The sequence below is a fragment of the Chiloscyllium punctatum genome, chromosome 5 (assembly GCF_047496795.1).
Source record: "Chiloscyllium punctatum isolate Juve2018m chromosome 5, sChiPun1.3, whole genome shotgun sequence".
Lineage (NCBI taxonomy): Eukaryota > Metazoa > Chordata > Chondrichthyes > Orectolobiformes > Hemiscylliidae > Chiloscyllium > Chiloscyllium punctatum.
The window spans coordinates 119,852,223-119,909,871 of NC_092743.1; the positions used below are offsets into that span (position 1 = coordinate 119,852,223).

The window sequence follows — 57,649 nt, forward strand, 5'->3', positions numbered from 1 at the left end:
TCAGCATGCTCTGATATAGCTTCCTCTGGAGCATATTCTTTCAAGAAAGAGTGGGTAGCTTGTGACAACTTCCATCCACAAGGGGCCAATGGCCAACTAAATATTGATTAGAAATAGCTGAGTCCTGAGTACTGATCTTTGTGGTACCATGCTGGTAATAGCATACCAATTAAAAAAACCTATTTATTTCTACTTTGATTTCTGTCCTTAAACAAATCTTTAATCTATGCTTATTGTCTGCAATCCTGTGAGTAATCACATTTTGTAATTATGTATTTCCAGTTGGCATGCAAGTGCCCACTGAAGTCAAACCATGGTCAAGGGATGGAAGTGGTCTCCTAGCAACAGACTGGGGATGGGGTGTGTTGAGGGGCTTTGAGGGGAGGCTAATGAGGATAGGTGCATTTTATCCCGTTAGCAAGCCCCTGACACTGCCATATCCATAAGATCTCAACAGTGACAATTAGTCTTTCATCCATGGGTTGCCTCTGCAAATTACGACCCGGCAGCTGTGATCTTTGTGAATTTTAAAGAGTTACAAAATATCAAGAGGGCATCTACATCTTGAAGTATCCTCTCTCCATCATCAACAACAATCAGCCTCAGTGCTGGTGAGCTTCCTCGTGATCCTTCAGGCTCAGGAACCTATCAATTGTTCTTAACTTTAAAATCAGTTATGAGAATTGTTATTAGTTAGAACACAGACAATAGAGTTTTGGATGACCTCAAGTTTATCGAATAGATTGGAATAATCAAAGCTAGAGAGAAGAAAGACAGCGATAAGGATTTCAGAGGCAGATGAGCGAAGTCAAATAATGTTATAGAAATGGAAAGGTGCTTATAGAAATAATATGGACATGTGGTTGGAAGCTCACTTGAGTCAAATATGACACAAAGTTTGCAGGGAGAATGTTTCACCCTCAGACAGTTGCTAAGGAGAGGAATGAAGTTTGTAGGCAGATCAAAGACAATGGCTCTGGTTTTCCCAATACTCAGTTGAAGAATATTGTTGCTCATTAGAAAGCTGTGTAATAAACTAGAGACTGTGGACAATTAAAGAGAGTTAGCGATGAGGTAGAATGAGTGCCACTAAAGTACATGTGAAACCAATGCTTTGTTTATACATGTTAGTAAAATGAGGATTGTAAATGTAGGAAAAGGAGAAGGCACTAGAGTCAAAGAAGTCGTTGCAGCTGATTTTTTTGGCTACAATTGAATAGATGAATGGAGCCAGACAAATATTGTTCCACACAGCTGGACAACAGCATTAGAGATTGATGTGCTCAATTAGGATGCTGCCTGAACTGCTGTGCTCTTCCAGCACCACTAATCCAGTATTAATTATGTCAAAACAGGCCAAGAGCAATAAAAATGACGGTTAACCATTACTACAGATACACAATATACCAATTGTGACATTGTAAAGAAAAATTGGTACAATGGCAGAGGTAGAACCTGATTGGTGAAATGTAAAAGTAAGGGAGTCACCCTGATGTGTTTCACAGGCCCTCTTCATGACTCAGTGGTACATTAAATGTAATAATGAGTAGGTTTTTCTTTAAACTACATTTCTTGATTACTCCTAATCACCTGCTCACTGTTAATGGAGGCCATTAGAACAAGTGATAGCCGTTAAAGTGCTATCCAGCCTACTTAATAAGTGTTTACAGTCATTTTAAGTAGCAATGGACCTAATGCAATCCTCCAGTTTGCCATTCCTAGCAATGGCTTTAACACCTTTCCAATGATTCTGTCCAACCTGAAATGCAGGCTAAGCTCACAAGCCTTTTTTTAAAAGTATCTAATCATCCTATCAGAGATATTACTACATAGCCCCAGAGCTGGTCGAATTTGAACACAAACCTCCTGGCTCAAAGGTAAGGAAACTACAACTGTGCTGCAAGAGCCCTCCCATGAGCCTCTCTTTTTTAAAAACTTTGCCTATTTATCTAATCAACCTGTTCAGAAATGTTACTACACATCTCTGGAGCAGGTGTGTCTTGAACTTGGATCGCTCAGTCCGGGGTAGGGATACTACCACTGCACCACAATAGCCCCACAAGTCAACTCTAAGGCCATCTTTCCATGTGTTGTGTTGCAGATGATGGAAATCCAATCCCATCAGCAGGACCATACTGCATGTGATGTGACATGCTGGATTATCCCTTTCGTGAGAAGATAGTGGAGACGATTTCCACTTAGATAATTGCTACTGCCTACCTACAGGCCCATCTTTTCTAGGTTAATTAAATATTTGCGGTCAGCTTCCAGTCTGATTCCTACCAACAAAGGAAGCCGACAGCAGATACTGAAAGAAACTGGATCGTGTTACAACCAGAGCATTGCTAGCCTCACCAATGTCACCTATATCCTCTGAATGAATAAGCAAATAAAAAAGGCATTTTAAAGGCAGAGAAGCCATTGATATGAGAATGACTTCAATTTTTATTGATTTTGGCTGAGACTAATGCATATAAAGTGAGGTGGAGACAATGTTTTGGAAAGAATGGGTATCTTTACCAGAAACTTTCTCTCAATTGACAGAATTCAGGTGGCCAAAGAATGCTGGAGCAGAATTCTGCTGTCACCAATAGGTGGACAATCAAGGCACGGTTGTGAGCAAGTGGGAGTTGAGCAAGAAAAATGGAGCTGTGGCAGAAAAATGTAAATCTGCTTAGCACCTGATTTCAGGTTAGCTTACACAGGGGATTTTACATCAGTATTAATTCTACAGTAACTGTAACAAAATATTTTGTGTGAAATAGGCTAACCGTCTGTCTGACTAATAGACGAAGGTCAAAATTAGAGTGGGGCTGGAAAAGCACAGCAGGTCAGGCAGCATCAGAGAAGCAGGAAAACTGACGTTTCAGGCAAAAGCCCTTCATCAGGAATGAGGCCTCGTTCCTATGAAGGGCTTTTGCCCAAAGCATCGATTTTCCTGCTCCTCGGATGTAGTTTGACTGCTATGCTTTTCCAGCTCCACTCTAACCTAGACTCTGATCTGCATCTGCAGTCCTCATTTTCACCTAATAGACAGAGCTGCCAATGGTACTTTGGTGACTCTAGCTGATTACTTACTTATTATCATTTTAGTGAAGGAGGACTGAGGGAATTTGTGTTCTCAGTTAACGCAAAATGAATCTCATTTACAACTTCTGATTTTCAATTAAGCAGACTGATAGTGCGAAGAGAACTTTGCATACTCTTTCTGTCTATATTCATATTTGATCATTCTTCTGCCAATTGGCTTCTTTTATTTGTTTGGAGCTTCTCATGATAAATATGTAAACTATTTAAATTGAACTTTAAATAATGAAGTGGTATTCTGACTGGGTTACACTTTAATGAAGTTCCATGTCGATGACGATCTGGTCTGGAGAGTCTTTTAAAGCTATCTTTATGTGAACAGGAAAGCTTTTCCTTTACCTTTATAGAATTACTACAGATGTAACATTTCCAACTGTAAATGAAATCTTCAGCAGGAACCCCAAGGACAGAAACAATTCTGCTTTTTTTTGTGTGAAGATACAGCAGGAAGACCCTTTAAGACCTTTACTCCAGTGTTTATTGGCAATCCATCATGCTTTTGTGTGTTTGATATTTATTGGCAGAGAAACTGTCTCTAGAAATAAGTTTCATCTACAACTTCATGACCTGAGTGAAGGGTTAAAAAGAATTTGAACTGCACAGAAAGGTTGATCACATCAGTTGTTTAGACAGGATGTTTGGCAGGATTGTTAAAATGTAGTTTGTATAAGCATATCCTCATTGGAGTTGAAAGTAAAATATCAAACAAAAACATCCAACCATTTTACAGAGGACTGAGATGAATGATAACATTAAAATAACCTTTGAGAGTATTTGTTGACTGAAGCTCAGTACAATGTCAATGAGAAGATGGAAATTGTAAATTTACAGATGATTACATACTCAGTGAATGCACTGTATAAACAACTTCCTATAACTTTGATTATTTACCTTTGACCTGTGACAATTTCTTTAATCAGTGACAGAAAAGGCCATGAATCCTACATGAGCATGTTTACTTCAATGATTTATTTATTTCCTCTGAATTGATGTGGATTTAAATTACTTACATTTGTTACTTGTCAGTATATCTGCAGATCTTCATCAGAAACTATCCTGAAAAATGAATACAAATGTACTACTTTAAATAGCTTTAAAATGAGAAAACAAATTGTGTGGCAATAATGAATAGAGTATGTATTAGTCAGAGCAAGGTGATTGTGCTCACTTCACAAAACGTCCAATCCAATTTTGTTAAAGTGTAACGTATTATTCGACAAGTGTGCAAATATACCAAATAATTAACAGAATTTATATGATATGGTTTTATCTCCAAAATGTAAGATGGCCCTTTAGAGTGCCAACCAGTTCCAACGAACAACTCATGTGCCTGAATTCAAAGGCCCCCAATGATCATTAGAAATTGGCTCTTGGGTTTTATCTACATATCATCAGAGGGCTTTAACACTTGTCACTTTTGCCAATGGTAACTCACTCAATGAGTTCAATGCTGGCCACGTGGTTTTGCTTGGGGTGAGGGGGGGCAATGGCAAACATGGCCAGTAGGAACACCCAAGCAGCTGAGAAAACCAGGAATCTCCTTACAGTCAAGCATCAGAGAGTCATGCAGCTTGGAAACAGACTGTTTGGCCCAACTCGTCCAAGACTAGATTTCCTTAATTACACTTGTCCCATTTGCGTGCGTTTGGTCCATATCTCTCTGAACAGTTCCTATCCTGTATTTGTTCAAATGCCTTTTAAATGTTGTAATTGTACTCACATCTACCACTTCCTCTGGAAGCTCATTCCATATATGCACCACTCTGTGTGGAAAAGTAGTCCCTCAGGTTCCTTTTAAATCTTTCCTCTCTCACCTTAAACCTATGCCTTCTTGTTTTGGACTTCCCTGCGGAAAAAGACCTTAGCTATTCACCTTACCCATGCCCCTCATGACCTTCTGTAAGGTCACTCCTCAGCCTCTGATACTCCAGAGAAAATAGTACCATCTTATTCAGTCTCTCCCTTTAACTCAAATCCTCCAGTCTTGGTAACATCCTTGTAAATCTTTTTTGCACCTTTTTCCATTTAATACCATTCTTCATGCGACCAGATTGTATACAGTACTCCAAATGTGGCCTTACCAGAGTAAGTAACCCTAACCCTAATTCTTACAGCCATAACATGATATCCCAAATCGTGAACTCAATGCTCTCATCAATGAAAGCAAGTGTACCAAATGCCTCCTTCACCACCCTACTTACATATGACACAACTTTCAAGGAACTATATGCCTGCACCCCTGGATCTCTCAGTTCGACTACACTCCACAGGGCCTACCATTAGCTGTATAAGTCCTGCTCTGGCTTTTCCTACCAAAGTGCAACACCTTGCATTTATCTGAATTAAACTGCATCTGCTCTTCCTCGGCCCACTGACTGAGATTCTCCCAAGTAGCTCTAGCAAATATCCCCACCAGAATATTGGTTCCCCTCCAGTTCAGGTACAACCTGTCCCTCTTGTACAGGTCACCTCTGCCCCAGAAAAGATCGCAATGATCCAAAAATCTGAATTCCTGCCCCCAGCAATAGGTCCTCAGCCCCACATTCATTTACACAATCATCCTATTCCTACTCTCACGAGCATGAGGCACCAGGAATAATCCGAAGATTACTACCCTTGAGGTCCTGTTTTTTATGCTCCTGCCTAACTGTCTGTATTCCGTCTACAGGACTTCATCTCTTTTTCTCACTATCCCATTGATACCAATGTCCAGCTGTTCACTTTCCTTTTTGAGAAATTGCTGCACCCATTCCAAGATGACCCTGACACTAGGGAGGCAACACACCATCCTAGAGTCTCGCTTGCGGCTGCCCCCCCTCGAGAGTTCCCATGTCTTGATTGCTTGCTTGGTTTTGCCACCTCCTGCTCTATAGCAGTGCCAGTCATGGTGCCAAAGACCAGGCTGCTGTTGCTATTTTCCCCTGAGAGGCTATCCCCACCCAACAGTATACAAAATGGTCTATTTGTCTGAGTGGGGGATAGCTTCACAATACTCTTGCACCATTTGCCTTACCTCTCCTGGTAGTTATCCCCTGACTAAACCTGCAGTCCCTGAAGCTACTACTTATCACATTCTCTGCCTGCTGTTCACCCTGTCTCTAAGTTGAAAGTAAAATCAAAATACAATTTCAGGAGTGGCTACAAGGATGCCTGGAAGACGCAAGCAGAGTAAGGGTCAGTTTAATAATGGCTCATTCCCAAACTATGCATTGACATGGGATACAGTTGTCTTAGCTTAATATCTAGAACAATATAGAACATAGAACATAGAAGAATACAGCGCAGTACAGGCCCTTCGGCCCTCGATGTTGCGCGGATCAAAGCCCACCTAACCTACACTAACCCACTATCCTCCATATACCTATCCAATGCCCGCTTAAATACCCATAAAGAGGGAGAGTCCACCACTGCTATTGGCAGGGCATTCCATGAACTTAGGACTCACTGAGTGAAGAACCTACCCCTAACATCAGTCCTATATCTACCCCCCCCTTAATTTAAAGCTATGCCCCCTTGTAATAGCTGACTCCATACGTGGAAAAAGGTTCTCACTGTCAACCCTATCTAACCCCTTAATCATCTTGTACACCTCTATCAAGTCACCCCTAAACCTTCTTTTCTCCAATGAAAACAACCCCAAGTGCCTCAGCCTTTCCTCATAGGATCTTCCTACCATACCAGGCAACATCCTGGTAAACTTCCTCTGCACCCGTTCCAGTGCCTCCACATCCTTCCTATAGTATGGTGACCAAAACTGCACCCAATATTCCAGATGCGGCCGCACCAGAGTCTTATACAACTGCAGCATGACCTCAGGACTCCGGAACTCAATTCCTCTACCAATAAAAGCCAGTACGCCATATGCCTTCTTCACTGCACTATTTACCTGGGTGGCAACTTTCAGAGATCTGTGTACATGGACACCAAGATCCCTCTGCTCTTCCACACTACCAAGTATCCGACCATTAGCCCAGTACCCCATCTTTTTGTTACTCTTACCAAAGTGAATCACCTCACACTTAGCTACATTGAACTCCATTTGCCACCTTTCTGCCCAGCTCTGCAGCTTCTCTATATCCTGCTGTAACCTGCCACATCCTTCCTCACTGTCTACAACTCCTCCGACTTTCGTATCATCCGCAAACTTGCTCACCCAACCTTCTAACCCTTCCTCCAGGTCATTTATAAAAATGACAAACAGCAATAGTCCCAAAACAGATCCTTGCGGAACACCGCTAGTGACGGCATTCCAAGATGAACCTTTGCCATCAACTACTACCCTCTGTCTTCTTCCAGCCAGCCAATTCCTAATCCAAACCTCCAACTCACCCTCAATGCCATATCTCTGTATATTCTGCAGTAGCCTACCATGGGGGACCTTATCAAACGCCTTACTAAAATCCATATATACCACATCTACCGCTTTCCCCTCATCTACCTCCTTAGTCACCTTCTCAAAGAATTCAATAAGGTTTGTGAGGCACGACCTGCCCTTCACAAAACCATGCTGACTATCCTTGATCACATTATTCTTATCCAGATGTGCATAAATCCTATCCCTTACAATTCTCTCTAAGACTTTGCCCACAACAGAAGTTAGACTCACTGGCCTATAGTTACTAGGATTATCCCTACTCCCCTTCTTGAACAAGGGAACCACGTTTGCTAGCCTCCAGTCCTCTGGCACTACTCCTGTAGACAAAGAGGATACAAAAATCAAGGCCAATGGCTCTGCAATCTCCTCCCTTGCTTCCCAGAGAATCCTAGGATAAATGCCATCAGGCCCAGGGGACTTATCTATTTTCACCCTTGCCAGAATTTCCAACACCTCTTCTCTACATATCTCAAAGCCATCCATTCTACTTATTCGTGCCTCAGTATTCATATCGACAACAATGTCCTGTTCCTGAATGAATACTGACGAAAAGTATTCATTCAGTGCCTCCCCAATCTCTTCAGCCTCCACACGCAACTTCCCATTACTATCCTTGATTGGACCTATTCCTCCCCTAGTCATTCTTTTATTCCTAACATACCTATAGAAAGCCTTAGGGTTTTCCCTAATCCTACCAACTAAGGACCTTTCATGTCCCCTCCTTGCTGCTCTTAGCTCTCTCTTCAGGTCCTTCCGGGCTACCTTATAACTCTCAATCGCCCCTATTGAACCTTCACGCCTCATCTTTACAAAGGCCGCCCTCTTCCATTTAACAAGGGATTCCAATTCCTTATTAAACCACAGCTCCCTCACACGACCCTTTCCTCCCTGCCTGATAGGTACGTACTTATCAAGGACACTCAATAGTTGCTCCTTGAACAAGTTCCACATATCAATTACGCTCTTGCCTTGGAATCTACTTTTCCAATCCACACATCCTAAGTCATGCCTCACCGCATCATAATTTCCCTGCCCCCAGCTATAACTCTTGCCCTGTAGTACACACTTATCCCTCTCCATCACTAGAGTAAAAATCACCGAATTGTGGTCACTGTCCCCAAAGTGCTCACCTACCTCTAGTTCTAATACCTGGCCTGGTTCGTTACCCAGAACCAAATCCAGTATGGCCTCACCTCTTGTTGGCTTATCTACATATTGTGTCAGGAAACTCTCCTGCACACATTGGACAAACACTGACCCATCTAACGAACTTGAGCTATAGCTTTCCCAATCAATATCAGGAAAGTTAAAGTCCCCCATAACAACCACCCTATTACTGTCACTCTTCTCCTGAATCATCTTCGCAATCCTTTCTTCAACGATTCTAGGACTATTAGGAGGCCTGTAAAAGACTCCTAACAGGGTGACCTCACCTCTCCTATTCCTAACCTCAACCCAAACTACCTCAGATGGCAAATCTTCATCCATCTTCCTTTCCACCGCTGTAATACTATCTTTGACAAGCAAAGCCACACCACCCCCTCTTTTACCCCCACCTCTGACCCTACTAAAACATTTAAACCCTGGAACCTGCAACAGCCAATCCTGTCCCTGATCTAGCCACGTCTCCGTAATAGCCACAACATCGAAGTCCCAAGTACCAACCCAGGCTGCAAGTTCACCTACCTTATTTCGTATACTTCTGGCATTAAAGTATACACACTTCAAGTCACTCTTCTGTTTACAGGCACCCTCCTTTAAGATTGATGCCATATTCCTAACCTCCCTACACTCCAGGTCCTGCACCCTAAAGCTACAGTCTGGGTTCCCATGCCCCTGCAGAGTTAGTTTAAACCCCCCCCCAAGAGCACTAGCAAACCTCCCCCCAAGGATACTGGTGCCCCTCAGGGTCAGGTGCAGACCATCCTGTTTATAGAGGTCCCACCTTCCCCAGAAAGAACCCCAGTTATCCAAGTACCGAAATCCCTCCCTCCTGCACCATCCCTGTAGCCACGCATTTAACTGTTCTCTCTCCCTATTCCTCGACTCTCTATCACGTGGCACGGGTAACAAACCAGAGACAACAACTCTGTTCGTTCTAACTCTGAGCTTCCAACCTAGCTCCCTAAAAGCCTGTCTAACATCCTCAGCACTCCTCCTACCTATGTCATTGGTGCCAATATGGACCACGACTTCAGGCTGCTCCCCCTCCCCCTTAAGGACCCGGAAAACACGATCAGAGACATCACGTACCCTTGCACCTGGGAGGCAACATACCAAACGTGAGTCTCTCTCGTTCCCACATAACCGCCTATCTGTGCCCCGAACTATCGAGTCCCCAATTATTATTGCTCTGCTCTTCTCCACCCTTCCCTTCTGAGTAGCGGGGACAGGCTCTGTGCCAGAGGCCTGAGCCCCGTCACTTACCCCTGGTAAGTCGTCCCCCCCACAAGTATCCAAAACGGTATACTTGTTCTTGAGGAGAACGGCCGCAGGGGGTCCCTGCACTGGCTGCTTCCTCCCAGTCCCCCTCACTGTCACCCATCTATCTGCCATCTTTGGAGTTACTACTTCCCTATAGCTCTGATCTATGACCCCCTCTGCCTCCCGAATGATCCGAAGTTCATCCAACTCCAGCTCCAGTTCCCTAACACGGTCTTGGAGGAGCTGGAGATGGGTGCACTTCCTGCAAGTGTAATCAGCAGGGACGTCCATGGCATCCCTCACCTCATACATGTTGCAGGAGGAACATTGCACTGCCTTCACTGCCATCCCTCTAATGCTAACCTTTATTTTAAAACAAAACTGGGTCTAAAGAATACAACAAGCAAAATTCAGTACTTACCTACTTACCACAATAGTGCCAGTGTTCCATTTTCTAACTTAAATTAATCTTCAAGGTCCTTGTTCACTGTATTAAATGTTCAAAAGAAATAGCTTCATTTCCAAAATGGCTGAAGGAAGTTAAAGAAATTTTTAAAATAAGGCTTGGTGGATTTCTTTGCAGTTAAGAGTTGCAACAAAGGTTTGTTTTATGATTCACATATGAATTGTGTATGGAATGATCTTCTATTTATATTAAATGATCTAAAGACTTGAGTTACTTCTGAGAATACTCTCTGACACAAGACTTGGAATGATCACCTCCAGCCATCCACACAGCCACAGCATTCCTGAATCTTTAATATGACTTCAAACAATTCTTTCTTAGTTAAAAATACCTTATCATATACTTCAATAATAAATTGCACATTTAGTGGAGCCTGCATGTTCAGATGTTTACATATGTTATCATTTTTGCCTCTAACACAGGCTCTGGTTCATGACAGCAAGTGTGTAGACAACCTCTTGTGCATGTGTTGAAATTAGACCTGGCAGTTGCTCTCTAATTACTCCAATTGTCATATGTATATCCAGGGACAATGTGTAAAGAAGCTATTATTAGGCGTTTGACTGCAACTCCTTTAACAAATGCTGACAGTAAGCTTGTTTGAAAGCTTTGCCTAATATTAACTGAGCCCAAAGACCTGAAAATATTGTTGTTGACCATTATGCTCTGTAACCATGATGATGAGGCTAGTCTTAAGAACCTACTCCAGTTGTCCAAAGTGTGTCCAATGGAAGCCAGGGTGGCTCAGTGGTTAGCACTGCTGCGTCATGTGACCTGGGTTCGATTCCACCCTTGGGCAACTGTTTATGTGGAATTGAAATGTTCTCCCTGTGTCTGTGTGGATTTCTTCTGGAGGCTCTGGTTTTCTCCCACAGTCCAAAGATGCACAGGTGAGGGTGGCTTGGCCATGCTGAATTGTCCATAGTGTCCAGGGATGTGCAAGCTAGGTGGATTAGCCATGGGAAATGCAGGAATAGAGTAGGGGGTTGGGGAAGGGATGCTCTTTGGAGGATTGATGTAGACCTAATGGGCTGAATGACCTGCTTCCACAATGTAGGGATTCTATGATTTTATTCTAAAGTGCCTGCCTGTTTCAAATGGTTGATGTCTTCTAATATGCAAGTTGGGATCCTATAACATAATTAAACCCTAATTGCCATAGTGGATGTGAACTGGTTAGATCATGTGCCATACAGATACTGATATCCATTGGTGATAGAGTCGGAGAGGTTTATGAGTATAATTTTGGGACATCAGGGAGAAATTAATTCAGAAGTGAAAATCAACCCCTCAATTTCTAGGTTTGCATGTATTGAATGTCCACTTTTTGAGGCAGTGAAGAGTAATCATCTTCCTTAGAATAATATGAAGGACAATATCCCTTTCCTTGAGGTTTCAGGTGACTTGAGTCATCTGCATTTTCACACAACCCAAAGATTTCCAGGTATCCTCTACTTCTGTAGCTGTCCCACTGTAAGTACAAGCCCATCAGAGGCAACATTCCTTGCCTCATTTTCCAATCTGCACATATATCAGATACAGGACTATCTAGAAATCATGATGATAGAGTCTGACACAAAAAGCATACATTTCCTGCCTACAGTTTGACTGCAGCATTCCCTGTGACATGCTGAAGTGTTTCAAGTAGAACCACTTCCAAGATTTTGCTTTAGTATTGATATGTCAAAGCAGGACAAAACTTTGGCTGAAAGCATTGAAGGGAAAAGTGGCAAGAAAAGATAATTGTTGTGGGGACACAAGTATGTCTCAGCATGGAGTGCCTGACAAACTGGAGCTCTGGTTTTCAAATGTTGGCCTGTCGTATCCTCATGAGAATCCATCCAAGCATGTACTGACCCACTTTGGAGTGAACCCAGAAACAAAGGACTCTGAAAGCCAAAGAATTAGCCTATTATGTATTTTTCAAGTTACCGATTTTACATTTGAAGTAATTTAACAAAATGTGCCTGTATATTCAGAAGTAAGGGGTGTTTTGTCAGCAACTTCAATTACTTCTCAAATACTTCTTTATAAATGGAAATACATTCTTTTGGCCAATTCTAGATCAAACAACTAATGGAATTTCATGCTGGTAACCAGGAGCTCAAAGTAGAATGTCGCAATTTAATGACACACACAGAACACGACATGTCAACGGACATCTTCCTTTCAAAGTCCTGTGATGTCTTCCCCAATTCCTTCTCATCCATTGTACACTTCTGTCACACATCAGTAAACAGACCATCCTTAAGTAAAAATGTTATATTTCAAACATATTGAAAAGGGAACATGGACATACCCTTAAATAATACCACAGCAGCTGGTATCCCATCACCAAGTCATCCTTTATTTATACATGGAATGTCCTTGACCCTGATCTAGTTTCCCCAGAGCCAGTTCAGTTAATACATTTTTTTTGCAACTTGCATTAACTTGATTATCCTGCTTTCTATAATCAGAATTTTCTAATCCAGAAGATAACTCTAGGAGAAAGACAATTAAAATGTAAATGTATCAAAAATATGTTTTTTTAATATCCACAGTCAGTACATTTAAATAGCTTTTGTGTAAAGCTATAAAAGTGTTCAGGAGGGCCATTAGTGAGTGCTTTGATAATACGATTGGATATCTCACTCTAGTTATTTTCCACCCTGTATCAAACCCAAACATTATCTCTTTGTGGCTAGTCCTGAGCCAATTCTTAGATCTTTGATAGAAAGTAGAAACCACTTTTCAGAAAAGCTTAAGTCAAACATAAAAGTTGCCATGGACAAAAGGAAAATATTTACATCTCAAAACATGTTGTCGAGTATAACTGGATCCAGACAGCTAGCATCCGATAAGAGTGGAACATGTGTAAGCTGGGGGAATTGCATGTGGAGGATCATTTTAGATATATCTGTTTATCTCTTCAACTTATAAAAAGTAATTTTCTCAAGAAAGCGGGCTTTGTCCTGTGGGCCAAAAGTACATATTCTGGAACTAGAAGGATAGATATTTGTTTGTAATTGAATTAGTAGACATCCAATATTGGACCAGTTACATTAAACAGGAAAACCACAGACACTGACTAGGCATCCCCAGGTAGTTCATTGGTGAGGAGGCTTCTAATAGGTCACATCAGGGTAACCATACTGTTGGGCTGCTTACTTGTACATGTACAGGGCCTTTATCCAGTTTCAGATATGGCTGCCATATGCCCATTGTTTGTCTACACCAATGCAGAAGGTTAAATATATTCAGTTTGTAATTGCTCTCCTCTTAAGGAAACTCGTCTAAAACTCTGCTAATTGGGCTCTCTCCTGCATTAAACCCTGTTCATCCTTTGCACTTGTTCTTGCTGATCTGCAATCCCTATCTGTTTCACAATGGAATTTAAATTTGTATCCTCACTTAAAAATTCCCTGTAGACTCATGCCACCCCATTTTGGCAAATTTGCCAAACTACAAACTTCCTTTATGTATCCACCTCAACCATTCTTCACTTGTTGCCATTATCTTGCCTTCACTTGCTGCAATGCTCTCACTGAATCTTTTTCAGTGTACTGTAGCTACGTCTTTATTAACTTTGCAGATATTTTTCATTCAAACTGTTTGTCTCATCCCATGAGATATTCTCTCATGCACTTTTATAGTACTTTTAGGAATGTAATAAAAATTCATGTTAATACAGCATATTGCAATACATTTGTTTCATACTGGCTCCCTGAAATTTATTTTTACAGAGATTTTTTTAAAACTTGAGTAATTACCTATCTGTGTCATACTCCTGCCTCTGAATCCAAAAAAAAATGTGGGTTGAAAGATCATTCTAACAACTGACATGTCTTCTAGGCTGACACCTCATCTGTAGGAACTGGTGATGTAAGTTTAAATTAGGACATTTTCTGCCTATTATGTGAACATAAAAAAGACCCATGAACATTATTTGAAGAAGTGCAAAAAGTTCCCTTCACCTTTAATTGTCCTTCAATTAATAACCACCAAAACAGATTAACTTTTCATTCACCCACTTGCATTTCTTGATGCTTGTTGTGTATAAATTGGTTGCCATATTGGCCAATGTAACTTTCACTTGCTGCAATGCTGAGATGTTATATTACAAACTGAATTTATTTAATTGAAATACTTTTGAATGTCTTTACAGATGTGACAACAGTTTTTTTCCTTCTTTTTGAAACAGCCAAAACTAAAGGAAGATGAAGGTATTACTCTGTGGATTCTTGGGGTTGGTGCTAAGTATCTGGATTGATTGGGGCAAGGTGGGGTAAGGAGATGTGGGGTTGATGCTGGAAGTGCAGGTATGAGGAGGGAGGGAGAGATCAGCAGCTTGTCGAGATCAGCATGTTTTAGCAGATGATTAGCTTGAGTTACTGAGGGCCGAATCCCTGTTCTTCCTAGCTCACTTGTGCTACTCTAAACAACAAACTTTACTAAACAACAGCTTTCTTTTCCAATAGCTGCTAGATCTTCAGAGCCTTGGGAAACCTGACTGCACAGTGACAAATTTAAATTGCTGCTAAAATTTGAATAATAAGTCTCAGTAACATATCATAATCACAGATATCCTTTTACAGAGAAGGGAGCTTCACAAATCCATCACTGTTAAATCAGAAAAAAAGTTCCTTTGCAATGATTTGTCTCAAGTTTCACATCTTTTATTGAATTAATTCCTCTCTCTTACCCAGCATATACCCTTTATGTCTGAACCTATTTGTAATGGTTCAGAAAATGCTGGTAACACACAGCAGACCAGTTAGCATTTGTGGAAAGAGCAGACAGGTAAGCATTTTGAGTCAGACTTCTTGAAAGTGAAAAATAAAAGATGATTAAGATTTCAAAACCATTCAGAGTCAGAAAATAAAAACCAGAGGTGAAAGGGACAGAGATAGTTGATATACCAAGGACAAGAAATATTAGTTGAATGGTTTGGAGTTAACATAACAGAACGTGATGTAAAAGTTTCACTCTAACTATAGAAATAAGCCTTAACAAACTTAAAAATATGTGAAAGAAATAAAAAGCAAGAGTTGCTAAAGCAGTGAAAGGTGCCAATAAAGTTGAGAAAGTGTGTGAGATTGAATTTGGAAAAGCCTGCAGTGAAACAGAAAATGCTGGAAATAACACAGTGAGTTAGTACCAAAGTGAAAGAAGCAAAATTAATCCAACACTGCAAGCACAAAGCCACCTCTTCTCCCTCCAGCTCTGCACAGCTTTTACCAAAATGTCACCATCCGAGTAACTTGCCTTCCCTCAGTAATGACATGAGCGTGAAGTTAATTCAGCTTTCTTCGGTCTACCAAATTTTGAAATACACCCATGGAGCATGTGCTGAAAAGGTTTCATGTCCACAAATAAAGTTGCTTGTCAATGTATATGAATAGGATGATTCTTAGAGGAATTATATTCAATTCAATCTGGTCTGACATTGCTTGGGGTGTGAAGAAGCCCAATTTTCCTAGGGATTAACCTAGTTCTTTTTATGGGTATTAGTGCAAAAGATTAATCTGTCACTTCTCTGAGAAATTGTATTCACATTTGGGTTAACATCTTTGAATCAAATGAATAGTGAAGTTAGAGAACTTCACAGGAGGGAGCCAAGAAGTGGGAAATTAAACAATAGTTTTAAAATGAAGTAGCACTTACTGTAGTTGCTCTCCTATGACGTCTTTGACTATAATAGCTGAGCTGTGCAGGATGGAAATATTGCACGGCTGTTCAGAAGTAGCCGGTGTAATCCAAAACTGTCAGAGTGCATATCACTATAGACCTCCCAAGTTTAGTTTAATTAGAGAGGGAAATATCAACTCCTGACTGCCACTTTGCCACTGTGAAGTGGACAGGGTGGAGTGTGCAGCAAGTCAGCGTCACTGTGAAGCAGACTGGAACAAAACTGAACAAAACTTAACTTAAAAATATACTGTTAGAAGTAGCATAATGAACTGAATTATGATTAGCAACCTGCACTCTGGAATAAGCAACCATAACATTTACCAATTGACATGCTCAGAATGTTTCCTTCAAATGTTCCTGTTTCGGGGTGGAAGAGAAAACTGCAAAAGCATTGTAATGAGGTGTTGGATATTTCACAGCATTATGTTTTTAAGTGGTATACAATTTAAACCAAGTCCCTTTCTTAATGTTATTTACTCAGGCAAATGACACGGGGCATTTGCTGTAATACAATTTTAAAAATGCATTTTTAGTCCAGATTCCACAATAATCTTTTTGGACTTCAGAATTCCTGAATCTGATAGCAGTGTTAAAGATGGATGTTGCTGTTTAGATTCCCGTCATTGAGAATTATAGTTAATACTGATTAGCTACTGAATAAAATACAATTTCTAAGCTTTTCCTTTAATGGATTTGTGATGATTAATTGTAATGTGTTGAACAGCTCAGTTTTGCAAACTGCATCATTATGCATTAAACGACAAAGATTGCTTAATTACTGCAGGAGGTTTATAAATGGATGAGGAGATTCCAAAGCTTACAGAACATACAAAATGTTCTACTTTCTTCTTATTTCAACCTGTAGAACTGAAATTACCTGTGAGATGTTGAATTGATACTGAGAAAGAGGTCAATGATAATCCCTTTTCAAGTAAGATTTTAGGCATTTGCACTGGATTTGGATCCTTTATCAGTCCAAAGCCTGTGCAAAACAGAAGCACCATACTGTTACTAGACCACTATGCCACCAGATTATGTGCTTGAATCTGAGGACAATTTAATGAACCAAATTGCACATGGCCTATGGGGAGGATATTATTAAGCTGGACAGGGTTCAGAAGAGATTTACCAGGATGCTGCTGGGAATGGAGAGTTTGAGTTGTAAGGAGATGCTGGAAAGGCCAGGACTTTTTTCCCTGGAGCATAGAAGGTTGAGGGGTAAACTTATAGAGGTTTATAAAATCATGAGGGGAATAGGTAAATTGTAGTGTGTTGAACAGCTCAATTTTGCAAACTGCATCATTCTGCATTAAATAGGTGACTTTTCCCTAGATGGGGGATTTCAAGACTAGGGGTATATTTTTAAGGTCAGAGGAGAAAGATTTAAAAAAGAATGAAGGGCAACTTTTTAACACAGAGAGTGGTTCATGTGTGGAATAAACTTCCAGAAGAAGTGGTGGAAGCAGTATGGGTTGCAACATTTAAAATCATTTAGATAAGTACATGAATAAGAAATGTTTGGAAGGGTATGGGCCAAATGCAGGCAGGTGGGACTAGTTTAGTTTGAGAAAATGGTTGGCATGGATTTATGGACCAAAGGGTCTGTTTCTGTGCTGTATAACTCTGTTTCTCTAATCTTAATCTTGAACTGAATGCTATGCTGATTCAATTAAAATATTCTTACTCCTTTGCTTGAGATAGCTCAAGTTTTTTTTAAATACTTTCTTTGTACTGCTTCCCTCAGTCAACATATTATAAATTCACACAAAGTGTTGGAAATAAATGTCACTAAACACTTTCTGGGTAACAAAGCCTTTGTTCAGTCAATCACTGAGGGGGAGGTGGAGAAATAAACATTTTAGGTTTCCTGCAAGAAGTGCATGTGAATAGTTTTAGATATGGACATATAATGGTATAATTGGACAGTATAATCGTGTGTTAGTTTGAATAGGATTGAATAATATACTTGTATGTACAAACTTGGCATGCCAATTATAGACTCAGGATTGAGTAGTCATAGGAATGAGTGTGTGACCCTTTGGTTGGAAATTATTATCTGTATTAAGAATCGATTGGAAGTTTATTTTCTGTAGCAATGGTGTAAAACCTTTGTTTCTGTAATAAAATCTGAGTTGTATGCCATTTTCTTGATGTGTACATCTCCCTTGCATGAAGAAACCTGAGTCTTGTCTGGTTTAAGAGGAAATAAAGGGTTAATATTCACTCTTTCAGTGTCATTATGCTTTTGTTATTATGGTGGACCATTATAAAGTAATTTTATGAAGGAACAGAAAACTCACTCATCATTCTCCCATATAAATATTTTTCTGATAATGTGCATGTTTAGGTGCATATGGAAAATCCAGAGTTATTGTACTAACTTAATAAATCACCATTATCATTTCTTCCACTTTTTTAGAATTGTTTACACACTCTCAGTTGTCATAATTCATTATATCCAATAGAAAATAGAGAATTACTTTCTCCAGAGGACAATGTAGGTGGCATTATTGAATGTGTTCAAGGCTGAGCTAGAAAGAGTTTTGAATAGAAAGATTATGGGAAAAAGCTAATAAAAGGGACTTGAGCCATTATCTTATCAAATGATGGAGAAGCTCAAGGGCTAAATGAATTACCACAGCTCCTGATTCTTGTGTCGTGGGAAATGGAACCATACTGGTAAAATCACTGAACTAGAAATCCAGAATCCCAAGCTAATGTTCTGGAGATATGGTTTGAATTTCATCATGAGAGACAGCGAAATAATAATTTGATAAAAAGACTAGCTTAATGGCAACCGTATGACCACTGTCAATTTTCAGGAAAAACGGACCATTTAAGCCATGAATGTCCTTTAAGGAAGGAAATTTGCCATCCTTCCCCAGTATCACCACATGTGACTCCAGACCCACGACAATGTGGTTGAATTTTAATTGCTGTCTAGGCAGTTGGGAAAAGGCAATAAACACTGGCCTAGCCAGCAACACATACATCCCATGAGCACATTATAAGAAAAAAAGTCAGTGTAGGTTTTTAACTGGTATTAGTTTCAGTAAGTAACTAAGACTACAGCCACATATTTATTACACAAATGTATTCACTGCTAGACTAAAGTCTCACCATCTAAGGAATTGTCCTATGCCCCTGGAACAAAGATACTGATTCCCTCCAATACAATCTGCATATATACTGATTCAGAAATATTTTGAATTCAGAATTTTTAACCTACCCAGTTAATTTGTACTGTTATCAGCTTATATCAAATTCCAGCAATGCATGACTTTTAAAAAAAAACTGAATTAAAAGGATTAATCAGAATCTAAAAACAATATTTATTAAATGTTAAAGAAAATCAGGAGGTGAGCTTCACTGATGTTCAGTTAGTATTCACTCAAACATACCAAGAAGATTTTGCATTTCATCTATGTTGACTTGACTGAAGTGTTTGCTCGGTATTACAATAAAACAACAGTCAAAATAACATGGTCAAATCTGCATTAAAGCTTGAGCTCCCAAACTGCTGACTTATCAGTATGTCCGCAGTAACTGAACTAAACTACAAATAATTTTCTATATTTTAGTTCATTCCGAAGTAGTATCGGGTAGTATTTTCGGAATTATTTCTTTTTAAAGCAAGCTGTATTCAGTCAGTCTCCAACAGTACTGAAAAATGAACGACAGAAAATAGACTTTGCTGCCCGCTCCTGAAAGCAGACACGGTTCCGAAGCTCCTGAAGAAGTCGCATTGATCTCAAAGCTTAAACTCTGTTTCTCTCTGTACAGATACTGCCAGACCATCTGAGTTTCTCCAGCATTCAGACTAACATATCCCATTGTGTCTGGGAGGCTCCCTGGAGCCTTCCAACCTTAAGTATCCATGAGCCACCAGCTTGTGTGACAAGGATAGTATGGGAGTGACAAAAAGAAAATCAGTGTTGGAATCGAACTCTGCAGTGTGTTTAACTGAGTTGTTGCATTCTCTTTCTTTCTGTAACTATGTAATGTCGCAAAAATAATGCACTGAAGTTCTTTAATTTGAACTTCCTTATGAGTTACAATGTGGTTACAGTGTACTGGAGCATATATTCATAAAGCACAATATGGTCACATTATTATCATCTATGGTAGGAATACTGTGATGAGTAACTCACCTCCTGACCCCTCAATGCATGGCCATTATCTACAAGGCACAAGTTAGGGATATGACAGAATATTCCCCAGTTGCGTAGATGGGTGCAACTCCAACAACACTCAAGAAGCTTGACATCAATCAGAACAAAGCAGTCCATTTGATCAGCACCACATCCACGAGCATCCACTAATGCTCAGTAGCAGCAATGTGTACTATCTATAAGATGCACTGCAGGAATTCACCAAAGATCCTCAGACAACACCTTCCACCCCCATGACCACTTCCATCTAGAAGAACAGCAGATTTACGGGACCACCATCACTTTCAAGTTCTCCACCAAGACAATCACCATCCTGACTTGGAAATATATTGCTGTTTCTTCACTGTCACTGGGTCAAAATCCTGGATTCCCTCCCTAACAGCATTATGGGTGGACTGCAGCAGTTCAAGAATGCAGCTCACTCCCACCTTCTCAAGGGTAACAAGGGATGGGCAATAAATTTTGGCCCAGCCAGTGAGGCCAGCATCTCACAAATGAATAAAGTGAAAAAAACAAAAATCAGAAAGTGCTGGAGAAACTCAGCAGGTTCAGTGGGATCTATAGAGAGAAATCAGAGTTCACATTTCAGGTCCTTTCTTCAGAATGCTCACATTATTAAATTTTCCTCATGTTGTTGTTTGACCCAGACAATACATCATGATATTTTAAGTGTGAAGCACTTTGCAAATTCAGGCCATTAACCCTAGAATCGATCAGTTTGCTCTCTGCAGTTCCCGGAACTGAGCAACTCCTGCTCTCCTTCCTTGTCTGGTTGCCTGGAATTTTGAATTTCAGGATCCCGAAGCTCTGAAGGAGACTCACTGCGCACATTTCTGCAGAATTCCTGTTCATTCCTGAGCTTCTGGATTTCCCTGTTTAACTCCAACAAGGTTTTCGCCAGCTCCCGATCCTGGGATCGCATCTCCAACTGCAAGGCAAATCAAAAGAAGTGAGACCGCCTCTTCTGCCAATGTCCCCGTTCAGATCTGTTGTTATTGACTCCACTTCGACTCCACCTTGGGGAAGAATCACACATTAAACCCACTCCGTGTTTCCCTTTCTTTTGGATCTCTCTTGATAAAAACCACGACATTCCCGGACTCTTTAAAGGACACCACTAGAAACCGAATCACATAAGGAGATTGGGAGAGGGGAAAGCTGGATCAAAGAACTAACTTTTGGAAGCGATTAAAGGAGAAAATCAAAGTGGCCTAGAATTTGGGGGAGGGGGAATTCGAGAGCCTTGGAAGCTGAAGGTACAGTCCCATGCAGTGCTAGATTGGCTTGCTCAAGGGGCCCGAATTGGAGGAGGGTCGTTCTGCTATAAAATGCATTTTGTTAACATGAATTCATTACAACACGATTGGGGACACTTTCTGAAGCGCGAAGTTTTAAAGCATGCATTGGTTATAACGCGATTCCGGCCCCATTAGTTTAAATAGTGCTGCTAATATGCAGCAGGAAAGCATGGAACTACCACATTAGAGCGGATGGGACTGAATCCCAGGGATATACATAGGAACATAGGCATTCACATCAGGAGTAGGCAATTCAGCCCTTCCGAGCCTGCTCTGCCATTTAACATGATCATGGCTGATCTTCTCCTGATCTCAACCCCACTTTCCTGCCTGCTCCCCATAGTCCTTTATCCTGCTTTTCACCAGAAACATATTTATTTTCTTCTTAAATCTGGTGATTCTGCCTCCACTGCACTCTGGGGCAGTGAGTTCCACACATACACGACCCGCTGAGAGAAGTTGTTTCTCTACGGGGCTGGACAGGGAGATTTTCAGAGTTAGAGAGGTCATGGGCTGATGGACATCTTGACAGGTTGCTTTAGCAAGCACAGGCTGGTGCTTGAGTGGCCAGCAGAAGCTTGGCGTGAATTTCAATTCAGAGAGAATATCCAGTGGGAGGGTGCCCTGGGGATTTACTGGAATGGTCAAGCTCAGAGATGGAGAGAAGAGCTGGATAAGGTTTCAGCAGCAGGTGAGCCCAGGGAGAAGATGCTAACACCTACAAGGGGTTGGTCATTAGGCATGGAGTCAGAGGCTTAGCTTAAACGATCAACTGTTGCACAAAGGGTCATCTCGGACAGCTGCTAGCGAGTGGGATGCAATCCTTTGCCAAGGAACCGAGTTAGTGGAGGGTAATGTGGTCAGTATTTCCAACATTTGGTTGGAAAAAGCTTCTGCTCTGCCAATACTGGGTACGGAGGGCGGCCCTCAGTGAGGGTGGGGGTGCCAACTGTCCTCACGGTGGACAGGAAAACGGACACGATGACCCATGGGCCGGAAACACATTCATCCTCTGTTACAGACATGCTTACAAACAAAACCAACCCAGATCAAGGAAGTTAGCGGTTCATGTTCTTTACAGGGAGTACAGGAGCTGGGGTAAAGGGGTTGGGGATTGAGGTTGGGTCTGCTCCCCAAACAGCTGGAGGAGCGGCTCAGCTCCACAGATAGTGAGCTCCGGCCCTGCTCTGAGAATGGGGTGGGATCGGGAGTTTGGGAAAGAGCTGAAGTTGAACAGATATGGAGTTTTGTCCTCACCAGTTCAGTCCGGAGCCAAGTGATGGCCCCATCGATCTTGGCTCTGCGGAGTTCCTGATCAGCCCGAGGATTGGTGCTGAGCGACCAGGAAGCAGGCGGCTCTCTCTGGGCGGAGGTTACCCTGAAGGCGCTCAGCAGCCTGTGTTTGATGTTTTCCAGCAGCAGGTCAGAGACACTGTCCTCATACTGACTGTCAGTGCTCATTGCTGTAACAGGCGCTCGCTCAGGCAACGCTCCGACAGGGAGTTCTCTCTCTCCCCGCTCTCTCCGGAGTGAAGCTGCCCCTTCCCGGGAGGAGCATTGCCGAGGCTCCCTCTCCCTCTGTCTCGCACTCCCGGTTTTCCAGGGCTGGGGAGTTTTGTTTGGAGATCTGGGGTCGCTGCGCAGCCGTTGTACTGCAGCGAGCCGCTTTGTCAGCGTTACTATGGCGAGCTGCGAGGGAGACAAAGCCGCTGAGGTGGTCCACTGCTTCACCATCCCATCATCCCACCCCCCACCCCAATCCCCCCAACAGGAGGGGGAGGGGGTGGGAGAGAGAGCTGCTCGCCGCTACAACCCATACCATGAAGAGACCTGGAGTCAGAATGCCAGCTTCCCACCCAGATCTATCCCTTGGTCAATCGGGGGCTTGTGGCACACTCATGTCAGAAATCCAGCCGCACCATCTACACCAACCCCGCCACACATTAAACTCTCTCAGACCAGTCCACAGCTCCCGGTTCCAATAGGAAGCGCGGTTAGTGTTGAAGTGTTGTGCTTTATTTGTGTGTGTGTGTGTTTCTGTCGATGAACCGTTTCCAGTATCAATGAGAGAGGGGCTGGCGCAGTGCTCCCTTTCCGCTGGTCTTGTTCATCTTCAGACAGTCCCCGAGGTTCTGCAGAGTGCTCGCAAGTAGAGGAGAAACTGCCCACTCCTGGGATGTGCCATCAACATGTGCCCATTCATTCCAAGAACAATATCCTCATTTCATTTACACATCAAAGGAATCCACTGAATTGCACTCCGTTGAGCTCCTCTCGGCTGACTTTTATGTATTTTATGAAACAGCTCACGGTTTACAAAACAATTAACATTTACAGCTGTATACAGAGAAACAGCAACTTTACTGGGGAGGGGAATGACAAAGCCAAGCCCCAAATCCTGACATTCAACCAGTTTTCAGGGAAATGAGGACAAACCTCAAATCCCAGTTTCAATCATTACAAACAGTAACAATGACATTTGTAGAAACAAGACAGTCCAATTACGTAAGAAACAGTGCATACAATACAGACCCCCAGAAAACCCAGCAATCCCCTCCCACCTTCGGCTGGCTTTTAATAAGGTCTTCCCTCAGCTGTTTCCATAGTGCTGTGATTTGTTGTGATTTGGAGATGCCGGTGTTGGACTGGGGTGTACAAAGTTAAAAAACACACAACACCAGGTTATAGTCCAACAGGTTTAATTGGAAGCACACTAGCTTTCGGAGTAGCGCTCCTTCATCAGGTGATAGTGATATAACCTGGTGTTGTGTGATTTTTAATTGTGGTTTGTTAACTGTTACTACACTGTATAGAAGTTCTGTTACTTTGGCCTTCCCCGGGGAATTATTGCACTGAAGTAACCCCAGAGCCCCTGATCCAGATGTACCTCTGCCTGAGGCAGATCTGGCTTCCGCGAGAGCGAGTGGTTTCATTGCCCGGACCCCTTCCTACCTGCTTCTCTCTGGCCATCCTGTTCTGAGGGATCACTAATCATAGAAGCAGCGCTGAGCTGGATCCCTTTCCACCTTCGTCCCGGGATTGAAATTCCTTTTGGCAGGCATGTAGGGTAGGTGACATGACCCTGCCAGTCCTAAACACAGTGCTTAATATTACACTGTAAATGTAATTAAACATCAGGTGTTTAGCACCCAGACAGCACCAGATAAGACCTCACCTGCACAACTACCCAAGCCATGTTTTAAAATATTCTTTTCATGGGATGTGGGTGTAGATGGCCAGTCTAGCATTATTTCTTATCCCTAACTTCCTTTGTGAAAGTGGCGGTAAACTGCCTGTTTGAACTGTTTATACTGGATTAGTGGTGCTGGAAGAGCACAGCAGTTCAGGCAGCATCCAACGAGGAGCGAAATCGACGTTTCGTGCAAAAGCCCTTGTTTTTACCTGTTTGAACTGTTTGCAGTGCTGGAGTGTAGGAACACCCGCAAGGCTGTTAGGATTGGAATTTCAAGGATTTAACCCAGTGACAGTGAAGGAACTGCAATACAATCACAAGCCAGGATGGTGTGACATTTGAAGGGGTACTTGCAGGTGGCACTGCTGTTGTCCTTCTGGGTAGAGACCGCAGGTTTGGAAGGTGATAGTAAAGGACTTTTAGTGAGTTTTTGCTCTTTCTGCACCAAACATCAATAATTATGCAATGTTTAGTAATCCTCTTGATTCCTCATGTAATGATGCAGTCTGTGATATTGTTCAGCAAGTCCTATATAACATTCAGAGTCGAGAGTTTGGTGCTGGAAAAGAACAGCAGGTCAGGCAGCATCTGAGGAACAGGAGATCCGATATTTCGGACAAAAGCCCTTCATCAGGAATGATGCTTGTGGACCGGGGCTGACAGATAAATAGGAGGGGGTGGGGCTGGTGGGAGGGTAGCTGAGAGTGTGATAGATAGATAAAGGTGGGGGAAAAGGTGGAAGTCGGAGAGGAGGGTGGAGCGGATAGTTGAGAAGGACAATGGACAGGTCAAGAGGGCAATGTGCAGTTGGAGGCTTGGGACTGGGATAAGGTAGGGTGAGGGATAATGGGGAACTGGTGAAATCCCCATTAATCCTATGAGGTTGCAAAGTCCCAAGGTGGAAGATGAGGCATTCTTCCTCCAGGCATTGGGTGGTTAAGGGTCAGGACCTGCATGTCCTTGGTGGAGTGGTGGGGGGGGAGGGGTGTTAAAGTATTCAGCCATGGGGCAGTGGGGTTGGTTGGTGTGAGTGTCCCAGAGATATTCTCTGAAACAATCCACAAGTTAGCATCCTGTATCCCCGATGTAGAGGAGACCACCTCAGGTGCAATGGATACAGTAGATTCATTAGTGGAGGTAGAGGTACATTTCTGTCAGATGTGGAAGGATCCTTTCCTTTGAACCAAGGTGAGGGGAGGTGTGGGTGCAGTGGCAAGGTAAGGGGGCTGGAGTGGGGTGTGGAAGGTTGGGAGCGAGGATCTGACAAAGGAATCATGGAGGGAATGGTCTCTCCAAATCGCTGATAGGGGTGGGGGAGAAACATATCGCCAGTGGTGGGGTCTGTTTGTAGGTGGCAGAAATGGCAAAGGATGATGCAGAGCTTGGTGGGATGGAAGATGAGGACTGGGGCAGTTTTGTCCTTGTTGCATTAGGAGGGGTGGGGTTCAAGGGCATAGGTGCAGGAAGTGGAGGAGATGTGCTGGAGGCCGTCATCGAATGTTGGGAGGGGAAATTGCAGTCTTTGGAGAAGGAGACCATCTGAGGTGTCCTATGATGGAATTGGTCACCCTGGGAACAGATATGGCAGAGGTGGAGGAATTAGGAATAACAGATGGCAATTTTACAGGAGACAGGGTGGGAGGAGGTGTAGTCCAGTTAGTGGGTTTGTAATAGATGTCTGTGGTTAGTTGGTTGCTGGAGATGGAGATGGAGAGGTCTAGGAAGGGGAGGGAAGTGTCAGAGGTGGTCCAGGTGAATTTAAGGTTGGGTTGAAAGGTGTTAGTGAAGTTGATGAATTGTTTAACCTCCTCATGGGAGCATGAGGTAGTGCTGATACAATCATCAATGTAGTGGAGGAAAAGTGGGGGTTGGTACCAGTGTAGCTGGACGATTGGAAGGTGAAGTTGTTGAGCGTAAGGACCAGTTCAGCCAAGTAGATGAGGGTGTCGGTGAAAGGGTACTGGTTGGAACAGCATGAGGCTAAGAAATAGAGGGTTTGGAGGGCTTGAAGGGCATATGCCCGAAACATTAATTCTCCTGCTCCTCGGAAGCTGCCTGACCAGCTGTGCTTTTCCAGCACCACACTCCCAACTCTGATCTCCAGCTTCTGCAATCCTCACTTTCTCCTATTTAACATTCAGAAGAATATAGATTATTGTCAGTGGTCCACACTGCTGCCATTGTCCATTGGCAGTTAGAGGATTGAATATTTAAAATGGTGATGCCAATCAAGCGGGCTGCATTGTCCTTGATGGTACCAAGCTTCTTGCACTCATCCAGGCAAGTGGGGAGTATCCCATCACACTCCTGACTTGTGTCTTATAAATAGGTGGAGAGGCTTTAGAAAGCTACTTGCTGCAGACTTCCCAGTCTCTCTTTTGTATACTCTGTATTTATATGATTGGTCCAGATCAGTTTCTGGTCAATGGTAACCTCCAGGATGTTAATAATGGGTGGTGGTTCAGCAATGGTAATGGCATTGAATGTCAAGGGGAGACAGTTTGATTATCTCTTGGTCATTGCCTGGCACTTGTATGGCGTAAAGGTTGTTTGCCATTTATCAGCCCAAGCCCTTATTGTACTGTTTAGGACTTGCTGAACATGCACACAGACTGCATCAATATAAGAGGAATGAAAAGTGAAAATAAACATTGCGTGGTTATCACTGATCATCCCCACTTCCTACCTTGTGATGGCAAGTAGGTGATTGATGAAGTAGCTGAAGATGATTCGCCAAGGACTCCACTGTGTTCGAAGGAAGGATCACTCAACTTGAAATGTTAACTCTGATTTCTCTCTGCAGATGCTGCCAGACCTGCTGAGCTTTTCCAGCAATTTCTGTTTTTGATGTTACTCTGTTTTATCAGTTCTTTCAGTTTTTATTGAATAGAGTGATGTTGGTAGAGCCTCCTCCTCCTTGTAATTGTTCAATTATCCACTGTCATTCACAAATATACATGGTAGGACTTCAATCTTATCTGTTTGTTGTGGACCACTTACCTCTATATATTGCAAGCTGCCTCTGCTGTTAACCTGTGGTAGCCCTGATTTGTAGCTTCATTAGATCAACTCCTCATTTTTAGGTCTGGATGGTGCCCCTCCACACTGTCCTGCATTATTCTCTGAACCAGGATTGATCCCTCGATGTGGTGGTGATTAATAGAGTTAGAATTGTGGTTGAATACAATTCTGCTACTGCTAATGGCCTGCAGTGCTTCATGGACACCTAGTTTTGAGTTCCTAGATCTGTTCAAAATGTATCCCATTTAACACAATGGTAGTGCCATTAAATACGATAGAGGATTAACTTCAATGTAGAGTCAGGATTTCACCTCCACAGGGAATGTGTGGTGGTCGCTCGTGTCAAAACTGTAATACACAGATACATCTATGACAGATTGATTGGTGGGTGTGATGTCCTGTGCTGTATAGGATGGGCTGAAGGGCTAAAATTGTTGACAGTATTCGACAGCTGCATGACCTTGAATGAGTCCTGTGCGCGTTCCTGCATGTGCCACAGATGGCACAAACAAAACTCGTTTTCTCTGCTTGCAAGCAGCTTGTTTTCTGCATCTGCTTTTCTGTGCTGGCTGCTTGTTACACTATAAGAGAGAGAGAGTTTCGTTCTGGGTTTTTGGACTTCACCTTGGACCGGGATTGTGGATAGTGCCAGGAATATACCTAAGCCTCCAGACCAGCCATCGATCGAGGGGTTCCCTATGGGCAGGAGGGCGTGAGGTTCATTGCTTTCTTTTCCTTCCTTTTCATCTTTTCCGTTTTACTTAATAGATGGTCATATTACAGTCCTTTTTCCTTCCTTTTCCATCTTCTATTATTATTTAATAAATGTTAATATTTAAGCAAATTGCTATTGGCGAGTCTTCTCTTAAGTCAATTTAACCAAATCTGAAAAGAATCACTTGGATCCACTCTGTGATCTCTTGTCTGTTCTATTATGATCTGCATTAGGCCCAGTCTTGCAACTACTCCTTTAGGATGACTAGCTGTGTTACTACCAAGATATTCTTGGTGATGGATGATTGGATTAGATTCCCTACAGCGTGGAAACAGGCCATTTGGCCTATCAAATGCACACTGACCCTGTGAAGAGTAACCCACCCAGACGCATTTCCCTCTGTCTAATGCACCTAACACTATGGGCAATTTAGCATGGCCAATTCACCTAACCTACATATCTTTGGACTGTGGCAGGAAACTGGAGCACCCGGAATAAACCCATGCAGACACGGGTAAAATGTGCAAACAGACAGATGCCCGAGGCTGGAATCAAACCCAACACCCTAGTGCTATGAGGCAGCAATGCTAACCACTGTGTCACTGTGCCACCCACGTTTAAGTGTCTCACCCAGAATGCTTTGTATCCTTCCCAACTAGTGTTTAGTCTGGAGGATTACTGATTTAGTAGATGAGGAGCGTGGGAGATAGTTACAAGCAGGAGGTATCATTTAACCTGATGCAACAAGATGTCCTGAGATCTGAAGTCAGTGTTGAGAATCCCCAAGGCAACTTCCTCCCAAATGGACATTAGTGTGCCATTACATCTTGTGGGTTTGTCCTTCTAATGGGACAGAGCATTACTAGGTATGATGATTGTAGCATCTGGTACTTTGTCTCTAGGATATGATTCAGTGAGTATGATTATATCAGCCAGTTGCTTAACTAGTCTTGGGACACTTTCCTGATTTTGGCAGAAATTCCTAGGTGTTAGTGAGGAAGACTTTGCAGAGTCGACAGGGCTGGGTGTACCACTGCCATTTACCGTGCTTTGGTCCACTGCCCTATCTGTAACTGAAGAGTGAGCCTTTCTTTTTTGAGCAGTATGCCACTATGCTCTTCACCAAGTTATCAAGGGCACACTGTAAGGTAACTATCTCACTCATCCCACTACTTGGCCTGTTTAAGAGTCAGAAATATGCTTTAACCACCCTAATGATTGGGTCATCATGTCTCATAATTAATTCTCACTCAGGTGCCAACTGCCTCCTGGATGAACAACTGTCTGTGCATGCACATCTCCCCTTATAGTGCTACAAATGACACTTGTATCCTATACATGCTCTGGCCAAAGGATGGGGAATGTGTCATTGCATTTAGGAAGGGGGGTAATATGAAATTGCTTCCACTTCCAGCCATGGGGCTTCAAGTAATGTACTTATTTTCTTTGCTTTGCATTCAGATGATTTGTGAGAGTCAAGAGCAAAGAATGCCGAATGATTGAGACACAGCAATGTTTTCAACTTCCTTACAAATGTAGAACTAGATGGGAGCCCTGAAATGAATTGCCATCAGACACTAACAGGAAAATTGTCCAGTAAAGTTAGCATGAAATGAAAGCCAAAGGAAAAAAAAACTCTAAGAACAATTTTCAGACTGCTGGGGTGAGGCTCGTGGTTTCAGTTGTGCCCTTGGTGTCCTCCTGACATAAATCACATCAATACCAAGTTACCAGTGTCATCAATTATTAGACTAAGTGGCTGAAGAAAAATAATGACATAATGGTAGAAAATTATTGATCTCCATTGACTGCAATGAAGGGCTGATGATGAGCTTGAGCTTTTTGTGGGTTAGGTATGACTATCAATGAAGTGTCAAAAATTGCATTAGTAAATTATGGTTTGGTTCAATTAATGGCTAAACCACTTAACTCTTTTGTCTCCTAGATCTTGTTCAGCAGTGGATGCTGTTAATCCATAACTAGTATGGTGAAACCACCCAGCAAATATAGGTCTGTAAGGGTCATCAGTCCTCATTGAAAAAACCCTCTTGCTGGGATTAGGGATATGCAACTGTACTCATTTTAAATAGAAGCCAACAACATTATCATCTAGAGCAGTAAGGTAACTATGGGAAGGGACTACACTGATTGAATACCTATGCCAGCCGTATTCTCTCAAAAATTCTTCTTTTGTTGTTTACTATTACATCTCAGTGAGTCTCAACCTGCCCAGCTGACGTGGAGGCAGCCTGTGTCTACTACAGCCTGTGGCCTGTGATAACTTTAGCCGGTGTCTTTTATGAGTTACAGGCCTCCAGGGCCTTGGTTGCTGAGTGACTCCAGCAAGTTTGGGAGCACCGCCTATAGTCTGACCTACTGGAGGCGACGGGATCACTGGCAGAGAGGAAGTGGAGGGGCAGGGCTTTTATGAGATGGCGTCTCCGAGGTATCTGGCTAGCCCTCCTACTTGCTTTGCATGTCTGACGGCATCTCCCTGGCTCCTTGAGCAGGAGGGACAACTGAAGGGAGGTCAAAGTGCCTTTGTGCCTCTGCACCAATGGTTACAGTGATGGAGGACAGACCTGAGAACTAATCCAGCAACTCTTAGGCATTTCCCACAGAGGCAGCTGAAGCACTCACATGGCAGAGTAATGACAGTGTACAGAATTTTGATGGATTCCTCCAACCTACACTCTCATCTCCTCTTGGTTCTGATGTTCCCCTGCCTGTCTATGCATCTCCTGGCTAAGTACAGAGGCACAACATCTACATGGAGATCAGAAGGGGTCTGGTCTCTAGGTGTCCTCTGAGGGTCATCGCCCCCAGCTGTTGCTTCCTCTACTGGTTGTGAACCCATGTCAGTCATGTGCTCACCAGGTTTTCCCTCAACCTAGTTCAGATAGTGTAAGCAGTCTGACATGAATGATGAAGGGTGCAGGCAGATGCTGTACCAGTGCTTTCTGTGAGGACTGGGAGACATCATTGTTAGAGGTACTGGTGAAACTGGACCTTGAAAATCAATTAAATATGGAACAGGGAGAAGGCTGCTTCCTTTTCTTCTTCTACATGTCTGGTCACTAGCACCTTAAACGGAGAAGAGGAAAAATGAACTGCTTGTCAGCACACTCCCTTATCTAAACAACCTGTCACACTGCCTACACATCTAACCACAGCAGATTGGAGGCATCCTGTGAAAATCCTAACCTTCTTTCTATGCAGGCAGGGTAACTGCCTGTTTAGTGACTTGAGCCCTCCCTAGTAAGTGAGATTTACAGACACACTGTCCTACAAACAGAAGAACATTGACAGCAAGAGTTTGCTGCCCCCCATTTATTGCACATATTTTATTAGGTGCCCAGGCTTAGATGTGACATTCTCTGAAATTCCTCCACATCCAGTAGTTAAACTGAGTGCCTGTGAGTGTCAGTTTGCAATGAACAGATGATATGCCTTGGTCTTGAAGGCAGTTGTTTATCTTCTTCCCACTCTGGACTCTTGTGAGTACAAAAGCTCTAAGCTTCACTGTTACTTCCAACTGTTCTGCCTTGTTCAGACAAGAGGGACTTCTGCTACCATCCCTGGGAAAAGAACCTACTACATTTTCGGGATTGCTTAGACAACTTTCATCAAGGCCCAATGAATCACGGGGCCAATGTCTGTCGGGCCTGCCACATCTCTAGAGGAGCTAGAGGTGTCTTACAGACTATGGATGATCCTGCCTTGAGTGAGTGGAGAATTGAACTGATACCTGTTAAATGTGGTACTTTCTATCATTCACCCCAGATGAAGGTGAAAACACCTGCCCAACAGCTGTACAAGATGCAAGATTGCTGTTCTTGCTATGCATGTGTAGGTAATGAGCTAGGAACAATGTGATTATGTTAGATTGTGACCCACCACAAGCAGAAACTCTTACCACTTTCAGTTCCATGCCCAACACTAACCTAGACTTTATAATGGAAAATTCTGCCTAAAGTAAGAGATGTCAGGAAGTCATAGACTGATTGGGGAAATGACAGGAACTGATACAACTATTTAGGAGGAATGAAGAGAAGCAAGCCAGAGACCCGGGTTCAATTCTCGCCTCGGACAACTGTCTGTGTGGAGTTTGCACATTCTCCCCGTATCTGCGTGGATTTCCTCCGGGTGCTCCGGTTACCTCCCACAGTCCAAAGATGTACAGGTCAGGTGAATTGGCCATGGTAAATTGCCCGTAGTGTTAGGCGAAGGGGTAAATGTAGGGGAATGGGTCTGGGTGGGCTGCTCTTCGGAGGGTCGGTGTGGACTTGTTGGGCTGAAGGACCTGTTCCACACTGTAAGTAATCTAATCTAATCTAATCTAATCTAATTCAAAGATGACTAAGTGAACAAGTTCAAAGCAGTCTGGTGTCAGGACAAATTGAGAAAATTGTCAGAAAAGTAGGTGATAAGCATATTCTATGTGAATATAAACAAAATTTACTAAAGCAAGCAAATTACATTAAGTCTTTACTAAATTTTAGTTAGATTTCAGTAGGAGGTTGTTTAATCCTGGGAACCATGTTCGAGGATATCAAAGCCTTAAAGGTCATGTAAGGCATGTGCGTGGTACCAGAGAGAAAGTTATACGAGGAGACCGGAGAAGCTAGTGTTCTCCTTATAGTAAAGAATGTAATGAAGACTTTTGATAGACGTGTTCAAAATCATAAATGGCTTTTCGAGAAGAAAACCTATAAAAGACAATTAGCTAGGAACATAAATGCCCAGTTAGAGTCATAGAGATGTACAGCATGGAAACAGACCCTTTGGTCCAACCCATCCATGCCGACCAGATATCCCAACCCAATCTAGAGTCCCACCAGCCAGCACCCTGCCCATATCCCTCCAAACCCTTCCTATTCATATACCCATCCAAATGCCTCTTAAATGTTGCAATTGTACCAGCTTCCACCACATCCTCTGGCAGCTCATTCTATACACGTACCACCCTCTGCGTCAAAACGTTGCCCCTTAGGTCTCTTTTATATCTTTCCCCTCTCACCCTAAACCTATGCCCTCTAGTTCTGGACTCCCCGACCCCAGGGAAAAGACTTTGCCTATTTATCCTATCCATGCCCCTCATAATTTTGTAAACATCTATAAGGTCACCTCTCAGCCTCCGACGCTCCAGGGAAAACAGTCCCAGCCTGTTCAGCCTCTCCCTATAGCTCAGATCCTCCAACCCTGGCAACATCCTTGTAAATCTTTTCTGAACCCTTTCAAGTTTCACAACATCTTTCCGATAAGAAGGAGACCAGAATTGCACGCAATATTCCAACAGTCTAACCAATGTCCTGTACAGCCATAACATGAGCTCCCAACTCCTGTACTCAATACTCTGACCAATAAAGGAAAGCATAACAAACGCCTTCTTCACTATCCTATCTACCTGCGACTCCACTTTCAAGGAACTATGAACCTGCACTCCAAGGTCTCTTTGTTCAGCAACACTCCCTAGGACCTTACCATTAAGTGTATAAGTCCTGCTCAGATTCGCTTTCCCAAAATGCAGCACCTCGCATTTATCTGAATTAAACTCCATCTGCCACTTCTCAGCCCATTGGCCCATCTGGTCAAGATCCTTTGTAATCTGAGGTAACCCTCTTCGCTGTCCACTACACCTCCAATTTTGGTGTCATCTGCAAACTTACTAACTGTACCTCTTATGCTCGCATCCAAATCATTTATGTAAATGACAAAAAGTAGAGGACCCAGCACCGATCCTTGTGGCACTTCACTGGTCACAGGCCTCCAGTCTGAAAAACAACCCTCCACCACCACCCTCTGCCTTCCACTTTTGAGCCAGTTCTGTATCCAAATGGCTTTTTCTCCTTGTATTCCATGAGATCTAACCTTGCTAATCAGTCTCCCATGGGGAACCTTTTCGAACGCCTTACTGAAGTCCATATAGATCACATCTACTGCTCTGCCCTCATTAATCCTCTTTGTTACTTCATCAAAAAACTCAATCAAGTTTGTGAGACATGATTTCCCACTTTGTTTTAAAGCCACAAAGCAATTATGCAATCTTGACTGCTATCCACGCCAGCAGTACTTTGATGAGACCTGGCATGATAACCATATATTGAATGGAGTCCATGACGTTCTTTGCACCCTTTCATCATACGCCCTCTGTCTTGGCCAATTCAATGCAAGATCTCATTAGTGTTCTGCTGCCCCTCACGCTGTGACCGATCTTTATACAGTTTCCTTAAAGAAAACAAATGATATCAAACCTCCATTTATTTTGAAGTCATGGCTTGCTGTCTGTTGAGTAACTTGATTGAGTGCACTCTGAGCGAAGTCATCCCCCTGTTGTCTCTGAATGACAAGTTGTACTGCTTGTAATTTTGCGTGGATATCAGGATGATGTTCTTTTAAGCTGCACATTCCAAGTTAACATACTAAAAGATACCTCATGTAGCTGACTCAATCATAAGCGATGGCCCAAGGCAACATGGAGTGAACAGTTGAAGGATGAAGATCTCAGCTGGCTATCATGTTCTGCTAAATATTTGCTGTTCTACTCCCATATTGATGTAACTGTATGAGAACTAAGAACTTATGCTATTTAAGCTATTCTAAATAAGTACATTGTTGTAGTGACAAACAAGTATACTTGGGTATACTCTGAATACTTGGAAGTGTACGGTAAAATAGGGCAAAATTGGAATGGTTTCACCAAGGGGAAGTCATGCCTGACAAATCTTCTAGAATTCCTTGATGAAGTAATGAGCAGGTTAGACCAAGGAGAGCCAAAGGATGTTATTAGATTCCTGAGATTAGATTCCCTGCAGTCTGAAAACAGTCCCTTTGGCCCAACAAGTCCACACCAACCCTCCGAAAAGTAACCCACCCAGACCCATTTCCCTCTGACTAATGCACCTAACCATATGGGCAATTTAGCATGGCCAATTCACCTGATCTGCACATCTTTGGATTGTAGGAGGAAACCAGAGCACTCAGAGGAAACCCACGCAGACATGGAGAGAATGTACAAACTCCACACAGATAATCATTTAAAGCTGGAATTGAACCTGGGACCCTGGTTCTGTGAGGCAGCAGTGCTAACCATCTGGACATCCAGAAGGCCTTTGACAAGATGTCGCACAGGAGGCTACTGAGTAAGATAAGGGCCCATGGTGTTAGAGGCAAGGTGCTATCATGGATAGAAGCTTGGGCTGTCTGGCAGAAAGCAGAGAGTGGGGGTGAAGGGGTCCTTATTAGGGTGGCACCGGTGACTAGTGATGTTCCTCAAAGCTCAGTGTTGGGACAACAACTTTTCACTTTATACATTAATGATCTAGATGAAGGAACTGAGGGCATTCTGGCTAAGTTTGCAGATGATACAAAGATAGATGGAGGGACAGGAAGCATTGAGGAGGTGAGGAGGCTGCACAAGGATTTAGACAGGTCAGGAGAGTGGGCAAAGAAGTGGCAGATGGAGAACAATGTGGAAAAGAGTGAAATCATGCACTTTGATAGGAAGAATAGAGGCATGGACTATTTTCTAAATGGGTGAAAATTCAGAAGTCAGAAGTGCAAAGAGACTTTTGTGTTCCAGTCTGGGATTCTGTTAAGGTAAACTTGTAGGTTAAGTTAGTAGTTAGGAAAGCAAATGCAATGATGACATTTATTTTGAGAGGACCTGAATATAAAAGCAGGGATATACTTCTGAGGCTCTATAAGGCTCTAGTCAGACCACATTTGGACTACTGTGTGCAGTTTTGGGCCCCATATCTCAGGAAGAAAAAGCCTTGGAGCTTTTTTAGAGAAGGTTCATGAGAGTGGTCCCAGGAATGAAAAGCCTAACATATGAAGAACGTTTAAGGACTCTGGATCTATAGTCAATGGAGTTGAGAAGGATGAGGAGGGATCTAATTGAAACTTACAGAATACTGAATGGCCTGGAGAGGGTAGATGTTGGGAAGATATTTCCATTGGTAGGAGAGATTAGGACTTGAGGGTACAGCCTTAGAGTAAAGGAAAGACCTTTTAGATTGGAGATATTGAGAAACCTCTTTAGCCAGAGAGTGATGAATCTAAGGAATTCACTACCACAGAAGGCTGTGGAGACCAGGTCATTGAGTATATTTAAGACTGAGATAGATAGGTTCGTGAGTATCAAGGGGATCGAGGGTTACTTGGTGAAAGTGGGAGAATGGGTTGAGAAACTTATTGGCCATGATTGAATGGCAGAGCAGACTCGATGGGCTGAATGGCCTAACTTCTGCTCCTATATCTTGTGGTCTTATGGTCTAAGTATCGAGTTGTTCATAATTTATGATATCATCAAAATCATTATGGGGGAAACAATCCAAAGTTCAATTACTAGATTTTAAAACAGGTCTTGTTCTCAATCAGGCCAAAGTGTCAATGTAAGCCTTCCTTTTGAATCCCTGTTGAGCTTCACACAGTCTTGTGAGTTCTAACACTACTGTTGTACAATGGCCTCTTACCACATCATTGATAATACTAGCTGTGACCAGTTTGGATTCAATGACAATATCCTGCAAATCCTGGCTGTGTGAAACTACCCATTTGGAACAATAAGTCTCAGCTTGAGGAGAGTGTTCCTCCAATGAATCTTCTGGACTTCTGTGTAAATTATCTAGTATATTACTTTGACAATCTCAACCAGTATGAGCTTGTCTGCACAATCCACATTTCATGACAAGGTTGTGTTCACTACAGTCTGACGAAGGGTTAGCTGAAACATTAACTCTGCTTTCTCTCTTCACAGTTGCTGCCAGACCTGCTGAGTTTCCCAGCAACTTCTGTTTTTGGTTTTGATTGTGTTCATTGTATTGTGCTCAGTTGGGCTGGTATCTATGACTGGGATGTAGCAAGTCATGCAATTTCCCCATGTTTAATAAAACTTTTTTGTACAATATGATCATTTTTTTGAAGATGGAAGCATTGATTTGTATGATGCTTGGTCTCAGAGCAAATAATAGTACAAATGTAAACTACTGCCATAGAAATGCATTGCTTTAAGAATGGGCTCATGGTCTATTTGAATCTGCTCAGAATGTCTTGGAGTACTGGTCTTCCTTAACAATAGATTTCCAGACTACAGGAATTACAGTAAATTGGAATATTTTGAAAGAAAGAATGCAGAAAATCTAAAACTTTCTTGCCTGTTTCCTAATTTGTTCCATGTCCTGCTCAGCCATTAACCTTGACCTACATTAGTTCCCAGTTCAGTGACACACCAATTGTAAATTCCTATTCTTGTTTTCAAATCTTAATGGTTTTAAATTTCCCTATCCAAGTTACCTCCTCCAGCTCTATAACAGTCCAAGATCTCTGCCCACCAGCAATTTTGGATTCTTGCACATCCATGTTTTTTTTTGCTTCATTCTTGATGACACTGACTTTAGCTGTCAAGAACCTAAACTCTGAAATGTCCTTCCTAAACATCCTTGCCTTGCCATCTCTCTTTCATCCTTTAAGGCCCTCCTTTAAACCTTTACTTTTTGACCAAGCTTTTTTGTCCACCTGTCCTAGTAGCACTTTATATGGCTCTGTGTCCAGTTAAAATTAATAACCATTCTTGTGAAGTACTTTAAGGTGTTTTAACATGTTATGGCTGCGATATTAATGCAAACTATCGCTGTTAATTTTGGCAATGAGAACCAAAACCCTTTTTTGAATGGAGATACTGAGGATAAGAGACAATTCCAATGTTGCAGGGCAATGCCATGTTTGCAAAAGAATATCCAAGTATCAAAAATGTTTGAAGTAATGCTGTGCTTGAATTTAAACCTCTGATTTTCAGGAATAAGAGTTGGAAAATGCCATGGTTGAAAATTGCAGTTGAAGCACTCAAAATATTGAACTATCAGCAATATGATGGTTGTACTTTTGATAACTGAAAAGTTATCTGCAGGTAATTAATTAATTTGGATAATTTAAAAATACCTTTTAACAAAGTAGGGGGTGGTTAAGCTCACGAAACTTTAACTTTAATAGAAGTAATATTGAGAATACTTTTGCTAGCATCTTTTTGGTTTTATTGCTTTGACTAAATAATTTATTAATTCAGCATCTTATGCCGATAAATAACTCTTTGAGTCCATTGCAGTTCTCATGTCAACACTGGGTACCGATGAAAATAATTTGTCAAAGCATTGTCATGGAATAACCTACCTTTCAATTATTCATGGGAACTCTTTTGTTCCACTGCTACTCCCATTATTCTATCAGCTCAAGTGGTTGAACAGCCAGTTCGTGATACAGAGTACTATGAATAGCATGGGCTCAGTTCCTGCACCATCTGAAGTTACCATGAAGGACTCTTCTTCTCAACCTCTCCCCTTCCCTGAGGTTAAACCACCGCCAGCTTTCCTCTCAGAGAGCAGCTGTATGACCTAGTAGGACTATAGTGACATTATCTTTACCCTCATTATTACCTTTAAAACAAAAGAAGTGTTGTACTAAGCCTTGTATTAGTTGTAGTAATGTTTTGAACTTGTGGATGAAGAGTCATCTTTTATTTAATAATACAAGTGGACTTCTAAACACTGTTTCATGCTCGCTAAAATTCAAAGGCCACTGATTTGATCAATAGGCTCGAAGGAGAGCATTCAGTGCAAAGTTTCACAATTGCAGATCCATACTTTTTAAATTCCAACGCCACCTTGAATGGAGAGTGATAATTCATAATTACATTTGAAGCCATTTACACAATGTGGCTCAAAGCATCGAGTTTCTACATCACATTGGTAAAACTCTCAGACCCATAAAACTGGGAGGATAGTGACAGAATTCAGTAATATATTAGCTGGTGGGATTTAATGCAGAAACGCGGTGCATTTTGGTATGAATGATAACAGGCAGTATAAGGAACATAATTGTAATGGATGCTAGAATAGAGACGTCTATGCTAAAATTTTTGAATGGAGCAGGGAAGGTTGAGAAACAGTAAAAATGTCACATAGGATCATGGCCATGATTTTCCCCTCCCTCGAGAGGTGGTGAGAAGGGGAATTAGTAGGACAAGTTAACTCTGGAGAGAAACACATGCTTTTTTCGCTGCCTCAGCTATTAAATACTAGATGAGATGGTCAAGAGGTGCCTTTCTCAATTCGCCAGCAGTTTTGCATGGTCAATTATTAGCCACTTAAGAGCTTAAAGTCACCATCTTCCCAGTCACCCATGTCTACAGTGGTTGAGAAAGATGTCTTATTTCTGAAATGGGAAACAATGATCTATAAGGAGATTTGATAGAAGTGTTCAAAATTGAAACATCCGGACCTAAGTGATAGAGAGTAACTGTTCCTATTAAGGGAAGAACCAGAAGTGACCAATTTAGGGTTTTAGGCAAAAGAACAATAATGAGTTAAAACTTTTAAATACAGCAAGTGTTTGAATTTAGAACACAGACTGAATGTGTGATGGAAGTAGATACATCAAAGGCTCCCAGATAGGAAGTCATTGGATAAGCATCTGGATAGAGAAAAATAAGTTATAACTGGCATGTGGGACGAGTTTAGCTTGGGATTATATTCGGCATGGACTGGTTGGACTGAAAGGTATTTTCTGTGCTGTAAGACACTATAATACACACCTTTAAATGTGAGGGAAATGTTATAAGGTTGCCTAAAAAGCAAAGATGTGCAATCCAAAAGGACTTGTGAGCCTTTAATCGTAAGTAACTGAAAGTTAGCATGCAAGTGCAACAAGCCAATGAGAAAGAAACATTCTATGTAAGCCTACATATTGTAAGAGGATGTGAGTGCAGGAATAAAACAGTCTTGTTGTACCTGGAGTATTTTAGCTCCTTTTTCAGGAAGGTTATACTTGCCATAGAGAAGGTGCAATGAAGGTTCACCAGACTGATCCATGGAATGGCAGGATGGTCCTGTAAAAGGAGACTGAGAAATCTGGGCTGTGTCCTCCAGAATTTAATTGAATGAAGGATGATCTCACTGAAGCACACAAAATTCTTATGGGGCTGAACAAGGTAAATAAATGCAGTATGTTTCATCTGTTTGGGTGGAATGGGGGAAGCAGAGAAACAGGGAATATGGTTTTTGATTAAAAGGTAGGCCTTTAGGACCGAGATGGGGAGGAATTTCTTCACCCAGACTCATGATTCTTTGGAATTCTCTAATCCAGAGAGTGGTGGAGGCTCAGTTTCTGAGGATGTTCAATCTACATTTCTAATTATTAAAAATATTGAGGATAGCAAGACTGGGAGAAAATGGAATTGTGGAAAAGCAGCCATGATCTAGTTGATAGGCTGAGCTAGCTCAAAAGGTGAAATATGCTAGAGTCATAGAGTCATACAGTATAGAAATAAATCCTTCATTCTAATCACTCCACACTGATCATAAACAAGTCCCATGTGTCTGCGATTGGCCCATATCCCTCCAAATATTTCCTATTCACGTACTTATCCTAATGTCTCTTAAACATAGTAACATACCAACCACCACTTCCTCTAGGAGTTCATTCCATACATGAATCACTCTCTATTGTGCCCCATGTCTTTTTAAAATCTTTCTCCTCTCACTTTAAAAATATGCCCCTTTGTCTTGACATCCCAGTTCTAGCTTTTTTCTTTTTTTTTATTGAAGTACCAACTGGGTTACTGATCTTGTGTCCAGGAAATATTAGGATGGGACTTCATAAGATGACTAATGGCCTTCAGGGAAGGAAACCACCATCCTTATCTGGTCTGGCCTGTATGTGATCTGAGAACCACAGCATTGTGAATGATTCTTAACTGCCCTCTGAGCTTTTAGGGATGGGCAATAAATATTTGTCTAACCAGTGACACTCACATCCTGTGAATGAATAATAAAAAGAAAGGAAAGTGATTTTTTGAAGCAATAAGCTGAGATATTCACCCTATCAGCATTGGACTGAATGAAGTCGATATTAAAGCTGAAGATTAAACCATGAAAATATTTCTACAAAGTTAGTAGAAGCCTTTTGTACATGCAACGGATTTCAGTCAATAATTCAATTAGCAACCTCTTTGACAATTATTTTAATTGACAATTTCAATCCCTCAAATATGAGAATATATATGACAAATATTAGTTAGAAATATTATTTGACAAAATATTTAGTTTCATTTGCTATACCTTTTTTGAATTGACTCTAGTTTAATAGGATTTTACTAGTCATTCTCAAAATCCTCAGAATAAAAAGCTATTTCCATATTTACTTGAAGTCATGGAGTCATAGAGATGTACAGCACAGAAAGAGAACCTTCAGTCCAACTTGTCCATGCCAACCAGATATCCTACAATAATTGAGGCCTACTTGCCAGCACTTTGTCCTTATCCCTCTAAACTCTTCCTATTCATATACCCAACCAGATGCCTGTAATTTTACCAGCATCCATAACTTCCTCTGGCAGCTCATTCCGTACATGCACCACGCTCTGCGTGAAGAAAGTCGGCCCTCAGGCCCCTTTTAAATCTTTCCCCTCTCACCCTAAACCTATGTTCTCTAGCTCTGGACTCCCATACACTGTGTCTCCTTACCCCATCCATGCCCCTCATGATTTTATAAACCTCCAGGGAAAACAGGCCCAGCTTATTCAGCCTCTCCCTTTGGCTCACACCCTCCAACCCTGGCAACATCCTTGTAAATCTTTTCTGAACCCTTTCATGTTTCACAACTTCCTTCCTATAGGAGAGAGACCAGAACTGCACACTTGCTCAGTTTTTGTCCATGCTCAGATTATTCCATCATCGGTGCCCAAAGCAATATGAGTAGCATCAGCGTCTACACTTTTAGTGTCACACTCTGCATTTTCAGTTTGTCATGATAGTCTACATTAGAAATTCTTTTTTACTCAGCAATTTCCAATGCCAGTGATCCTACTCAGCTCTTACATCTTCAGATGCTTTTTATATGTCGTTCAATTGCACACAAATTGTTTAATGGAAAACACAGCTGATTTGGTGGTAGCATTTAATAGATGAAAAGTACCATGGGTGATTTGCTGGTGGGAAAAATAATCATTCAGTTATGCATGGGAGTATTTCTAGATTTTAAGAAAAATGCTTTTATTTAGTTATTCCCATAAGAACATGCATTGGGTCAGGTAGCTGACTTAAAGTTGGCAAATAGGCATAACCATTTGTGCAAGGAGGTTCTTTTTTGTAGCACAACATTTACACATTTCTGATAGGCTGCCAGTGTTATAGTCTGAGTCTGCTTCATAATTATGATGAACATCGTAGACGAAAGCTCCTGGTCACTTGCAGCAATGGTTCTTCCTGCATTCTGTTGCTCCGTGTGAATTTCTTGTTTTATTTTTTGCCGCTTCCTCATCTTTCCCTTCTTAAATTGCTACATATATGCTGTGACTATATTTTGCCTGTTTGCTTTAGCTTTTTCATTTTGCCTGGCTATGTGCTGCCCGTTACTTTCCTGTTCCAAAGAAATAATGTGTATTGTCTCAGAACATAGCCTGAAACGAACAAAATATGAAGAAAAATACACAGGAAAGCAAGTCTTGCATTTATCACACCCTGCTTGGATGCAAAAATGCTCTGATGGAAATCCACCTAACAGTCGAAGTGGTTAGATGTCGGCTCTCCAACAACTTGCTCTTTCTCCAAAAGTATCATTAACAAAGTTTGGTTAAGATGAGCCTAAGGACCTCAGTGGATTTTGCCAAGGCAGACAGACTGATATTTTGCTTTCATATGTAGATCATTGTATCTAAATGATACATTTCAATTAAATGTCTGAGTAATACCCTCTAATAAATGTATTTTGATGCTTTATTTCATTGAAGTCTGGCTTTAATGTTTCTAACATTGCACCTTTTTTGTCTCCTAGTGCACATCTTTTTACTTTCTTTGGTCAGATACACTCCAATTTAATCCCATTTGATGTAGGACATTGTAAATTTAAATGGCTAGCATCTATTCCCGTGTGATAACTGTTTAACAGTGTGAATACATATTAAATATATATATATATATATATATATATATATATAAAATCTAAGCTCTTATTTGTTCTAAATATATGAAACTCTAAACTCCTGCACTGATGAACTAAATATGGCTATAACCTGAAGGGTTTAAGAGCAGGCACTGCTGATTACTAAAGATATTCAAAAATATTAACAAAATTTAATTATTTTAAATTAGCATTAAAAAATTGCAGCAGTTTTCTTTTCCCTATGACATTCAATTAGACCTCTAAAGAGAAACTTCTATTTTCTGGCAGGGCTGCATTCAAAATAAATTCAAACCTTGCATCCCCATTCTAAGTGATTAACAACTTAACAGCAATCTAGGTTTGTTCAATACATCACATCAGTTGTATGACACTTTGACCTTTTACTAAAAATTCTGTGTTCTATGAACCTGCCCCACTAGCTACCTGATAAAGCTCTTGGACATTCAAGTAAAACTGTTGGACTATAACCTGGTGTTGTGTGATTTTTAACTTCAAAATAAAAAGTAGTTCTACAATTAAGAAGAGGATCCACTGGCATTTCACTGCTACCTGCTGGTAACAATGATATATTGCAGTTACAACTCACCCTACTCAAAATATTAATTTGAGAGCTGGAATTTAATATTTAACAAAGATCATTATGTTCTCAAATTATGATGTATTTTCTATTTAAATATCAGAAAATCTAGTTACGCCTTATTCTGAGGAAGAATGCTGGAATTAAAATGTCAGAATCTTTTAACCGTTACCATATCACCTGCTGAACATTTCCAGATGTTTTTCTCCTGTATCTTAACTTTTAGTCACTGACTTCTTTCTATTCTGTACTCAGATTAAATATCACTGAAGAATGCAGATTTCCACTTTGTCAGGAAGCCATTTGCTGATGAGAGTGCTGCTATTTCTCCAAAAATGTTTGTGCTGAGGCAAAATTAAAACATTTATTTATTTAGGCAATCTGTTTGCTCAATATTTTTGACTCAGTTTAATACGACGGCAACTTTTTGGACTTTGGTCTCTGAATGATAATATTGCTGATGAAATAGGCAAATTCTTGTTGGCTGGTTTGAGATAGGTGGTAGAATTCTTGTTTCTATGTAAAAGGAATTTGGGTTCAGATTCTATTGGATGAGAGTTGAATGTTGACACTTAAGTGCAGAACTGAGTGAGTGCTATGTTGTCTCATTGATCTAAAGCCCCACCTTCTTGTTTAGACAGGTGTAAAAGATTGCATGGTACTCTTTAAAGTAGAGCACAGAATTGCATTAGCTGATATTTATCTGTCAAGTAATATCCTTTGAAAGTCTCATTTAATTTCAGTCTCATTGAGTGTCTCATTTACTTTGCATAAATTATCTGCAACATTATCTAAATTAAAACAATTACTACACTTCAAAAGTATTTACTTTGCTGTAAAATGTTTTGGGATGTCCTGAGCTTATAAAAGTCATTATAAATGCAAGTTAATTTTTTTTAGTTTCCATGAATCGGCAATGAAGTAAAATGGATTTCTTAAAACATTTATAACTGAAGACAAAATTGCAGCAAATAAATGTGGAGATTTTATAGTTTATATAGGTAAAATCAAGGTTACTAAATATGTTAGACTTGTCTACAAGAAATATTGGTTTCCAAAATTATTAACATTATAATCTTTAGTAAGAGATGGATTTTCTCTTGTATCGTAATCAAATATGCAAACTCAGAAAAGGAAAAATCAATCTTTTTATTATCAACATTAATAGTGATAGTCCATGAGGAAGAAACATATAAACAAATTAAGTAAATGAAGAGCACCCATAGAAAGAACAACTATAGGGGTTATCAATTACCATTAATATAATGGAACAAAAAAACGTGACCAGGATAGGGAATAGAGTTCCTTTAATGTGTAAGGACTCCTTCGAACCCAGTAAGTGAGAAACCAAGGAGGATTCAATACCTGATGTGTTAATGTGGAATGAATCAGAACATCTGAGAGAAGGAAAACTCAGGGAACATATCGGCAATAATGCAGATAATATTCTTTAGGTTCTTAGTTGACATGGATGGATGTTAGACAAAGGCCAGGGTAACAGAGTACGAGAAGTTGACTTTTAAGAATGGAGAATAGATCTTGGTAAAATAAGGACCCAGATGTTCCACTAGCCAGACAGTTATTATGCCAAGTGTAGTTAGGAGTTGCTGCACTGTGTAAATCTCATCACAGCACACTCCAAAGGAATTACCCAGGAAATTGAATTTTCTGCTAAGTGTGTGAAAGAAGGAGACTGGGACAGGGAGTCAGCAGCACCTGGAGGAGTGGGAGAGGTACAGAACTTTCACATTGCCGAGACTAATATTATAGAGAATTGTATAACTGGATAGTGGAACAGAGGTTTAAACTTAAGTAATGGTTGGTGGTGACTTCAAGTGAGGAAAGATATAGTCAAGGCAAACATTTAAAATACAATGAAGCAGAGCATAATTTGGATAATGAATACCAAAATACAACAGGAAAAGTCCGGAATATGAAAATATAGGAGTGCACCAGCAAATAGCATATAAAAATAGTTTACAAGAATCCGAACTTAAGGGTGTAGCTGATTGCACACAACTTGTAACAAAATAGGCAAACTGTTAGCACAGATAGCGATAAATATCTATGAATGGGTAAACATTACAGAGACATGGTTGGAAGGTGACCAATGCTGGGACCTGAATGTTGGAGGGTGTTTGACACAGCCAAATAATATGATGCTAGGAAAAGGTGGCAGCGTAGCTCTTTAATTAAGGCTGACATTAACTTGAAAGATCCAGATGTAGAATAAATAAAAACAAAGAACTGCAGATGCTGAAAATCAGAAACAAATCAGAATTTGCTGGTAAAAACTCAGCAGGTCTGGCAGCATCAGTGGGGAGAAAACAGAGTTAATGTTTCGGGCCCAGTGACCCTTCTTCAGAACCAGTTTGAGTAGAGACAAGAAATCGTAAAAGTAAGAGGTCACTTATGGGAATTGTTTAAATAATGTGTTTAATAGTAGTTACACTGGAGGACAGAGCATACAGGAATAAAGAATATCATGAGAAAATAAGAATTAATTATGCATGTCATTAATTTATATTTAGATTGGGAGAATCAGATTGACAAAGGTAACCTGGAAAACTAGCTCATGAGCAAAGTTCCATCTAATCAATTTTTTTATTCTGCTGCATGGTTTTCAGGAATCTGCATGTGGCAGCAGCTTCTAAAACCAGAAATCAATGCATGGAACAGCACTGAAACACCGATCGGAGTGTGTGGGACCTCCAAGCACAGCAAAGCCTAGAGGGAATACAGCTCAAGACAGATTTTTTGGGATAATTTCTTAGAGCAATACACTTTAGAGTCAACCAGGGATCAGTTTATCCTAGATCTGGTAAGTGCAATGAGACAGGATTAGTCAATTATCTTATGGTCAGAGAACCTCTAGGTAACAGTGATGACAACAGGATAGAATGTCATATACTGTTTGGAAGTGAGAAATGCAAGTCCATAACTTGATTTCTTAAACCTAAATAAAGGTTACTACTACGAATGATGCTGAAGCTATTTAAAGGTTACAGTAACTAGAAGTTAAGTTAAAAGGTAGGACAGTGGAATTGCAGTGGTACACTCTTCAGGAGATATTGGATATTATTGACAAAGATTTATCCCAGTCATAAAGAAAGGCTCTTTGTGAAAAATGCATCATGTGGTTAAATAAGGAAGTGAAGGGAAGTTTTGCCCTGTACTTTGAAAGTCACACGACACAAATCTGAAATGATTAGCCAGAGGGTCAGAGGATTTAGCAAACTTTGAGAACCAGGAAAAAAATGACAATGTGCTATTATCCAAGCTAACATTACTACTGGACTAGTCAGATCCCAGCCTAAAATCAGGCTTGATAGATCATATTTTATTCTGATTTTAGCAAGGTTGTCTCACTGAGGCAGAAATATGTAAAGTTGCAGATTTTGTTTTAACAGGTTTATTGAGCAAAATACATGAATAGAACATAAACCATTCTATTTACTTATAACACAAATTTCAAAAGATGCAAACATACAGTAAAAGTGTAATCCCATTAATCTCAAAAGACTCATTCACAAGTCCAAAACAAATCTCTTGTACGGTAACCAACAGTAGTCCTGTACACTGATCACATCAGAATCCCTTTCTCCAAAACCCCAAATGGTTTAAAATAACTAACTTCCACACTGAAACCTCTGGTATTTACTATTAGAGCTGTCATACACGTGAGTGTAAAAAAAATACTCAGCCTTCAAAGACCTCTTCAGTGTTTTATCTCACCATTACCGATTTGGATCAACCCCTTACTCTAAGCTGATGCAATTTCACTGTATTCTCCCCTTCTCAGGAACACTGCTCGATAAATGCACCTCCAAGAAGTTCACCCCATTCCATCTTCTCAAATGTCTAATCATTTTCATTCCTGAGGGTATCTCCATTTTGCAGGACTCGCTGGGTCTTTACTTACCTGATCAGTGCCCATCACTATTAGGGGACAGTCAAGCCTCCAGACTGTGATTAGGTTGACAGCAATGGGAGCCTGCCAATGTCCTTAATAGGATGGCAAGTACAGCGGCAGCCAATAGGAAGGTGCTTTACCACAATGGCTGATAAAAAGTATAGGCTTGTGACCTAATCTTGAGATCCTGAAACCTTCAGGAAAATCCTGCCTCTTAGCTCAGTTTTTCTATCCATAAACCATCCCAGACCTTGACAAAGGATTACCTCAAACGTTCACTACTTCACCTTAAGTAATAATCACAAGATTGTTGCGTGTAAGTTCTGCTATTTCAATAATAAAGGTGTTACGTAAATGCACAGTAATGTAGTGAAGCATGCCAGGACACTTCATGGGAAGATTAGGTTACTTACAGTGTGGAAACAGGCCCTTTGGCCCAACAAGTCCACACCGACCCTCCGAAGAGCAACCCACCCAGACCCATTCCCCTACATTTACCCCTTCACCTAACACTATGGGCAATTTAGCATGGCCAGTTCACCTGACCTGCACATCTTTGGATTGTGGAGGAAACCGGAGCAGACACAGGGAGAATGTGCAAACTCCACACAGATAGTTGCACGAGGTGGGAACTGAACACAGGTCTCTGGCGCTGTGCGGCAGCAGTGCTAACCACTGTGCCACTGTGCCATCCTCATCAACTGGAATTTGACAATCACATAAGGAAGTACTCAGATAGATTACTTATAGCTTTATTGCCGAGGTAGAAGTCTTCCATGGAACATAGACATCAGTAGCTAGGCCAGCATTTGTTATCCATCTCTAATTGCCCTAAGAAGGTACTGGAGTCAGCTTCTTGAACTGCTGCAGTTCATGTGGTATTGACACACCTAAGGTTCTATTAGGATCAACCAGTGAAGCTAGGCACCTGCACCTCCTCCACAATAACACTTAACACTCAACACTGGACCACCCCCACCCGACCCCCCCACCCCCAAGGATGTATCCTCAGCCCCCTACTGTACTTCTCATACACCCATGGCTGTTTTGCTAAATTCCTAATGAACACCATCTATAAGTTTGCTGACGATGCTACCATAGTAGGATATCTAACAATAACAAGTCAAAATACAGAAGGGAGATAGAGGGCTTGGTAACAATCTCCCTCTCTCTCTCTCTCTCTCTCTCAACATCAGCAAAACTAAAGAACTGATCATTAACTTCAGAAAGAAAGGAGGAGAGCATGCCCCCTTCCACATCAACAGTGTTGAAATTGAGAGAAGGAGAGTGTCAAGTTCCTCAGAGTGATGATAACTGACACTCTACCTTGGACTTCCCACATAGATGCGACAGCCAAGAAGGCATAGCAACACCTCCTCTTCCTAAGGTGGCTCAGGAAATTTGGCATGTCCATAAGGACCCTCACCAACTTCTACAGATGGACTATTGAAGGTGCAGAACGGCCTGGGATGACAACTGCTTGGCGTTAAGAAACTACAGAAGGTTGTGTGCACAGCCCAGACCATCACACAAGTCAACCTTCTATCTATGTACTTCACTTACACAGCCCGCTGCCATGGAAAGGCAGCCAACATCATCAAAGACCTATCGCACCCTGGCAATGGTCTCTGACAACCTCTTCCATCAGGCAGAAAATACAGAAGCTTGAACACACACACACACACACACACACACACACACACACACAAAGCTTTTCACTGTATTTCTGTACATGTGACAATCAATAAATCAAATTAGATTGAATAAAATCAAAAACCATTCAATACCAGGTTATAGTCCACAGGTTTATTGCAACATTACTAAGTGTGGGTGGTGTATGCTTAGAGGAAGTTTGTATATTTTTTACAACATCTGCTTCCCTTCATACAGATCATGGGTTTGGAAAGTGCCTTATGAAGGAGTGGTGCTTCAAAAGCTAGTGCTTCCAAACCTATTGAATTATAACCTGGTGTTTGATTTTTAGCTATTGTTTTTAGTAATGTAATTGTTTACTTTACTGGCTGTCAATTGCAGTTCAGCATTAATGGAATCTACTAAAGATTTCTCGGTCTTTTTCACTTTAATCCTTAGCTATTACAATACAATTCATGGGGTAATAATCATATTTTTCCCTTAATTAATATTTTATATTTGGATGCATTAAATTTCATTGACCATTTTTCTGCACATTTACATACAGTATTGTATTCTGTTAATTTAGCAATCTCTGAGCCACCTTCTTGGACTCCCTCATAGTTTGGTGTTGTCTACAAAATTAAGCACATTGCATTAAATTTATGAATATAGTGAGGAAAATTAACCAAGATATGGGACATCCAACTTTTTATTTCCTAAAGCTGGACTTTATGTTTTCAAATCTTTCAGTCTTTAAACATTGATTTTGAGGATTAAGATACAGTTCACAGTTTAACTAATAATCTTACATGTGAAAATCTGTCAAAGTCTTTTCAAAGTCATGCTGCAGACATGGTCATTGTTTACACGAGCTGTCACATCTTCAAAGTTAAGAGTGTTGATTACATAGATCTGAATCCACATTAACTTCTGTTTAATAGCTAATTGATAGTCTTCAAATTTATTTCTGCGAACAAATTTCAGTATTTTCCAAACTGAATTTAAAACCAATGACCCCTGTCTGAATGTAAATCTAAAATATGCTGATGGTATTCGCTTTTCAGTTGTCTATTTGACATGGCATTTCTAAAATCTCTTTTCTACCAAACCCTCCTTCCCTGCCACCAACTATTTAGAATATCCAAATGCATGTTCAATATATGAGTGCTACTCCCACATTTATATACATTTTTTAAAACCGCTTGGAGGTGAAACAACAAATATTTGTCAGAATAGCTCTCGTTTCTGGTCTTTAATCTTTATTTTTCGATTGCAATCTTACTTATCTCAATCATTTGTGGTAATATAGGAACTACAAGCAATAGGTTATATGGCCTTGAAACATGCTTCAAGATTAACTTAAATCATGGCTGAAGTCTATCTCAACTCCACTGTCCCAAACTATCTCAATAGCTCTAGACTGCCTGACTGTCCAGGAACCTATTGATTTTTGTCTTGAATATACTTGATGATTGAGCATCCACAAACCTCTGGGGTATAGAATTGCAAAGTTTATGTGCAAATTTCTCCTCTAAGCCCTTAATTGAAGTTTGTGGCCCCCTACTTAGAAATATCTTACTAGCATCCACTGTCTGAAGACTTGTAAGAATTTTGTATGTTTTGACACCACTTCCCTTTCTTCTAAACTCCATTGAATTAAAGGCCTAGATGATTCAATCTCTCTTTATTAGACAATCCCTTCACCGTAGAAAGCTAGTAAATCTACAATGCAATCTTTCTAAGGTTCATATATCTCTCCCTACCTAAAGATATCAAAATTGGAAGACAGTATTCAAAATTGGAAGACAGTATTCACTGAAGCCTAATATAATTGTAATAAAAGCAAAATTCTGTAGATGCTGGAAATTTGAAATAAAATAAAGTCCTGGAGAAACTCAGCAGGTCTGGCAATGTCTGTGGAGAGAAGAAAGAGAATTAATGTTTTGAGTCCAAAGACTCTTCTTCAGAACAAGACTTTATCACCTCAAAGACACAGTGACTCTAAAGATCTGTCTTACTTCCCTCAAAAAGCAGCTGTTTATTAGTTTTCATAAGATTGATATATGCTAATAATTTATAAAGTAGCTTGTATATTGTGAATGAGTACATTTATTCTCAATGCTAACTGCTTCTCAATCAGGTTTTATAGCTTCTCCAAGAGTGGGATACTACATGCTTTCCCTTGTTTTTATATTGTCATGGTGTTAAAATGAAGATTCATTGTATAATTTTATAATCAATATCTTCCCAGCATTTCAAATCAGAGTACAGAGCATCACGTTCAGTGCTGCGTTCACCCCCAATATTAAAAAAAATTCAATTGTGGCATTAATTACTGCCTGATTGACCTTGTGTTCCCTTTCATAGTTCTCAGTCTTGGCTTTTAGATGTTACATGCAGTATGACTTTCTAATGACTAAGCCATGTCAATAGTTAGACTTACCCCTGCACATTTAGATTTTAGATCCTTTGCATGGCTAGTTATTGGAATGGTGAGAAGAGAGTGCAGCAAGAAAAATAGGACATTTAAGACCTGAATGGGTAATCCATCTGCATCAATGTAATCAAACTGAAGGTCTGTGAAATTAACCATCCGGTGATCAAGTGTTTTTAAAGTAGGTAAATTCAATGCCAAATTAGTTACAAAAACAGAAATAAAGACAGGGGAATCAAGATTGGATTCAGTAAAAACGAGACAGGCAGGAAGGAAAAATAACAAAAAGAAACAATTTTGAGTCTCAAGCAATTAGAAGTTTGAAGGAATGACACATAACCTTAGTAATAGCTGTTTCTCAGTGTCAGAGAGATTGGCAGCCTCGTTGGAGAGTTAAAAAGGTACTTAGATTGGAATGGACAACATAGCATTCTGTGGAAAGTTTAGCTTGTATCAGCTGTGGAAATACTTCACACCATTCAATAAGTTCCAAATGTGAAGTAGATAGAAAGTCTTTGCTTTTGTGAAACTAACAGTATAGCACACAACTCAAACAGCTACTTTGGATTTGGAAACTCTGGATGTGCCCTTTGCCTGAAGTTATCACATCGACTGCACACAGTAACAGTAAGGATTATTATCTTGACAAGAAATCTGAGTTCATACCTATTTGGCTCCATTAGTAATATAATTATATTGTAATAAATGGACTACATTTTTAGTGTAGTGTGTAGTATAGTTTAAAAAACAAAATTGAACAAAAATAATTAAGATGATGGAAAGTGTAAGTCAATTGAATAAATGGATTTTTAAAATAATACAATAAATATGAAATAATAGATCAGGTTTTCATGTGATCACCCCAAAGAATCATTCCTTTGTGATCTGTCTTTAATTTTATAAATATATGTATTTTACAAAAAGAAGTATGTCAGAAAATATTTATTTGCATATCCTGTATGGTAAGTACAGTAATTTGATAAAAACTGAAGTTTCACAGACAATCCCACACAATACCTTTTAAAAAGTGAATCAAAGTAATGTTTAATAAACTTTCAACATTGAGGTAGAGTTTTGAAAATACCTACATTCAATGTTGCATAAATAAATTTATCACCTAGTGACAAAATTTCCACTTCCATTCTTAATGTAAGACTTTTCATTGACTGCAAAGTTAAAATTGAAAACATTTAACAAAATACTTAAATGCTACACACCATCCCTACTTTAAAGTACATAATTCAGAAAATGCAATAATTACTCATCATAACAGCCACCTACTCATGAAACATGGAAACAACAATCGATTCTTCAGTTACTTGTTACAAAACAGCTCCTACAAATGTTTGGAAATCATTTAGTGCAAAGGAGCAACATGACTTGTCAACTTTAAAAGTACAATGCATCACCGCTTCAACATGATATTGGTATTTGATAATAGTCAACTGGGTTGTACATCTGTACAAAACATTTGTGATGATCAGCATTCATAACCATAAAAAAAAGACTACAGATAGCACTGAAGTGAACAATTGAAGTATTTCTCTGTTCTATAACATTAAACATTGTAAGCTGTTGTGCAAACTTTAGCCAAAAGTAGTTTGTCATACACAACAGGAAGCTCCTAAATAATTCAAATCTTGAATGAATGATCGAGTTAGCCAAGCTCAGTAGCGGTTCCACAATTGACTTCAGCACCATGTTGGCAATCTTTGAAGTTTATCTGTGCATTATTGAAATACTTTCCTCATTTTCTATACTTTCCCATCCTTTTTGATAAAGACTGCTATACTAATGTCGGATCAGGCTCAGTTTTCTATACAGGTCACTAGGAACTGTATTATGACAACCAGATTATTTAGCAAATGATGTGACAGATGAGAAAATCAGTCATTCAACCAACAGTTCAACTGGAGGATTGGGAAGTACCAGAAATGAAAGGCTAGCTTGTAACCCATTGCACCATCAAATGCCACATAACTACTAGAAAACAGCATCACTGTATGTGACATTGAATAATACAGAAGAGAGGCCAATCCTTGTGGCTTGCTGTAATTGAGCTAAAACGTGAAAAAGTATTTGCACTGCACTCCAAAGTGTTTGGAGAAGAGAGAGAAATACATTAATAAGCTTAGTTTTTCATTGTAATATTCAAGCCAGTCTGGAGCAGATGTAATCTCTGGAGAAATAACTGAACTGCCATTTGTTCATCTCAGAATGTGATTTGAAAGAAGGAAAAATCAGAGGGCCATGTAGATCTTTAAGAAAACTTTGTTCAAACATCCATCCTTTTAACTGTTATTTGAACCAGAAATCAATTAACTGGACTAATATTCATCTAAGATTGTAGTCTATTCCAGTTAATGTCTCTGATCATCAATTGGTTACTTAGTTTAGCTTGTGACTTTTCAGATTTGTAATGAAGACTTCACATTATCATTATGCAGTTTTGCACAAAACATTTCTTCACATTCACATTACTGATTTCCTTCAGGGATCATCCAGAATTCCTTCTCTTGAGTTTTTGAAAAATGTTAATTAATAAACATTTTCAAGTAGAATTGCATAAAGAGACAAGCACAGCCAACAACCGACCAATGACAAATCAATTAGTGCATTCCAATGTCATACAACATCAGGGATCAGAGTAGATGAAGACAAAAAGGATCAAGAAGTTTTTGTGACAAAGAGTCATGTACATACTATAGCACCAACTGGCAAATTCATTGCAGAGTGAATACCAGAAAATTTAGGCAATTACTGCAATTTACAGAAAATGCAGATACTCCTAGGGCAGTTCAAAAGGGTGGAATAAATTACTTCAAATGGGTATGAACATTAGATTTACCTTTTGTTTACAGTCTTATTACTATCAAGATTGTGGACCAATTAATTTGTATAAAATCCCCACAGTGACATCAGTGTTTCAGCATTCAATACAGTTATATAGAAGTTTTCATAGAATCCCTACAGTTTGGAAACAGGCCACTAGGCCCAATAGGTCTACACCGACCTTCCAAACAGTGACCCACTCAGACCCATTCCCCTACCCTATATTTACCCCTGATTAATGCACCTAACCCACATATCCATGAACACGATGGGCAATTTACTATGGTCAATTCACCTAACTTGCACATCTTTTGGACTGTGGGAGGAAACCCATGCAGACATGGGGAGAATGTGCAAACTCCACATAATCACTCAAGGCTGGGATCAAACCTGGGTCCCTGGTGCTGTGAGGCAACAATGCTAACTACTGAGCCACCGTGCCGCCCCAAGTACTGCATGAAGTACAGCTTGAAGTCTACACTCGCAACAGAATATGATCTTCCTGGAATGTGTAGATGCAAATTGAAGAAAAGGATTATGGAAAAACATTTTCAATGGTAGAAATCCATGATTGAAAATCAGAATATCACCAAAAGACTTGAAATTTCTTAAACTCTGTACTTTATATTGCATCTAGAAAACAAAAGGTGATAAACTTTCCTTCAACTTATTATTTGAGGAAACAAAACTCAGCAGATCTTGTAGGATTTGTGGGGAGAAAACAGAGTTAGGTTTTCAGTGCAGTGTCTCTTCATCAGAACCCCAGGAAGTGGTATTTTGTAGGTTCACTTAGACTGAACTTTGGTTTCAATTGAATTAAAAATGGTAAATTGAAGTCAGGATTCAAAATACATATAAAGCATTATTGCCCTACTCTTGGAGGTTACTATACATTCAAACTCCTCAAAAAAGCTGTTAAGTGAAAATTCCAAAGGTTCTTTCAATGATTTTTTTTGTATATTTAAAATATATTGTGATGTTTCAAAGAGAAGTGGAAATATATATTGAGAGGTGGATTTGGCCATTTTCAAAATATGAATCCATAATTAATCAATATGGTGAGGTTGTCACAAATGCACTCAGAGCCAATGACATTTGCTCCAAATCTATAAACTGCACAAAAAGAATACATAACCAAATGGTAGTGAACATGACACTTGTTGAAGTAACACAGGTTAACCTAGTTCATGCAGAAAAGCAAGCATTGGATTAAGTTAAAAGATGATAAATAGAAATGACAAAACATCAATAGTATTTATATCGGAGGACACTATTGGTACAAGGATTAATACTTTCTTTAATTTGAGCTTTCAAAACCGGTCTCATAAATATTGCAGTCCTCTATTTTTGTGGAAAATAATGGAGTTGGATATGGTGAATATGGAATGCAGCAGAAGAGAGTTGGAAAGTTATACACAAACTATTGCAAGAATGGTTAGAATATCAGAGAATGTGTCTAGAATTTGTAGACACAGCATGAGGCCATCTGGCAGAAGTCTATTTTTTCCCTCTCTGGAATAACACAAACAAACCCTGAAAGTGCTGATATTTCCTGGTCCATAGTCGATAGTGGTCATAGTATGTTAATTACATTATTGTTAAGGATAAATCAGCAAAGGGCATAGATTAAGTCTTTCAATCACGTTAAAAAATACTGCGGTGGTTTTGTGGTGTAGTGGTAGTATTGCTGCTTCTGGCTCAGTAGCTCTGGGTTCCAATCTCACATCAGGATTTGTTGGCCATGGAAGATGCACTCATACCACAGTTCATTGTATTGATATTTAACTCAAGAATTGCTCCACCACCACCCTATTATTCATTGGGGAGGCTAGCTGACTCAGTTGCGTAGACAGTTAGCATGTGGTTCAGAATAGTGCCAACATCACAGTATTGGATTCGCAAAGCATCTGGAGTAGACTTACAGCTTATTGCCTTGTCTTGCCTGGCAACAATATCATGGGATGAGCTGTAGTTCTGCAACCTACATATATCGGAGGATGCTATCTGAAGAATACACAACAATACATAAACAAAACTAGATCACAGCATCAATCCTGATAAATCTTATTACCTGTATGCTTCTGACCTTTTGCCATGCCATGCTGAGCCACCATGATCGGCTCCTGGGCCTGGCCAAAGTGGCCATTAAAACAGGTTCAGGCAGCAGGTTAGACGTACCTGCCTATTTCTCTTCTATGAGGACATCTTTTTTTGAACCCATGGAGAGGAAGAATGCCATGCCCCTGCACACTTGAATCCTTCTGTAACTGGTTGGAATTGCAGGGGCTGTGTCATTAGTTCTGGAAATTCTACTTTAATTTACATCTATTATATTCCCATTTGAATATTTGACTTTTGTTACAGAGTCCCTTTGAAGGATTACCACTCACTTATTTAGTCAATTAATCTTGCTGTTTTCCAAAGAGCGTAGAGATGTCAGAAGTCTTTGGCAAAATGGTAGCATCCTGTCCCTGGGTCAGAAGCTCCAGGTTCAAATGTCATGACAGGCAGAACTTCCTGATCACACAAGGAAAAATGATAATCAGCCCTGGAATTGTTATACCATTTCAGCATTATTCGCGGCGTATTGGGTGGCACAGTTGACTGGATGGTTGGTGTGAATGAGATTAGTGCCAACATAACAGAGTTCAATCCAGAGTTGGCTTGGGTGGATTTGAGATCTTGCACCTTGTCCTAAGCACGATGGGGGTAGTGTTACTGTGGGTTGGACCTGCTTTCAGACAGAGAACTCTGAGATGTTGACAATTTTGTAAACATTCTGGGGGATATTAGTAGATAGAAAGTGGTTTGATAATTCAACATCTGTCAGGATTCATTAACAAGAAAAAATTGCCTCAAGGTCAAGATGGAAATTA

The 57,649-nt window shown here is 40.6% G+C and overlaps 1 protein-coding gene across 1 annotated transcript; it reads right to left on the reverse strand.

Annotated features, from left to right (window-relative positions):
• Positions 1-19,337: 19,337 nt before the first annotated feature.
• On the reverse strand, positions 19,338-23,426 carry aard (alanine and arginine rich domain containing protein). Its single transcript, XM_072571226.1, has 2 exons — positions 22,753-23,426; positions 19,338-21,125 (listed from the first exon to the last, which is right to left on the reverse strand). Exons 1-2 carry the CDS (start codon positions 23,227-23,229, stop codon positions 20,901-20,903), a joined length of 702 nt encoding a protein of 233 aa, XP_072427327.1. The 5' UTR covers positions 23,230-23,426; the 3' UTR covers positions 19,338-20,900.
• Between the last annotated feature and the right edge of the window lie 34,223 nt (positions 23,427-57,649).

Bases quoted from the DNA above. Each gene is read 5' to 3' on its own strand.
- aard (XM_072571226.1), bottom strand. From the start codon at position 23,229: ATGGTGAAGCAGTGGACCACCTCAGCGGCTTTGTCTCCCTCGCAGCTC. The intron at 21,126-22,752 runs GTGAGGACAAAA...TTTGCCTTGCAG, and splicing joins CTTGGCTCCGGACTGAACTG to TTGGAGATGCGATCCCAGGA.